The sequence below is a fragment of the Pyrus communis genome, chromosome 12 (assembly GCF_041283825.1).
Source record: "Pyrus communis isolate YQ-2024b chromosome 12, ASM4128382v1, whole genome shotgun sequence".
Classification (NCBI taxonomy): Eukaryota; Viridiplantae; Streptophyta; class Magnoliopsida; order Rosales; family Rosaceae; genus Pyrus; species Pyrus communis.
Window position 1 is genome coordinate 20329248 of NC_142576.1, and position 71295 is coordinate 20400542.

The 71295-nt window shown below is 36.4% G+C and overlaps 6 protein-coding genes and 1 pseudogene across 15 annotated transcripts in view; 5 read left to right on the top strand and 2 right to left on the bottom strand.

The window, feature by feature from the left end:
* Nucleotides 1-25543: 25543 nt before the first annotated feature.
* Nucleotides 25544-28837, top strand: LOC137745685 (uncharacterized). Of its 5 annotated transcripts, none has more exons than XM_068485685.2 (6): nt 25544-26392; nt 27076-27160; nt 27270-27439; nt 27699-27988; nt 28339-28560; nt 28749-28837. In XM_068485685.2, exons 1-5 carry the CDS (start codon nt 26017-26019, stop codon nt 28513-28515), a joined length of 1098 nt encoding a protein of 365 aa, XP_068341786.2. In that variant the 5' UTR covers nt 25544-26016; the 3' UTR covers nt 28516-28560; nt 28749-28837. The 5 variants fall into 5 exon arrangements, with proteins under 5 accessions (XP_068341786.2, XP_088537650.1, XP_088537651.1 ...); XM_088681524.1 differs by having other exon boundaries at nt 28806-28837; XM_088681525.1 differs by having other exon boundaries at nt 27699-27973.
* Nucleotides 28838-33254: 4417 nt separating this feature from the next.
* Nucleotides 33255-36936, top strand: LOC137745978 (FT-interacting protein 1). Its single transcript, XM_068486014.2, has 3 exons — nt 33255-33367; nt 33953-34245; nt 34344-36936. The coding sequence occupies exon 3, from the start codon at nt 34373-34375 to the stop codon at nt 36755-36757; it is 2385 nt and encodes a 794-aa protein (XP_068342115.2). The 5' UTR covers nt 33255-33367; nt 33953-34245; nt 34344-34372; the 3' UTR covers nt 36758-36936.
* A 1574-nt stretch (nt 36937-38510) lies between these two features.
* On the top strand, nt 38511-42020 carry LOC148692459 (uncharacterized). 4 transcript variants are annotated; one of them, XM_088681882.1, is made up of 6 exons: nt 38511-39583; nt 40302-40385; nt 40457-40664; nt 40864-40974; nt 41390-41611; nt 41651-42020. In XM_088681882.1, the coding sequence occupies exons 1-2, from the start codon at nt 38871-38873 to the stop codon at nt 40366-40368; spliced, it is 780 nt and encodes a 259-aa protein (XP_088538008.1). In that variant the 5' UTR covers nt 38511-38870; the 3' UTR covers nt 40369-40385; nt 40457-40664; nt 40864-40974; nt 41390-41611; nt 41651-42020. The 4 variants fall into 4 exon arrangements, with proteins under 4 accessions (XP_088538008.1, XP_088538007.1, XP_088538009.1 ...); XM_088681881.1 differs by having other exon boundaries at nt 40501-40664; XM_088681883.1 differs by having other exon boundaries at nt 40285-40385; nt 40501-40664; nt 40864-41611.
* Nucleotides 42021-42105: 85 nt separating this feature from the next.
* LOC137744874 (large ribosomal subunit protein eL6) lies at nt 42106-44156 on the bottom strand. The gene is made up of 4 exons (XM_068484683.2): nt 43785-44156; nt 43563-43669; nt 42634-42815; nt 42106-42354 (listed from the first exon to the last, which is right to left on the bottom strand). The coding sequence occupies exons 1-4, from the start codon at nt 44039-44041 to the stop codon at nt 42199-42201; spliced, it is 702 nt and encodes a 233-aa protein (XP_068340784.1). The 5' UTR covers nt 44042-44156; the 3' UTR covers nt 42106-42198.
* A 4649-nt stretch (nt 44157-48805) lies between these two features.
* LOC137727089 (uncharacterized) lies at nt 48806-54427 on the top strand (annotated as a pseudogene). Its single transcript, XR_015954050.1, has 6 exons — nt 48806-49141; nt 49867-49995; nt 50682-52960; nt 53060-53371; nt 53457-53559; nt 53649-54427. The product of XR_015954050.1 is annotated as an uncharacterized LOC137727089 (transcript).
* A 2504-nt stretch (nt 54428-56931) lies between these two features.
* On the top strand, nt 56932-59130 carry LOC148692460 (uncharacterized). Its single transcript, XM_088682069.1, has 5 exons — nt 56932-57051; nt 57130-57357; nt 57479-57571; nt 58333-58440; nt 58534-59130. Exons 1-5 carry the CDS (start codon nt 56956-56958, stop codon nt 59128-59130), a joined length of 1122 nt encoding a protein of 373 aa, XP_088538195.1. The 5' UTR covers nt 56932-56955.
* Nucleotides 59131-66738: 7608 nt separating this feature from the next.
* LOC137746016 (bZIP transcription factor TGA10) overlaps nt 66739-71295 on the bottom strand; it is an 8589-nt gene continuing 4032 nt past the window's right edge. The window contains exons 10-11 of one of the 2 annotated variants that reach the window (XM_068486063.2): nt 70483-70722; nt 66739-67102 (exon numbers count right to left, since the gene is read on the bottom strand). In XM_068486063.2, the coding sequence (XP_068342164.2) occupies nt 66947-67102; nt 70483-70722 (396 nt within the window). In that variant the 3' untranslated portion in view covers nt 66739-66946. Of the gene's footprint in view, nt 67115-70482; nt 70723-71295 lie in introns of both variants that reach the window. The other variant, XM_088682042.1, reaches the window with a different exon arrangement.

Genomic DNA, 71295 nt, shown 5'->3' on the forward strand with positions numbered 1-71295 from the left:
TGGCTCCTTGAGCCCAAGGCAAACTAGCTTCAACTTGGTGACCGTAACACCAAATACTTCCACATTAAGGCCACCATGAGGAAAAAAAGGAATAAAATTCTCAAAATCAAAGATGATCATGGCATTTGGTGGGAAAAGAGTAAAGGGCTAGAAGAGGTTTTCATTCAAGAATTTAAACAGAGATTTTCTAATAATAACCAAATTAATGAAAGCACTGTGGAGGAGTTTCTTAATGTTATCCAACCATTTGTTACCGATGATCAAATATTTCCCTAATGATGCTTGTGTCTGAGCTGGAAATTTACTCGTGGGTTAATAACATTGGCGGCCTTCAAGCCCCTGGCCCGGATGGGCTTCATGCTATCTTTTTCCAGAAGTGTTAGAATACTGTGAAAAACTCTGTTATTAACTTGGTCAAGGATTTCTTTGATAATGGCTCTAGCTTAAGGCTTATAAACCACACTAATATTGCCCTTATCCACAAGATTGATCATCTTGATTTAGTTGATAATTTTAGGCCAATTAGCCTTTGAAATGTGGTCTACAAAGTAATCACAAAAATTATAGTTAATAGGCTGAAACCTATTCTTGAACAACTCATTTCTCATAATGAAGGTGCTTTTGCTCCTAGTAGGTCTATTCATGATAATATACTCATTGCTCATGAACTCTTTTGTAGCTTTAAGAATAGAAAAGGCAAAATGGGACAAATGGTTGTTAAGCTTGAACTTGAAAAGGCTTATGATTTTCTAGATTGGAGCTCATCAAAATGACCTTTAGGAAATTTGGTTTTAATCATGATTGGATTAATAGAGTTATGGAGTGTATCTTTTCTTGCACTTTTTCTATTTTGATTAATGGGATGCCACAAGGCTACTTTTACCCAAGTAGAGGTATTAGGCAAAGTGACCCTCTCTTCCCGTATATCTTCATCATTTGTATGGAACCTCTAATAAGACATTTTAATAAGTTAGCAAATACCTTGAGCAATCATATTGGCATTCTCTCATCTCCTTTTGGTTACCGAATTGCTAACTTAATGTTTGCTGATAACTGTCTCATCTTTAGCAGAGCCTCCTTGAAAGCTGCTAGAAGGATTGCGACCCTGCTGCTTCAGGTCAGAAAATCAACTTCCATAAATCCTCTCTTTATTTCTGTAATAATACCCCTGCTAGTCTAAGAAATGATATAGTTAATGTCCTTCAAATTCAGCATAAAAATACAATTGGTAAATATCTTGGTATTCACAATATTATTTGCTGGAAAGACTCGGTTAACGCAAAAGAACTCGTTCTTAGAATTCAGAACAAACTTGCCGACTGGAAAGCTAACTCTTTGTTTAGAGCTAGTAGGATTACCCTTATCAAGTCTAGCCTTGCCGGTATGCCTAATCATATCATGGCTTGTTTTAAATGCCCTTCTAAGGTTTTGCAAGCCATTAACCGGCAGAATAAGAGATTTCTTTGGAATAAAAAGTCTAACTTTTCCCCTGTGGCCTGGGACGATGTTTGTACCCCATTGTCTGAAGGTGACCTTGGTATTAGAAAAGCTGAAAAGTTTAATCTTGCATTCTTGGCCAAGCTGGTCTGGAAGATTAATAATGATAATGACAACTGGTGGGTGAAAATTGTTAAAGCTAAATATTTGAGACACAAATCTATCTGGAATATGAAATGTAAGCATAATCACTCTACCGCCTGGAAGGGTATATTAGCAGCATGACATATTGTGGAGATAGGTGTGAGATGGATTGTGAGAAATGGTCAAAACATTGCGTTTTGGTCCCATAATTGGATTTTTCCTTTTCGCTTATCCAATATCATTGCCAATTAGTCTCAGCATCTTATTGACTGGAACCTTAAACCAAGCAATGTGATGGTGGATAAAAATTGGAATGTTGACCTTCTTCACCAACTCTTGCCAGTTGATGTTGTTGACAAAATTTTAGCTATTCCTATCCTAATCAGTGATGTTGAAGATATGTTTATTTGGGATCTAACCTCCAATGGTGTTTTCTTAGTTAAATCAGCTCATAGAATTCAACTTGATGATAGTCAGTGTCACCCGTTTAAGAGGCTTCTTAGTAGGATTTGGAAACTAAATATTCATCACAAAGTTAAGCTCTTTGGTTGGCTGTTAGTTAGAAATAAATTAACGACTAAAGTTAAGTTAAATAGCTTTAACAATAACAATTCTACCTTATGTCCATTATGTAATAGTGCTGAGGAGGATCTTGGTCATAGATTTAAAACTTGTCCTTTTGCTCCGGAGGTGTGGAAGATGGATAATAAGTTGCCAGCTATATCCCTTGTGCCAAGTATCAATGACTGGCTTTTGATAGCCTTGATTATATAGATAAAGACGACCTCTCTAATCTTAGTAAGGTCCTTATTATTTGGTGGCAAACGTGGAATGAAAGGAACGATTTTGTCTTCAATAAGATCAAGGCGACCCTTTTCCGTAGCTTCATAGCTGCAATCTATTTAGCTAAAAACTTCTTGCTTGCTAATTCTGAAGTGAGGGCGGCATGCCATCACAAGAGTAGTAGCAAAAGTAGATGGCTTCACCCGGAGTTTGACTACCATAAAATAAATTTTGATGGTTATGTGTTGGGTACTTCTGCTGCAGCAGGCTTTGTCATTAGAAACCATTTGGGTCAGCCTTTTTTGGCAGGTTCGGGAAGACTGGGACAGAACACGATCACAGTTATAGAGGCTTTGGCTGCTAGGGATGCTCTGTTGGTGGCTAAATCGCGGGGTATCAAGAAGGTTTTGATTGAAGGAGACTCGAAGATTGTCATTGATGCGATCACGGGAAAGTGTTGCGTTCCGTGGCGTTGTCGTACAATTATTGAAGATATCAAATGGATGGCCGCTTCATTTGATTTTATAAGTTGGAAGCATATTTTTAGGGAAGCAAATTTTGTAGTGGATGCCGTCACCTTGTGTGGGCATGTGTTAAATAACTTTCATGTTTGGATTGGCTGCATTCCTTTTGCAGCTACTAGTGCCTTGTTGTTTGACTCTAGGGGCATTGGGTGTTCCCGAAGATTTTCCCTCTCTTAATTTTATTTTACTTCTCAAAAAAAAAAAAAAAAAAATCACTGGATTGGACTCCCAATAACTTCATTAGGGCATGAATCACGATGGTTTCTCCTATATATATTATTCATTCTCATAAAGCCATGAAATCGCATATTTGGGTATTGTCAAATTGGATACAGGTGTCACTTTCTTTATTCAAGTTCGAATTTCATCACCATAGTTTAAATTAAATTAATTAGAATAAACTGGAATGATAAAAACAATATCTACGCATTTTTTTATATTTATTTGAATAGAATAACGGCGGATGATCAACAAAATTAAGATCGTACAAAGCAAAAATAGCTAGTCACAGTATGTAAAGAAATTTTTCAATTTGCTGGGGAACGCGCCTGGTACACCAAGTGTCACAACACAATTGGTTAAAAAAAATTCTTTTTTAAATTTTCAATCAATTGTATTATCACATTTAGTATACCGTGCCTTATTTTCAGCACACCAAAACATATCTCGAACATGTGATGTAGTGCATTCCTAAAAAATCTAACTCCATGATCTATTTAACAAAACAATTTCTTGGGGCAGGTGAATTATTATCTCAGTGTGCTTCTTAAAACCACACAAGGAATTATTGAATTCTTAGAGTGACAAGTGTTGAATAAAAATAAAAAATAAAAGAAAAAGTGTTGAATAAATTCAATTCCATGATAAAGACTTGGAACCAAGCCCAAATTAAAAAACATGTCACATGTTTTGTCCCTTAACCCAAAATCTGATGGACCAAAGCGTAGAATAAAACTTCGTACCACATGCTAATATGATATAGTCATTTAACATTACAGTCTAATTGTCTTACTCTATACTTTATAAATGAAATGTATTAATTTTGAATTTCATAAATAGTAGGTTCAAAACTAATTTATTCTGCCACCTTTTTGTATAAATATATCGTTGTAACAAAAAAGAAAAACATCAAAAGAAAGTACTTATTTGGTAACTGGTGAATTACTTAAATGAATTTTGTAATGTATTCACTCTTTTTTTTTTGGTCACTTCATCATTGTACACAGTCTCACATTACCAATCCGTTCAATTTAATAATAAAACGGCTAACTTTTTGACATGCCAGATATATTTAAATATTTTGATAATTTAGCCATTAAAAAATTAAACTAAATTTGAAAATGAATAATTGGTTTCAAACGAGAAACAAAAAGAAAATGGTAAATTACATTTAACCTTCTCAGGTTTAACTGCAATTGCAACTTCATACAACATTTTAAAAACATTTCAACCTCATACCTTTAATTTTATTTCATTTCGATTTCATACAACCTTTAAAAAGTCTGTTAAGTTAGCTGTTAAGTGATGATGTGGTAACTGTGAGTTTCACACTTGTGCTGACGTGGACGCCAAATGTGTGACAGCCCGTCCCGGACTTTTCGTACCGTAGGGGTGAAATGACAGTTTTGCCCCTAGTATGGTTGTTTCGTTGTGTGGTTGTTTTTGGGTTTTGCTTCGCTGATTTTGGACCACACACATACCACACTCATTTCCTCTCTCTCTGCCCTGTCTCGAGCCTCTCTCTCCCTCCCATTCCTATTTTCTTGTACGGACGACACCCAAAACCCTTGAAACCTTCACAGATCGAGGAAACAATTTACATATTTGTGCTCGTGAGGTCTTTAGGAGTTCAACCATACCCATTTCAGGTGAGGATACCTTCGTTTTCACGTCGAACTCGGGATCCCCCGATTTGGTCACTGTTCATGCACACGTTAATTCTTTTGTTTTTGGGAATTTCAAGCTTGTAGGAAGCTTGGTGAGGTCCTTAGGAGCCTCGGGGTGGTTCGTTTGAAGGTTTTGGACGTCGGGATCGTGAGTTGCAGGATTGGCCGGAGTTGGTGGTGTTTTCCCGGTGAGATTCTGTTGGTTTTGGTGCTTGAAAGTGGTATGAATTTGTTCCTCTTGTTGTAAGCTTCATTTTGGTACCAATTTTGTGAAATTTGGTTGAAAAACGAGTGAGATATGAAGCTTTGAAATTTTCCCGGTTTTCCAGTGCCGGCGACGGCGCCGGAGTTTGGCCGGAGAAGACGACGGAATATTCTGTCAGTTTGGACGGAATATTCCTAACGGCGTTAACGGCATCGGTTAGATTTAACGGAATATTCCTGACGCCGTCAGTGTGCCAAGCACGTGCCTACGCGTGTGGCCGTGCCTTGGCCAGCGCGTGGGGGCGCGTGCATCGTCGAAAAATTATTTTAAAAATATGGGGATGTTCGTGAGGTTGAGTAGATCACGTTGGTGTATTCATACACCCCATTTGAGCATTGTATGAGAAGTTATTTCGTATGGTTGGTTATGTGCTTTAAAATTAACGTATTTATAGTTGTTTCGCATATAGGTGAGACCTATCCCGAGGACGAGTGCGGTCACTCGAGGCAAGGGGGTTACGACCCTTCTACATACCAGTGAGTGGGCTTTTGGTTTTCCGTATATGCCTATATGCTTATGTTTTTCCCATAAAGTGAAATGAAACGTTTATACGTTTATATGTCATGCATTATGTTTGCCCATTTAATTATGCATTATTAGTTGCATACATATAAATGTTTGGTGCTGTGGACGCACAGGTAAGTGCCAGGTGAGTTATGATTTATGTTTATGTTCAGTAGTGATTTGAGATGCATAGAGAGCTCATAACCTGCAGCCCCGGTGTTAGTGCTCCCGCCCAGAGTTGGGCACAGTCCTTCACGTGATGTTCACCTCCCGCACCACACGCTCATCTTGGATCCAAGTTAGGTGGACAGTCCTGTCGTACGGACCACTTTAGGTGGTTCCGACTCGTAGGTGACCCGCGATTATTCGCCCAGTCTTCACGTGATCGTAGCACTTGAGCGTACTTATTATACACCCAGTCCTGTCGTACAGACCACTTTAGGTGGTTTCGACTCGTGTGCAGGTGTAGTTAGTGAGTTAGAGATTTAGACTCTAGATTCAGCCGTACAAGTCACGTTAGGTGACTCCGGCTGACAGATTACATGACATTGTTTGGCATTACCTGAGTATTTGCATTTTATTTCGAGGCATTTGGCATGGCATATTTCTGAGCATGATTTATATATATATATATGTATATTATATTTTCTGGGAAGTATACAGGTTTTACGGCGAGGGGTTAGAACTTTGTTTATGGAAATGGTTTTTGAAAAGCTTTGTTTTTGCCCACTCATGCTTTCTGTTTTGCGCCCCTCCAGGTTCTAATTTGGCTAGCGCTTTTGGTGGCTCCCCAGAGGATTTTCCCGGCTTATCTGACAGATTATCACCAGTGTAGGACCACCTTTGAGTGTGTTTATTTAGTATTGTTTCTCTTGGACTGCACTAGGTCTTCCATGCTCTGAACTTTGTTTCTCACACTTACGCTTGCACATGTATGTTATTACCTTGTGTATAGCTGGGTTTTTTTATTTATTTGTACTTTTATTATTATTTATTAGCTTCCGTACTGTGCACATGGTTACGTCACTTCCATGTGACGGCCAGCATGCCCTGATCTCGGTCGGGGTGTGTCAAAATATGTCCCACTTGTACAAAAAGTAAATTAACAAATATTAATTAAAAATTGTTGTTTCAATTAAATAAATTTATTAAATTTAACTTAAAACTTTCAGAAATGAAATAACAAAAGAGCTCTGCACTCTAGACTAAGAGCATCTCCAATATGGACTCTCACCACCACCCTTGAGTACTCATTTAAGGACTTAAAAAGAATCTTTTTGTCCCTAAAAGAATATTGCCTTCAATAGGAAAGTCCTTATAGTAGAATTCCTAAATTTGAGGTTTTCACATTTTTATGTGATAATTTGATTAGGTGCACAGTTTTTGAATTAATTTAACATTACATTCTCGTAAATATTTTTGTGAACATTTTAACCAAAAAAATACAAATTCTGACACCAATATTTTTCTTCACAAAGCGTAACTAGAATGAGTGAATTGAGTACAAGTGAACTGAGTATAGGAGATGAAGTTGTGGTAAGTTTTGGTTAGATAATTTAGTATTTATAGGAATAATGATAGAACAACATGAGAGAATAACCCAAATTGAAACTATTAATCTTTCAATAGAGGCAATATGAAAAGAAAAAAAAAAATTGAAACCAACATGAGAGAGTAACCTAAATTGAAATAGTTATTTAATTGAAACCGTTGATCTTTCAATGGTAAAAAATAAATTTGAAAAACAAGAATCAATCTGGACTCTTCATTTTAAACCGTTGAAAAGAAAAAAAAGGACAAGGCCATGTGACTAGGTCCCACGCTTGCTTTTCCACTTAAATTGTCATACTGGGTCAATTATTTTCAGTCCCTATATGTGGGTATATACACCTAGTATTCAGCGAGTCCCTGTACTTTAGAGACTCACTTTCCAAACCATTGGAGATTCATTTTGTCCCTATATTTGTTTTATACTAAATTTTATACGAATGGTTGTCCCTACATTGGAGTTAAAATAACCGTTAAATCGTAATTTTTAGTTTATAACCGTGAAAAAGTTTTGTCTCGTTACTTGATCGCTGAATGTTTGTTTTTTACGATTTTTGGCGTATGCGATCTTGAAGCATATAAAAACAAGTTTGATGGTTGAATCGTTGAAACTAATTTCGTACAATGTGTTTCCCATCAAGTTCAATGGTATATATATTTACTAAGTAGATTTTAATTTATTTATTTTGTACTCATAAGCAAAAGGGCAAAAAAATAAAAATAAAATAATAAATAAAATAAAATAAAAACCTTGCGCGACATAGGTGCAACTGCGTCGCGCAAAGCTGTTTTGTGATCTCGAAGCATATAAAAATAAGTTTGACGGTTGGATCGTTGAAACTAATTTCGTACAATGTGTTTCCCATCAAGTACAATGGTATTTACTAAGTAGATTTTAATTTATTTATTTTGTACTCATAAGCAAAAGGGCAAAAAAGAATTTAAAAAAAAAAAAACTTTGTGCGACGTAGGCACTGCGTCGTGCAAAGCTGTATGATCAGAACAAATACATTTATTGACATCTAATATTGGGTCTACAAACATTTATCTAATGTACGTCCATGATGATGTATCTTTTTCCTTGAGTCTAATGGAAGCCAATTTACTTAGCTCATGTATGATCAGAACAAATACATTTATTGACATCTAATATTGGGTCTACAAACATTGTTGCCTTAATCACAAAAGTAGAGTTTATCACATTAGACATTCTTTCTTGCAGGCGAGGGAGTGCAGGGAGTTTGATGATGGAATCTTCTCTCTTTTGCTCACTTTGATCCTTGAAAAGAGATTTATAAAGGTTACTACCAAATCCATCTCCATAGCTATTAACCATCCTTTTGAAGAACCATACAATCGCTTCTTCAAAAAATTTAGTTGCAAACCAAGGACTTTGTCTTCCATGGGGTTGTATATATTCCAATCACGCTGTTTGGCAATTTGAATCAAGAGTAACGGAGGATTATGACAACTTGAGTACATCTCGTTAAATTTTCTTTTATTATCTTTTGCTACACAATACCATAACTTACTGTTTGGACCAAATATTACGCATCGGCCCAAGCAATTGGGGTCATTGAATGAACAAAATTCTATGCCATTGGATCGAGTATTATGCTGAAGATTATGGAAAATTTGAATGTTATCTTGGTTGAATTACCGTGTGTTTGGACCAAAGTGTTGGGTGTGGGCCAAGCGTAGCTATGGGCTTGATAAAGTAAAGGTCTTCGGCCTATGTTTAAATCTTTCTGAAATTTGAACGAAGTCCAGCCCGAAGAAAGATGGTTGAATCCTAATAGGTGAAGGGCTCTCAGGGGATCAAGATAGAATGATTCAGCTAACTGCAATATGGGTAAAATTGTTTAAGGATCAGGATGAACGTTTATAAGATTCGTAATATCTTAGCAATCAAGGTTCTTGACTGATCAAGATCAAAAGTGAATTGAATACAGGAAAGTGACTAGGCTCAAAGTCGTAAGTCTAATAGGAGTGGCCGAGCTATACACAAAAGTCAGGATTGGATCAATGAGTGTCAATGAGGCATAGTCCAAGTAAGACTCTATTTCGGTATGGGGTGATCAACACGAAAAATCACTTCTATAAATAGAAGAGGTTTGGCAACATTCAAAGGACCTTCAACACAACACACAAATCTGTTCTATGCAAAAATCACCTCATCTTTGAGAAAAACACTAACCTTCCTAACTTTCACAAGTACATCTTCCAATTTGGATAAACAGCATTGTGGTTGACAACTAGCGACACCTTTTAGTTTGGGTAAATAACATTGGAGACATAGAGTTAGGCGATCGATAAGCACCTTCCAGTTTGGATAAACAACACTACTTCAAGTTCGGTTGACTATCAATCTGAGTCTCTGTCAACAAGGAGTCTTCGAGTCCTTGTTGGAAGAAGTCATCCGATAAGACAGAGAATTCGATTCTTAATTTAAATGTGAACATTTAGATTAGAAGGCGACCCGTGATGAGTGAAAGTGGCCCAACTCTCTAGCAACTCGATTTTTCAATGACTGATTCTGTGTACATTCAAGTTTCTTCTAAATCATCTTTGAACATTCTTGTTCATTTGGACACCTCATTTGCTCACACAAACTTTTTGGCACTCAAAATAATTTACTAAACTTTAAAGAATATTTTTCTTTTACTTTTTTATGAATTTATTTGAAATTTCATTTTTTTGGACACAAGTGATATTTAACAGTAATGAATTTTAGATAAGCATTGCAAAGTGAAATTCAACAGTCGCTTGATTACAACATTATTTGTTTCAAAACCTCTATGGGTGTTTTAAACATGAATTGTTTTTCTTTAAGAAATTACTAAGACAATTGTGGTGATTTTATACAATGGGTATAAATATAAATAAAGAAGTACATATGACTCCAAAATACTTGGTTAGAACAGATGTTTTGCAAACCCACTGCAACTGCCATAGAGTCGAATTTGGACTTGACCTTGAGCTGAACCCCGTGCGATCTATTTGGCTTCTTTCTTTTAAAAAAGTATAAAAAGTTTTCCTAAAATAACTCGAACCCATAACCATCAAGGCGAGCTGATACTATTACTGAATAATTAGAAGCAAAAATATTATTTAATATTGTTCGAGAACAGCAACGCGAGGAACCAAGTTGAAATTTGGTGATCTTAAGTATCAAGATTTGAGCTTTTTGTTGCTTGATCGTGTTATATATGTAAATGTTGCTATCATATTTTGTTTTCTTGATTAAGGATCTGGTGTTATTGTACTTCAGATTGCCTAATTGTGAATGATGATTTGATAATTTGAATGTATAATAATAAAGAAATTAAGTAAAAGAAATACGACTTATTTATGTATATGAAAATGTTAAGCAACAATTGGAAATTCATAGAAATAAATAATAAAAAAAACAAAGCCCACTTTCGTTGATCAAGCTCAAATTTACGACTAAGGTTAGAGAAAATTAGAATTAGATGCCTCATTTTAGACTTTTGTAGACTAAACATTTATGCTTTTTGAAACATTTGATTAAGATACTCAGACATGAACTACTTCAAATTAATTTAAATTAATTTACATTTAAATATCTGTTATATATTTTAAATAATTTCAACTATGTTTAAATCTAAAAATTAAAACTTTTCGAATCTAAATGTACACCCATGCTAAATGGAAATGTACCAACATTAAATGAAAACGTACCAACGTCAAACGAAAACGTACCCAATTATAAACTATATTAAAATTAATATTCATCTTTTTGGAATTTTTAAAATATGTTTGATTCATACACAATACTCTAGATGGTCTTGTTTTTTGGTAAATAAGTCTCTAGAATAACTTTTAGTTGATCAGAGAGAAATCTTTATTATTGTAGATAATGCTAAATAATAACAATAAATCATATAATTTTGAATTAACAAAAAGGCTATTGTCTGTTAATTAATGACTCTTTCTACACAACAAAAAAATAATTAATTAAAGTAATTTAAACTTTTACATTGTTAACTACTCTTTCTATAAAAAAATAATTAATCAAAGTAATTCCTCATTATTAGGACAAAAAGTAATAAAACTTATGTTTTGAAAACAAATACCAAAAATTCAAATGTACCAAGAAACAAAATGGACCAAAAATTCAAATGTACCAAATAACTAAATGTACCATTATAATCAAACATATCTAACAACGAGTTTTGTTACATTCTATTTAATTTACTAAAATAAATATTTTAATAAAAAATAAAAAATATCTTAAATCATCATAATAAGAGATGCATAAAAATAGGAGGAAAAAAAAGAATACTAATGTGAATAGACTTCTAATGAAATAAAATTAAAGTACCAAAATTGTAGGGAAAATGTTTAATCAAATTTGCAGAAGGAATATATGTTTAGTCTATGATATTAAAAATGAGGCGTCTATATCAAAACGTCCCTTAAGACCATCTCCAATGGTTGGGCTAAAAGTCAAATTTTTTAGTCCGAAAAATTTAGCTTTTAGCCCAAAAACAGATTTTCTACTCCAACAGTTCTACCCTAAAATTTTAGCCCGGGATTATTAAAGAATGAACTTAGGCTATTTTTTTTTGTTAAATTAAATTTAAAAAAAAAATAAATATGTAGATTATCGTAAATTAATTTTATGAACATTTTAATCTAAAAAAATTTAAATTGCGATAAATATTGGGTAGAGTCCACCCCGATTTCTGGGCTAAATTTCGGGGGGAATTTGGCATTGGTTTAGCATTTAGCATTTAGCTCAAAATTTCCCCTTGGGTTGGAGTGGGTTTGGGGGAAAATTTTGGGAGGTAATTTGGCTTTTAGCCCACCATTGGAGTTGGTCTAAGGTTATCTCGCCACTTAGTTATTGTGGTATTGGGAGCAATTGTGTTGCTACTTGTCTTTTTTATTATAGTATAAGTTCCAGCCAGCAACTCATACAAAAGAACTGGCCGACGAGCTCCTTCTTATGCTTATCTTCCGCGTGTTTTACAAGTCCATTCTTGTGCTCAAAATTCCTTTCACATAAATAACACCACTAGGTTTCCACATGCTGCAATTCGTTTTTTTCCAAGCTCTTCCTTAATAGTTGCTTCATAGTCGCACTTTTCACAGTTGAATTACATTTGTAAAACTGCAAAAGAAATACATTAGATGAAATGCAAATGTGTTACCTAAAAGACAACCATAGAAAAAAAAAATGAAAAAGAAGGAAACAGTGAAAAAGTAAAAGAAAAACATAAACATAAACCTTTGTATAGATAGATACGAAATGCACAAATCGAAGAATAATTAGATATAACTAATTCCACAACCCTATCAGGTCATATAAAAGCAGCATTTTCGTCTTGAAGAATACAAAAGAAATGACTATTCTTGCAATACGCATGACTTAATTTGGAGGGTGAAAAATAACGTTTTCGTTGCATTATATTAACAGGGATACAACTTCATCATTCAGTTTTCATGTGTTTAAAGAAGTCATTGAAATAGATTGATCATCATGTTTTGTGTCTGTCTGTGCTTAACAAGCAAATGAAAATAAACTAGCCGTATTTTGTGAACAACAACAATAGTGTAATACAATACACTAGCCCAAGATCAACCCACAAAGGTGTGAAGAAGAACAAGCTAGAAAGATGAATAAAAAAAAAAATCCAACATCTATTTTCTGCACACAAAAAAGGATCTGGTACGAGGGAGGAGGAAAAGCACAACTAGTGTCTTTTTGTTTCTTTCTAAAGACTCTTCTTTTCTCGTTTCCTTCCAAAAAAAAAAAAAAAGACTCTTCTTTTCTCTCTCTAAGAGACAATAAAGCTGGACCTAATAATTAATACCCAAAAAGATAATTCTAGACACTGCCATCACATACAAACAAAAAGCAAAAAATACATGGCTATTTAGTTTTTCCAAAATAGCAACTTTAATGTTTAACAATTTTATTGCTGCCCACTACGAGTCTTACTTTATTGTTTTCCAACTTACATCTTATCACCATACACAACAGAGACAGTGTGGAAGTTTTGTCACAAACAAACAAAAGAACATGTTATGACCTTCAAAAGTACATATTTATTGAATAACGACCAATGGTTTTGTGAATAATTAGTACTCTCTTTTTTCCCTTTATAATTGAAGTTGAACACAATTTAAATTAAGAGAATATTGACGAACCTGTAAGTCAATATATTTCATTTCGAAATTCATTGTTAGAAATAACTGTATAGTTTCCCAAACTGAGTATGGTGTACTCACCACCTAATTCAACTCTATATGGAAATTGTTAGGTAAAATATGCCATTCTGTGGATGTGGACATTGCTAGTATTGTATGCCAACAGAAAGGGCACTCAACATCATGTTATAAATACGGACCCAATTTTTGTCATCCTTCATAGAAACCATGGCCGCCTTCTTAGTATTTCTCTTTCTCTATGATTCTCTTGTTATTCTCCTTTCTCCAGCAGTAGTGTCATCTTGCAAATTAACCCAGTTTGTAATTTCCAAGTCACTTTTTTTTCCATGGATTTTATACTATGGGGGAATACATTGAGTTAGAAAATAATGGAGGAAAAAACCTCCATTCTTCAGTTTCCTATTAGTAAGAGTGTCCAAGAACAACTATTATTTCCAAATCTGTTGATATATTATCAAATCCTTGATTTACCTGAAAAATTACTGCGTACGTACTTCTTCTCTACAGTGTTTATTTTCTTTCTTTCCTTATCCCTTATTTTGTTTTTCCTTTAAGTAATAACTAGAGTATTGGTATTATTGTGAATATTTTCTGCATTTTCATTAGTTTCTTTATGTCTATATGTCTGTGTAAGATGCAGCAATGGCTTAAAGAAAATTGAGTGAGTACGTACTCGAGGAAGGATTCGGCTCATGAAGATAGTGTGTGTGTACAGTGCTCCTATTGCATCTCACCACCTAGGGTTTTGCCATCTACTGGGGCTTTCAATGTGCAGTACTCAACCAATTGCTTCAAATGGAGGCTCATTCCTTCCAAGAAGAAGTATGAGGAGATTCGTGAGCACATTGGAAGAACCAATTTTACTGCGAGATGGCACAAAATGGCAAAGTATGTTTTTGTGATTATGTTTAGCTTAGCTTGAATATATTCACAATCATATATAGGGGAAATTTGGAAGAAAAAAAAAAACAACAATTTGGAATTATAATCTAAAGTTGATATTGAAGTACTAATATACCCTTAAAAGTACTAACACACAAAGTCGCCACTTGCAGTTATTAGCTGTGATTGCAATGAGGAAGAAGTATGAGTTCAAAATTGATAGATCGACTAAGGATCGTTTGGGACTTGGATGTGTGGATGATAATTGCAAGTGGTTATTTTGTATTAACTTCGATCTATTCATTTTTGAACTTATAATTTTATGAGTATAATAGTATTTTCATATCAACTTTTGGTTATAATAATTATATATTTAAAACATGGCTATAATTCTAATGGGGTCCATATTTTGGTTGTTCTTCCCATATTTCTCCAACCATAGCTAGGTTTTTGGCTAATAGTTAATTAGTTATGATGATTTTGATTTTTCTAGTATTTGCTAGCTTCAACATCCTGAGTGTCTGGATGAAGGGTTTTAGTCATGATAGAATGTAAGAGAAGACATGGCGTGAAGGGAGGGCTTGATTACTAGATATAGGGTGGATTGATAAATTTTGATTTTAGTTTTAATTGCATCTTATTCTTGACAGTAATTATACAATAGCATAAAAAGATAATTCACATTTAATTAAGATTTAATCTGGTCATGTAGAGATACAGAAATGATTTAAATAAAATTTCCCTTTCCGTTTTCTTTTCTTTTCTAGCTATCTAGTTGGATTTCGGTATTATTGTCACCATTATCTTTCTACATTAAATACCATTAGCTTTCTGATATTTCTATATTTTACATAAGTTGGCCAATGAATTCTTTGATAAGGAGAGGTTGTTATGCTCCCAATGCGTCCATTTTCTTCAAATCAAAATTATGTTTCGTTAGAATATTGGTACGGCTTTGATAATGTGACTAACGCGAACAAGATTGTTTGTGTTTTTTAAATACACGATTGTTCATTTTATGGATTTCCTGAGAACGAGAGTATTCGTTTCTGATATTCATCTGTTGGGAACAAGCTCGTGGTAGGAGATAAAATAAGTTCCTCCTCGCAAAAATAATCGATAAGAAGATATCTGCATATGGACATATGTATTGGTTAACAATTCGTTCAAGAAGAGTTCGAAAATAATCTTATTTTTCATGTATGGATTTTGATTTTTGACTTCAAGAAAGGGAAATTTTGTTGGAACATTCCTGAAGTGCTGGGATTAGGAATATTCCATCAAAACTTATCTTTCTTGAAGTCGAAAGTCAATATGCTTATGTGGAAAATAATATTTTCTCGAACTTTCTTGAGCGAATAGTTAACCAATGCATGTCTCCGTATGCAGATACTGTTAGAAGTTGGTATAGAATCCGAGAAGGGTTCCTAACTGGTGTGGGAGTTCTAATTGTAATAGGTATGGGAAACTTGGACGCAAGTTTCAGATAGGTTTAGGATTCCAACTCAGTTTAGGATTAGGTTTTGATTTAGTATAAAAAGGGTCCTTAACGTTAGGGTATAGTTAATGTGGATATAGTGTGTGAGAGACTTATGTGACAAGAAAACTGTTTGTATGTGTGAGTTTTCTTGTATTCCTTTATTCAATCAATAAAGTGTGCTTCCGTTGTTCATGGTTTTCTGTTATTGGTTTGGTTTGATCGAAGAGTAAGTTTCAACAAGTGGTATCAAGAGCCATAGGTTGCGTGGTCAAATCAAAACGATGACAAAAACTGAATGTGGAGATGATAGGGGTACTGAGGTAACCAAGACTTCGGTGCAAAGTGCTCGGTTTGAGATCAAGAAATTCATTGGGACAAATAACTTCGCTATGTGGCAGTGCGAAGTAAAGGATGTACTGATTCAACAAGGTTTACTGGTGGTGCTTGAAGACATGCCTATAACAATGAAGAAGGAGGAATGGCAGCGGCTGAATGCACATGCATGTTCCACGATTAGACTATGTCTTGGAAAAGCACAAAAATATGGTGTAATGAATATCTCATCAGCTAGAGAACTATGGGATACGTTGGAATCGAAGTACTTGAAGAAGAGTGCAGAAAACAGACTTTATCTTAAGAGTAAATTGTATCGTTTTCAGTACAAGGAAGGAACTAAGATGATTGACCATCTTGAAGAATTTAACAAGATGATTGCTGAACTTCTGAACCTAGAAGAGACGATCAAAGATGAAGATAAAGCGTTGATTCTGATGAATTCCCTACCTGAATCTTACGAGTCGTTTGTTACGACATGGATTTATGGTAGAGAAACTCTTAAGTTTGATGAAATCTCAAGCGCAGTGATGAATCATGAAGTCCGCAATTTAGACAGACAAGAGAGAAACAATTACGAAGCACTAATGGTAAGAGGAAGATCAAAGGAAAGAAAACCAGCAACTAAGAAGAAAGGCAAGTCTCGTTCGAGAGGTGCCTCAAGCAACAGAAAGTTTCTCGATAAAGATGAGTGCGCCTTCTATCATGAGAAAGGTCACTGGAAAAAAGATTGTCCCAAAATCAAAGCCAAGAACAAAGAGAAGAAATATGAAGACTCAGAGGCAAACATTGTCGAGGCTAACAATGAAGATTTCGTCTGTGCCCTAACTGCATCAGACGGAATAAATTATATGAATCACTGGGTGCTTGATACTGGATGCACGCATCATATGACCTATCAACGTCATTGGTTTTCTTCGTTCAAGACCCTCACTGGAATGGTATATATGGGGGATGATAATCCATGTGCAACGAAAGGAATTGGTAGTGTTAAAATCAGACATCATGATGGTGTAGTCCGAGAGCTACAAGGGGTGAGATATGTCCCAAATCTTAAGAAGAATTTAATCTCGCTTGGAACTCTTGAAGATCAAGGTTGTAAATTCTACTCAGAAAAACAAACATTGAAGGTTGCAAGAGGAGCATTAGTGATAATGAAAGCGCCAAGAAGGGGTTTGCTTTATTTGTTAGAAGGCACCACTATTGAATCTCCGATGGCTATGGTAGCAGCAAGTGATCAATCAAATACATCTTGTCTATGGCATATGAGGCTAGGGCACGTGGGAAACAAGGCATTGCAAGGATTGATTAAACAAGGGGTCCTAGAGGGAGCCAAAAGTGGGAAGATCGATTTTTGTGAACATTGCATCCTTGGCAAACAAACCAAAGTAAGTTTTGGCATGGCAATACATCAAACGGAGGGAATCCTGGATTATGTACACTCAGATGTCTGGGGGCCTGCGAAGAATGAATCCCTAGGAGGAAAGAGATGGTTCGTATCCTTCATTGATGATTATTCACAAAGAGCATGGATTTATATGATGAAGCACAAACATGAGGTGCTGGATATTTTCTTAGAATGGAAAAACACAGTCGAAAGGAAGACTGAGAAAAAATTGAAAGTCTTAAGAAGTGATAATGGGGGAGAGTATACGTCTAATCCCTTCTTTGAAACCTGCAAAAATGAAGGTATAACACGACATTTCAGTGTTAGAGAAACTCCTCAGCAGAACGGAATTGCAGAACGGTTGAATCGAACACTGTTAGAAAAGGTCAGATGTATGCTGTCACAAGCAAAACTGCATAAACGTTTTTGGGCAGAAGCATTGAGTTATGCATGTCACATTCTAAATCGTCTTCCTTCTTCAGCCTTAAACGGAAAGACTCCAATGGAAGTATGGTCAGGACAAATTGCTCAAGATTATGACAGACTAAGGGTATTCGGGTGTGATGCGTATTACCATGTGAAAGAAAATAAATTAGACCCGAGAGCAAGGAAGGCTATCTTTCTAGGGTTTAACAGTGGCGTCAAGGGATTCAGATTGTGGAGTACAGAACTCAAGAAGGTTGTAATAAGCAGAAATGTGACGTTTAATGAAACCCATATGCAACTAAGAGAAGATCGAAAGATTGTTCAAGAGGTGGAGCTAGCAAAAGAACAAACTGAACATTCAAGAGATGAAGACAAACATGACAATGAGGGTCAAATCAGTGTCGATCAAGAAGAAAAGCAAGAAGAGGACAATATGATTAATGATGTACCAGATCAAGAAGATTGTATCGCCAAGAGAAAAAGAAAAAGAGAGGTTGGGCTTCCTGCTAAATTCAAAGATTGCGTCTCCTGTATAGCCTACGCATTGCCAGTAATCGAAGTAGACATCCCTACAGATTTCACAGAAGCATCAAGGAGTAAAGAAGCTAAAAATTGGCATGAAGCTATGGATGATGAGATGTTGTCACTAAAGAAGAACAAAACTTGGGATCTGGTGGAGCTACCTAAAGGAAGAAAGGCCATTGGATGCAAATGGGTGTATGCAAAGAAAGATGGAATAAATAATGCAAGTTCAGTAAGGTTTAAAGCCAGATTAGTAGCAAAAGGCTACGCTCAGAAAGAGGGAATAGATTACAATGAAATCTTCTCTCCCGTGGTGAAACATTCATCCATTCGAATCCTCCTAGCATTGGTGGCACAGTTCGATCTCGAATTAGTATAATTGGACGTAAAAACTGCGTTTCTGCATGGAAATTTGTCTGAAGAAATTTACATATGTCAACCAGAAGGATACGAAGAGAAAGGAAAGGAGAATCTAGTATGCAAGCTCAACAAATCTCTATATGGTTTGAAGCAATCACCGAGGCAATGGTACTTGAGGTTCGACAAGGTTATGAAGGATTTTGGCTACACTAGGAGCCAATACGATCACTGTGTATATCACAAGAAAACAAGGGAAGGTACATATGTATATTTACTGATTTATGTAGATGATATGCTCCTTGCCTCTAGTGATCAAACAGAAATCTCAAAACTCAAAACTCAGATGCAAAATGAGTTTGAGATGAAAGATCTTGGCGAAGCAAAGAAAATTTTGGGGATGGAAATCACACGGGATAGAAAGAAAGGGCTGGTGTGTTTATCACAGAAACAGTATGTGGAAAGATTGCTACACAAGTTTGGCATCCGTGATGAAACCAAACCTGTAAGTACACCTCTGGCCTCTCACTTCAAGATGAGCACGCAGTTATGCCCTAAGTCTGATGAAGAAAGGACTAAGATGAAGGACATTCCTTATTCTAGTTTGGTTGGAGGGTTGATGTATGCCATGGTGTGTACTCGACCTGATATTGCTCATGCAGTTGGATTAGTAAGTAGATTTATGCATAATCCTGGAAAAATGCATTGGGAAGCTGCTCGATGGATACTGCGATATTTGCATGGAACAAGGAGCACGGGAATTTGTTTTGAGCGAAATGATAAAGGAATCGAGAAGTTCTCTATTGGATATGTAGATTCTGATTTTGCTAGTGACTTAGACAAAAGAAGATCTACCACAGGATATGTGTTTACCATGGCGAATGGTCCTATATGTTGGAGATCAATTCTACAACCAACTGTTGCTTTATCAACTACAGAAGCTGAATATATGGCAATGGCAGAAGCAATTAAGGAAGCTATTTGGACACTGGGATTAATAGCAGATTTGGGAGTTAAACAGCGCAAGATAGATGTGCATTGTGATAGTCGAAGTGCTATTTACTTGGCGAAGTATCAAGTGCATCATGCAAGAACCAAACATATAGATGTAAGATATCATTTTGTTCAGGAGATTATAGCTGAAGGCGAGATTCTTGTAAAGAAAATTGCTTCAGCTGATAATCCTGCAGATATGTTAACAAAGGTGGTTGGTGCATCAAAATTCAGTCATTGTCTGGGTTTGGTGCATGTAAGACAGGTTTGATACTTGAAAATGGTGGAGCGATGGAAGCAGAAGAAGTCTCGAGGCGGAGTTCTTACCAAGGTGGAGTTTGTTAGAAGTTGGTATAGAATCCGAGAAGGGTTCCTAACTGGTGTGGGAGTTCTAATTGTAATAGGTATGGGAAACTTGGACGCAAGTTTCAGATAGGTTTAGGATTCCAACTCAGTTTAGGATTAGGTTTTGATTTAGTATAAAAAGGGTCCTTAACGTTAGGGTATAGTTAATGTGGATATAGTGTGTGAGAGACTTATGTGACAAGAAAACTGTTTGTATGTGTGAGTTTTCTTGTATTCCTTTATTCAATCAATAAAGTGTGCTTCCATTGTTCATGGTTTTCTGTTATTGGTTTGGTTTGATCGAAGAGTAAGTTTCAACAGATACCTTGTTATCAGTTATTTTGTGAGGAGAAACTAATATTATCTCCTTCCATGAACTTGTTCCCTGGAGAGGCTATGTGGAATTTCACCCTGCCCGTGACCAGGGTCGAGCAGACTCACCAGCTCAGAGCATCGAACTCGGGACCTCCCATGTTTTTATGTTTATTGGAGAGCCGTAGTTCGCACCCTTACCACTATGCCACTTGTTGTGGTTATAATTAACATGATGTTGAGTGCCCTTTGTGTCGACATACAACATACCTAGCTACATTATCCACATCCACTGAATCACATATTTTACTTAACGATTCCATATACGGTTGAATTAGGTGGTGAATATACCATACTCAAATTGGAAAGTATATAAGTTATTTTTAACAATGAATTTCGTAAGGAAATATATTAACTTGCGGATTCATCAATATTCTCTTTGTTTAAATTGTGTTCACATTCACTTATAAAGGGAAAATAAGTACTACTTATTTCAAAACCGTTAATCGTTATTCGATAAATATGTAAGTTTGAAGCCTAGCACACTCGCTTGCGCGTGCTTTCCTTTTTTCCTTTCACAAAACAACTAATGAGTGTTGGGCACAATTATTAATTATACAAAAGTTGATTTACCTCAATTCTTATACAGTATTTGATTTTCCTTATTGGATTAAAATAAGGGGCATTTTGACTGGGTGTATATCAAAAAAAAAAAAAAAAAAATTAGTGTAGAATGTAGCTGTATTATTTATGAAGTCCTCGTGTTGCATCTCTTCACTTTTTTTACAAGTGGTGAATTGTTCTTGTGGGTTAGGGTTTTGCTCTTCAACTTATTGTGTCGTGAGTTCAAACTATCATCCGTCCTCATTTGTTTATATATAGAATATCGATTTTACTAAAAAAAGAAAGAAAGAAATTATTGTTATTATTTTCCTAGTTTGAAATTTAAATCTTGAAGTATGGTGCATGTGCAGCATAAAATTAGAAAAGAAGTGAGAAATGAAAAATTAACCAAAAATTTCAAGTACTACAATTACGAATAACTAATATAAAGTACTTTACAAATGTTAATGTCATCCAAAAATATTACGTAAAATTGAATATTAACATAAATTTAAATAGTGACGATAAAAAATATAAATTTAAATATTGACGTCATAGAATCACGGTACGTAAACTGGTCTCAGTAGTTTGTTAATTGAGTGAACTTCAACGTGAATTTCAATTACCATATTCTTGTACCCTTTCTCAAAACAAGCAGATGGTCCATCCCTCACAGCCATCGTCTCCATCATCAAACTTGACACACTCTTCTGTACTTCTTTGTTCTATAAAGTGGTACTTGAAGATAACAGTGTCAAATTGTTGAATTTATCCTACTGCTATCACAAATCGCGTCTACTTGTTATTTTCCATCAATCCAATTAACATAAATTGGAAATCATTCGTAATTAAACCCTAGACAAATTCTACAAACACTATGTACTAAATTTCTATGTCGTCTTATGTCACAGGTAAAATGGCCAATAGTAATAAAGTAACCGTTGCTGTTGTTAGGGTCGCTATTGGTAAAAACATGTTTTTGTGTCACCTTCACTTATAACACATGATTGGATTAGCAATTCATCTACTTCACGATCAAGGTATGGCAGCTCTACTGGCGACTAGGACGACTCTTACATTGAACCGTCATTAGATTGGATGAGACAGAGTTTATGTGTTTTTGGAGAGTTGCGTTAGAGAAGATTTGTTCAGACACCTTACATTGAAGTTTTCTCTCCCAGATAGGCAGTTGTGGTCTTTCTACTTTCTAGTAATAGACCAACCAACACACATATAGCATGGTAAAATGCAAGACAGTATGTATAAGAGAAAATACAAAACTACATGAATGCCTACAAGGTTAATTGTTCTGTATTTTTACGTGTATATCACACGTACATATACACTGCTGGCCAGTCTTTCTCTCACTGTAGGATTCTAGCCAGCTCAAAGCACCAAGGTGCAGTTGGTCAATGACAACATCTCTTGATTTTTTAAATATATACATTATTGCTGAATATCAGAGTAAAATAATAAAACTATTATTGACACTCAAAATCAAAACAATGTACCTGAAGTACAAAACTTTATAATTAACCGATAATACGTGCGAAAATATACAATACACATATCCCAATCCTATATCTACCCCACCACTCACCGCCTCACTACCCCCACCTCTTCAACCTGTAACTGTTGCCCCTCTCCAACACGTCAACTCTTCTTTACAGCCTGCCATCCAGCTCATTCCTTCCCACCCCACTAGGCCTGCACACTCTCAGTCACTGCTTCACCCTTCAGTCAATATACCTCAGTCCATTCCCTTGTCTCAACCACCGACATCTTCCTCTTCTAATATGAGTAATTCAATGCATCCAATGGTTACTCGAGCCAAACTTGGTATTCATAAACCGAATCCTAAGTATGCTCATGTGTCCTCTACTAATATTATTGCAGAACCTACATGTTTTTCACAGGCTCAAAAGTATCCAGAATGGCGTACAGCTATGGCTGACGAGTTTAATACATTACAACGTGCGGGACCATGGGTTTTAGTTCCTCCTCAGTCTTACATGAATATTCTTCCTAACAAGTGGGTTTTTCGCATCAAGCGACGTTCTGATGGCTCAATTGAGCGCTATAAGGCTTGTTTAGTGGCCAATGGTTTTCATCAACAAGAAGGTATTGATTATGGTGAGACTTTCAGTCCAGTTGTTACTCATTCTACCATCCGTATGATCTTGTCCATTGCTGTGCATTTTTCTTGGCCTATACGACAATTGGATGTCCAAAATGCCTTTTTACATGGCACCATTTCTGATGAAGTTTATATGCGGCAACCCACTGGTTTTGTTGATCCACAATATCCCACTCATGTTTGTCAACTTCGACGCTCATTATATGGATTGAAACAAGCTCCACGAGCTTGGTTTCAATGTTTTTCCAATCATTTGGAGAACTTAGGATTTGTTGCATCCCTGGCAGATTCTTCTCTATTTATTTATTCTCATGGCTCCGTCACCATCTATTTACTCATTTACGTGGATGACATACTTATAATTGGAAATCATACATCTACCATTTCTTTCTTGATTCAAGAAATGGCTCGGCTATTCTCCATGAAAGACCTGAGTCCTTTAAGTTATTTTTTGGGTATGGAAGTTCATCGTTCTGCGAATGGTATGCATATGTCTCAAGCTAAATATGTCATGGACTTACTTACACGCACCAACATGTTGGATTGCAAACCTGTCTCCACTCCTGCCATTAGTGGTCGTCGTCTCAGCTTGTATGATGGTGAACCACTTTCCAATGTAACTGAATTTCGTAGTGTGGTTGGTGCTCTTCAGTAGCTCACCTTCACTCGACCAGATATCGCCTTTGCTGTCAATCAGGTATGTCAGTACATGCATCGTCCTACTACTACTCATTGGATCGCGGTTAAACGTATCTTACGATATCTGAAGACTACTCCTGACCATGGTTTAGTGTACAAGCCAAATTCTTTGAATCTTGTGGCTTATGCTGATGCTGACTATGCTGGTGATCCTGATGACCGTAAGTCTACTGGGGGTTACTGCATTTTTTTGGGCAACAATCTTATCTCCTGGAGTTCAAAGAAGCAACGCGGGGTTTCTCGTTCGAGCACTGAATCTGAGTATCGGCAACTTGCGTATACTGCTGCCACCATTTCCTGGTTTCGCAAGTTGTTTAATGATCTTCGTATTCCATTATCACCTCCTAAAATTTGGTGTGACAATATTTCAGCGATCTCTTTGGCATCTAATCCTGTTTTCCATACTCGCACTCGTCATGTGGAGGTGGACTATCACTACATCCGTGAAAAGGTAACTCATCGCGAACTTACTGTGGAGTTTGTTGCCACCCAAGACCAACTTGCCGATTTCCTTACCAAAGGTTTGTCCACAGCACGTTTCAATTTTCTTCTGTCCAAGCTTCCCGTTCGTTGTCGACCGCTCAACTTGCGGGGGCGTGATAAACCATCCAGCCCGCCAAGAGGAAATTCAAATATTTCCTCTGGCCAACAGAAGCCGCAACAAACGCAACAGCAGCCGCAACAAATGCAAGAATATTTAAAAGATGCTGATGAGTCCTAGCTGTGAACTTATCTGATTTTTGTATTTTGGATTAATCCATTTATCACTTGTAATTATCACTTGTATTATCTGTTTATTATACAAGAGTTTGTTCTACATCAAACTCTCTTTTGTAATCTCTATATAAGGATGAATATACAGAAGGGATCGTACCCGAGCAAAATTATACTCAACCTTTACTTTCTATCTGTAACTATGTCCCCATTTTAGCATGACCGCTCCTTTCGTTGTCTTCAGACTTGTTACTATGATGGCAGCGTTTTTTGCAGTGGCTGTGCCGATTGAGTGGGAGATTTGGTGTTTGGCTGATGTATCTTTTTTTTTTTTTTTTTTTTTTTGGTGTGGCTATTTGTATCTGGACCGTTTTAAGTTGTTAAATGAAATGCATTTTTATTACCAAAAAAAATAAAAAAGCTTCTAAAAAAAATACTCATGAATAAATTTTTTCTTTTTTTAATCTTCAGTATAAAAACATGACCCTTTCACTAAAGGGACACTCAACATACACATAATAAAGAGGCATTAAAAAAAAGTAGTCATGCACATCCTATAACTGTACTTTTAGACACTCTTTCAATGCTATGTCATTCACGTATTTCATGTCAATATTTCAAATTTAACAACCAATATATAAAATATTTCTATAACAGCCAATTCTCTTTTTCTTTTTTTTTCTTTCTTTTTTTGTATTACACTTGTTTTGAAACAATTTTTAAAAGGGTCATTAGAAAAATAGATCATTATCTTTATCTTTAAATTAGAAAAATAATAATAATAGAGAATAACTTACATGAATGATTTGGAAAAAAAACTTACATAAAATAATTTAACTGCTTCCCTTGCATCTCGTTCAATGATACATTTATGTAAAGAAAAACTTGCATGCATTAATTCGCAATTAAACATAACATGTAAAGAAAATTTTACACATATAATCCATTACGAAATTAAAATACTAGGAAACTGTGAATTCGTTCAATGTAAAACTTTCTTGTCACAAAAAGCAAGCACAGAATAAATTAGGAATAAAATAAGAAGAATGGATAAAGACGCATGAGGTGGCACTGGCCCCAATCCACCTTGTCAATCCCATGTTTAGTCTCAGCCCACAGTTTTTGTTTATGTTTTGGTTTGACCCTTTCGCTTTCGCATTTTGGATCTCCTCCACTCTCTCTCACCATCCCTTTACCTCTCATCTCCTTCTGTCTCATGGATTTCTTCTTCTCAGTCTTCCATTGATTTCTTCACCGCCCATGCCTCTCGATTCTCAATCGCCACAATTCCTGGGTGTTTATTTCAAATTTTGAAGTTTTCTCTAATCTGTTCATCCCCAAATCTTGACTTTCAGATGATTAAATTCATAATTTCTTATTTTTTCCAACACACTGGATTCTGGGTTCTGGGTTCTTCTCTGTTTTTGAAAATTTGCATATAATCCGATCTCGGTTTTGTTTAAATTGATCTAAAAAAAAAAAAAAAAACCATTTTTGGTAAAAATTTTGGTGTTAAAATTTCTGGGTTTCTCTGAAAATGGTGACTGTGAATCTGGGAATGCTCCATTATGTTCTGGACCATGTGTATGGTGCATTCATGCACAGAACGAAGATAAGCCCTCAATTTTTTTCGAGAGGGTGGGGCGGCTCAAAGCTTGAGTTGCTCGAGAGGATGATAAAGCAGCTTTTCCCGGAAGCAGCTGGCCAGAATTGGCCTCCCGCTGTGATCCAACCCACTTGGAAAACTGTTTGGGAGAGCAAGACGGCTTCTCTCAGAGAAGGGATTTTCAGGACGCCTTGTGATGAGCAGCTTCTCGGTGCATTGCCACCTGAGAGTCACCGTGCAAGAGTTGCATTTCTTGTTCCGAAGTCGGTTCCTCCTCAGAGAATGGCCTGTGTTGTTCATCTTGCAGGTATCGTCGCAGTTATATCTTTTTATACACTGATAAATTAGGATTGACATTTTGGGATTAATGTATTACTGGTGGGTCATTTTATTGTTTCTGTTCTGGTTATTACACAAGAATGTAGTATATCAAATCGTTGGTAAATTTTTGGTAGGTTGGATTTACACTACCGGTTTGGTTTATCGCTACAAATATGAACTTTGAGCCTAGCTTACTGATGAAATGCTGTTTTCGGCCTCAAGGCAAGTAGCGGTGAACTTGGCACTGTTCATTGTGTTGAGCATTGAAATTTCAGAATTAGAAATCAAATGCTAGAAACATGATTTGTTTATTTATTTTAAAGGTGTACAATTCAAATGGGACTGTCTTCGACTTGTATACTTGTCTCAAAGAGTCTAATATTGAGTTTAAAGTGTTAACTAGTTTTGGGAACTATATTTGGAACTGTTCTTTTTTCCTTGAAAGATTGATGAATATGGCCGTCGAATGTACTTGGTTTGTTTCTCTCAAGTATGTCATTGCTTTGAAACTATATTGTTGATTGGGAAATGTGAGCTATTTCAAACTGCTCAGTGTCAAATATTGGATGATCACATAGACCAACTTCTGATAGAATTCCTTTGTAGTAGCACTTAATGGAATTTCTTATTTACCCCTTTGCATTACAATTTGCGATTTCTATTTTGCAGGAACTGGGGACCATACATTTGAACGAAGGTTACGTCTTGGTGGACCGTTGCTGAAGGAAAACATTGCTACTATGGTGCTTGAGAGGTATGAATTTATTCTGCATAGTGAGACACCTTCTGTAACTGATATCAAATTTTTACTTGATTATTATTTGTAGTTTCCAGCGTTTGATTAAGGTTGATATGTATTGCAGCCCTTTCTATGGACAAAGACGTCCTGTAATGCAGCGTGGGGCAAGACTCTTGTGTGTTAGTGACTTGCTTTTATTAGGAAAGGCAACCATTGAAGAAGCTCGCAGTCTCTTGCATTGGTTAGACTGTGAGGCGGGATTTGGCAAGATGGGTGTTTGTGGACTTAGTATGGGTAAAGACTCAACTCCATCTCTTGCTATAGCTTTGAGTAGAGGTTGGAAGAAGTGGTTCCCATATTTCTTCGGTTTAAATATATGTTTCTTTAAAATTTAGACTGGTTTAATTAGTTTCTATCTGCTTGAAAACTGAAGCTGTTTTTAGTTCTGACTTTGGAATAAGTCAATGAACTTTTCCCGAGAACTAGAACACTCGCAAACTTCATTTAATTATTTTTCTTTTGGCCCAAAATATAATGCTTGTGTGGAACCTAGGAGGAGTACATGCTGCGATGGTTGGATCACTGCACCCTACACCTGTTGCAACCCTTCCTTTTCTTTCTCCACACTCAGCTGTTGTGGCATTCTGTGAGGGAATATTACAGCATGCAACTGCATGGGAGGCACTGAGAGATGATCTTGCAGTGCAGAAGGCTGCAATGACTCTCGAGGAGGTGAGAGAACGGATGCGCAATGTCCTGTCTCTCACAGATGTCACACGCTTTCCGATTCCAAAAAATCCCAATGCTGTGATATTTGTTTCTGCCACTGTAAGTACTTATGAGGTTACCTTTCTACCCATTTGTTATTAACCCATGTTTAAGATTCTGTTAGCGTTTTCCCATTTCTTAATAGGAACCGTTTTCCATTTCTTGATAAAACTCGACCACTGTATACAACTCCTAGTAAGTCATTATGGAATTTAAAAGTTCTGCATCAGTAACATAATCAGTTTCCAGGGTTCAAAGTGTTTTCCGTCTAAATTGTGATGTAGATAAACTGACCTCCATCATTTAACGATGATGAATACATATCGATCTGGTTTGCAATAAAGCGACGTATCTTTTTTTGTCTTTTGGTTTTTGTGCCTTGCTTAGCTTTACCAGTCTTTCCTTTAACTGCACTCATGTTTCAGGATGATGGGTACATCCCGAAACACTCTGTGCTAGAGCTTCAAAAAGCTTGGCCGGGTTCAGAAGTAAGATGGGTCACTGGCGGGCATGTCTCATCTTTCCTTCTCCACAATGGTGAGTTCCGGAGGGCCATTGTTGACGGACTTGACAGATTGCCATGGAAGGAGTCTCCATTGTGACATTAGCATCACTTCCGAGGACGACCCTGCACTTATTCTGATGTGGTAATCTTCACCTCTAATTTACACCAAACTTGTAAAAAGACTGGATATAATTGACATGTGAAACACCCCCATAAAGAATTGGAAAACGGGTTCTTCGTTCATGAAATATCCATTTCCTGATGTATTTTCAAATCATCTATTTCCTGTTGTATCTGATTTCCGACGTGTTGAACAATGTGCTGGTTCAGGAACATTGTATAGACAAGATTTACCAGCGGAGTTTATTATGTTTCCGTTTTCAACAGGTAAATCATCCGCCAAAGTTTGTTTGCTCAAATTTTTTCTTTTGAGGGATTATTCGCGATAAATGTTTGTGTTCTATGTGCAGTGGCAAAATGCATAAACGAATCAGTAGGTAAATTAATTTATATGTAGGTAATTACATGATTCAACCAATATTAATTGATTCAAAATAATTGATTGTAATTTGACAAAAAAAAAAAAAAAAAAAAGTGATTGTAAAAGGAATGAATATGCCTGATATTTTTGGGGAAAGTGCCAAAAATGACCTTTGTTTTTTTTAATCTTTAGACTAAAATAAGACAAACCGGTCATGCACACCGTGCACAAAAGTGAAATGATGAAAATACTTGCATATAAATTGTAAAAACTTACAGGTGATGATGTCATTTTTCTGATTTCGAAGAGAATTGTGAGGTCTGGGTGTTTGGGTTGAGCTAAGATTTGTGAGCATATTATGTCCATGTCCTGTATATAATGTGTATTTCTAACTCGTTCATGCAAAACAAGATTTCTCCTTCTCCGTCACTACCAATTAAACCCATATGGACATTTATAGTGCGTATTAAATTTTAGAAAAATTCTGTTTCTGTTATATTGTTTTGCATGTTGTGTGCATATTCTATACATATCCCGGAAATTATATATTAATAAAAAAAATTCAAAAAATAGGTCATTTTTAGCAAATTTCCTATCGTTTTTTTTTTTTTTTTTTTTTTTTTGAATATGGGTAAATTAATTTATGTATGTTACTAATATTTATGATACAAGAAAAGTACAATTTCCATATGGGCTTAATTGCTTATCATAATTAGGGTGAGTAATAACATTTATTGATATAATTAGGATTTTGTGGCATAAGTTATGAATATGTTGTAATAATTGGTTATATATATTGTTTACATGGCAATCTATTTGAAATTTAGGTTTTTTATTTTTTATTTTTATATGTAGATATATATTTTAACAAACGATATTTTCTATGCTAAAGGGGAGAGGGATGAGCCTCATGGTGCGTTAGCAATAATGTGGTTCAAATTTTTCTTTTGCAAGAATCTAACTTAATATCTCTCACTTACAAGTGAAGAGGAATACATCTAGACCGTAGTACTAAGTGGCTAAATTTAAGTTTTATTTGAATGTTTATAATTAGGTGGGTTTTTGTTTGATTCATTTAGTACTATGGTCTAGGGGTGGGCAAATGGGTACAGGACCCGCAAGTCGGGACGGGTCCATTTTTTTTAGAATAAACAGGGCGAGGAAGGTCGATGATATATACAGGGCTGGGTGGATCCAAATCTTCAGACTCATGGGGCCCTGGACCGGGCCGTTTCTATAATGTAATGGTTACTGCTGGAAAAAAAAAAAGCCCACTTATTTGAATGAATGGATGGGCCCATTCTTATAATAATAATACAATGAAATTGGGCCCGTTTCTATAACAATGATACAAAATGAAATTGAATGAAGGAAATTGCCAATTCAATTTCCTCTCGGCCTTCTTTCTCTCTGATTTCGAAGCCTTCCCAGGCTTCCAAAGCCTTCTTCAACTCCAAACTGAAACCCACCAAGTTCATATGTCTCTCATTTCTCTCTCACTCTCTGCAAGTCCATAAACCATTCTGACCGTAACCTACTCTCAATCCTCCCTTGATTTTATCGAAATCTCACTTAGATGGACGAAGATGGTGCATGGCTCCAAATCAGAGAAGACAGTAGACTTTAGATCGACGAAAATGGCGACAATGATGGCGTAAGGGACGTGCTTTTCATCATCAGACTTGGAAAAGATGGTGTTGAAGGCGGCGTTGTCCGTGGCCGATGGTTTTGTCCTTGGGCATCTGGGTTTCGCGACGTTGAAGGAAGACAAGTTAAATGATGTCATTCCCTTGGACCCCTGGACTCAACCCGAACTGGCCCGTTTCAAATGGACTGGGTTATGTCTAGTTCCAACTTCAAAAATTTCAAAAACCGGCCCACCCCGCCCCGTTCCATTTTAAAGCGGGTCTGGTCCGGTCTCTTTAAATTTGGACCTGGCTCAGCCTGTGCCCACCCCTACTACAGTCTAGTGGTATTCCTCTTCATTTGTAAGTGAGAGCTTTTATGTTCGATTCTTGCCAAAGGTGAATTTGAACCGCATTATTGCTAGCCCATTGTGAGGCTAAGCATACCCCCTCCCCTTTAGTGATATCGTTTGTTTCAAAACAATAAAAAGTAAAAAAAAAATGTGGATTTTTGTTTGAAGAATAGGAATTTCAAGGGTCTATCTCTAAATAACCCTTACATAAACTAATCAGCGCAAGTGGCTCTAAAACAAATCCATAACCCTTATTTTTGGATTTGGATCCCATCCGTACCCAAATTGTGGGGATCTTAGGGATCCTCATATCTTGGCCATTCATCGTGCATCGTGCGGTCAGAAATCATTTGACATTTTTATTTAAAATTAAACACAAATAGTACTTGAAGAAAACTGTCGGCATGATGTACGATGAACAGTTAGGATGTGGAGATCCTTAGGATCCCCACAAAGTGAATCTATAGAGGATTCTCTTCTCTTATTTTTAAAATTGTTTGTTGGTTCTTTGCAAATTTTGAAAATTCATTTTCTGAAGTTTTTTCAATCAATGTTGTCAAACTTTCATCCAGTCCTCTGCTTATAGAAGAAAGCTTTCAGGTTTGGATCCTTTTGTTTTTTCGGGTTCGGGTCAAAATGATCTCATCTTGCTATATCCTTTTCGTGGTTCCTAAAAATTTGGTTTAAAGTTGCAACCATTATATTACATGATGAGTGCATTCATAATTCTAAATTTTTCCAAATTCTCAAATTCCTTTTGCGAGTTTTGGGTACTTAAATACAACGTTTATGTTTCCTGTCTTCCGTGACTTGAAATTGGTGATCTATGTTTACTTATTATTATTATTATTATTATTACAAACTAGAGTGAAAATGAGAAATTGAACGTAAGATCTCAAATGTAAGGATAAACGTTCATAATTATTTGAGTTACAAGTCTTTTTAATATTTTTTTTTATTATACATTGTTGGCGTATCTAAATCAACCCTACTTTTCCCTTTTTTTTTGGTGTTATAGCTCTAGTTTGTGCATGATCTTGTGGCTAATTTCTTATATTTTTGTTTTTAATCCCGACAAAGTTTTTATCGAGGCCCATTATGCACACTATATTCAGTTTGTACGAATTCTGATTTGCTTAGTGAATATCGTACCTTTGTTTCAAATCTTCACCCCTAAGATAGGCTAAATTATTTTAAATTTGTTTTTCGTATATTCTCGTAATTGTATAGTACTCTTAACGTAATCGTACATTTTTATCCTTCATAGTCAGCCCGAAGCCACAGAGCTGCTGTCCTAACTTTTCTTGAAGGTCAACTGACCCACACAAAAGGGTCGTCTTCTCCATTTTTTTCTTTTGGGAAAAGATGCATAAATTATTAAAAATGGAATATATATATATATAAAATTAGAAAAATGGGACAATTTGTGAACACTTAAAAACTAATTAATTGAAGTGTTTAGGAAGTGGGGAAACTTTTCTTTATTTGTGCATTTTATTGCACTAAAGCAAAGAATAAAAGATCCCTTGATTATGAAATAATATTAAGTTTATATAAAGCTGTTTACAATTGATGAGAGCAGTATTTACCTAATTAATTTCTTGCAAACAGAGTTTCATGATGGCCAAATCATCTTTGGCAGTTAAAAACTGGCTCTGTATATCTTCTAGCAGTCTAGCTTTGAGGGAATAATAACTCTGAAAGCTTTATTATGTTCCGGTATATGACATGCACCAAACAAATGAAATATTGGAACCCAGACTAGGATTGTTCAATGGCCACGTATTATTCATACAACGGTGCATGCTAAAGAATCTCTTGAAAATATCTCCATCAAACATTCATTATCTTTCCGAAGGGAAAGGCAGCAGAAAATGAAGATTATTGCTATAGTGCTCTTCTTAGCAAAGCATATGAGGTTCTGAATAATATGATGAATATATAACAAAGTGCTTCACATAGATTGTGTCATTAATTCCCAAACCTAACTGACGATAAATTCTTGCACACGTTTATAAAATTGTGTAAATAACATCTCTCGCAGTAACCTATCTTCCGACTAGCACGTCAGAAAGTTCCCATGAGAGCAAAATTGTGTACATGCACTCGTCGAATGCAATAATGCATCCTAACCAGTAACCAACTAAAAAACCCTCAATTTTTTTCTAAAGAGGAGAAGAGCAACATTCTCAATCCTAAATTATATCTAAATTAAAGAGAGAATAAAGTAAGAGAATAATGAACAAAAGCATCTTCGTGTGCAAGGTGACCTTCCCTTGAGCTTTCTTTCTGCAAACTGCTTTTGCTTTTCTTTTAAGCTCACCACACTCCTTTAAACTCTCTCTTTAATCATCTTTATCTGTTTTGCTTTGCATACGTTAGCTTTGCAGCAGAAAGAAGAGAACTGCCCGAATAGTTCAACTGATGCACTTCAAGCAAAATTACAAGATTGCACTGGTCATGCATGCTGGATTCTTCAAAACAACCAAGGTAGGGTGAAGGGTAATTTGGGCTGTTCATCATGAAGTTTGACAATTTAAATAAAAAAAGGGGAGAATATAGGAAAGTGAAAGTTGCACTAAAATCACAATGTTTTGAAACTTTGGAGTCCAAAAGACCATCTTTGTCCTCACAAGTGGGGCATCTTTTTATCTCTTTCCAGAAATATAGAACAACTAATTAATCGACTCTATTTGTTTTCTTTACAGTTTTTTAGCAGTGGCATTATTTGGTCCAATACAAAATTTAAGCATACAAATAGTAAAGAGGATCGCTATTCAGACTCTTTCAAAAGCAAGTATAAACGAGAGTTATTAACCCATATAGTATTTGCCTAAATATTTAAGTTGCAGCTTGGGCTCATTATAGCACAATATGATAATAAAGAAGAAACATTACGATCGGATGTTAGTATGTCTTGCTTGAACTTGCTTTTAAGAGGTTCGGAATGGTGGTTTAGATAGTAAATACCTTCACTATCACACTTCCTCCATGCCATTGTCATTTTCAATCAATACTTTGATTAATCTTTATACAATCAAAGCTAACAGAATTCCTTTTTGGTTTACATGACAGCAACGAAAAAGGAAATTCCAAACTGGTAGTGGAGGTGGCAGATGCCCTAAAAGTTTGTAGACAAGAAAATGCAGGATTCTGACTTGCTTGTAGAAGGTGACTCTTAATACCACAGAAGCAGTATTCAAGAGTACTGTACCTTAAGCATCTGTAAAGCCGGGAACAGCTCAAATTCACAGTCGTGAATTTACTCTAAGACGAGAATCATTGGCTAGAACATACAAATCTAACAGAGAAGGTGAGGATTATCAAAAGAGAAACGCTTGGGATTCAAGGTTTTCTTGTGTGCTAAGGTGAGAGGAACCTGAAATCTATATCTGAAATAGAGCTAATTTTCTGCAGATATTTTTTACAATTATTACTGATGTGTAACTGTATATGTGTTTTTCAGGTACTAGAGAAGCATACAAAGTTGCACCAATGAAGTCACAAGCAGCACCTAACCAAGAGGACTACAAGTTGAAGGACACGAAGCCCCAGCTCGGGGAACGATGGCCACATGGAGGACTTCGCGGTGGAGGAGGGTGGATAAGCAGCGATAGAGCTACGAGCACTTACGATCTTGTTGAGCAGATGTTTTATCTATATGTAAGAGTTGAGAAAGCCAAAGATCTTCCAACAAACCCCGTGACGGGAAGCTGTGATCCATATGTACAAGTGAAGCTGGGAAATTACAAGGGCAAAACAAAGCACTTTGAGAAGAAGACAAACCCTGAATGGAAGGAAGTTTTTGCATTTGCAAAAGAGAAGATTCAGTCTTCGGTACTCGAAGTTTATGTCAAGGATAAAGGGATGGTGGCAAGAGATGACTACATTGGGAAGGTGGTGTTTGACATGCATGAGGTGCCGACTAGAGTTCCACCAGATAGCCCTTTGGCACCTCAATGGTACAGATTAGAAGACCGGCGAAGAGATACTAAGGTTAGAGGAGAGGTGATGCTTGCAGTTTGGATGGGTACACAGGCTGATGAAGCTTTCCCAGAAGCCTGGCACTCAGACGCTGCTTCAGTTCACGGAGAGGGAGTTTTCAGCATTCGCTCCAAGGTTTATGTCTCGCCGAAGCTGTGGTACCTCAGAGTTAATGTAATCGAAGCTCAGGATGTGGAGCCACACGATAGAAGCCAACCACCACAAGCTTTCGTCAAGGCTCATGTCGGAAATCAAACACTTAAAACAAAGGTATCTCCAACCAGGACAGCGAATCCCATGTGGAACGAAGACTTGGTCTTCGTAGCAGCTGAGCCTTTTGAAGAACAGCTTGTGCTTACAGTTGAAAATAAAGTGAGTGCTGGAAAAGATGAACATGTGGGAAAAATAAACCTGCCGCTGACAATCTTTGAGAGGCGGTTGGATCACAGGCCAGTCCATTCACGTTGGTTCAACCTTCAAAAATTTGGTTTTGGTGCTTTGGAGGGAGACAAAAGGCACGAGCACAAGTTTTCGACCAGGGTCCATCTCAGAGTCTGTCTTGAGGGTGCTTATCATGTACTAGATGAATCAACCTTGTACATAAGCGACGTGAGGCCTACTGCCAGGCAGCTATGGAAGCATCCAATTGGGATTCTTGAAGTAGGGATCTTAAGTGCGCAAGGACTTCTTCCAATGAAGAACAAGGATGACAAAGCAACAGATGCCTACTGCGTAGCCAAGTACGGGCAGAAATGGGTGAGGACCAGAACAATAATCGAAAGCTACAGTCCCAAGTGGAATGAACAATATACATGGGAGGTCTACGACCCTTGCACGGTGATCACACTGGGAGTTTTCGACAACTGCCACCTCGGTGGAAATGAGAAACCAATTTCTGGCAGTGGAGCTAAAAATGACTCGAGAATTGGCAAGGTGAGAATTCGGCTATCAACCCTGGAAATGGATCGGATTTATACAAACTCTTATCCGCTTCTAGTCCTACAACCATCCGGATTGAAAAAAATGGGGGAGCTCCAATTAGCAGTAAGATTTACATGCCTTTCACTAGCTAATATAATTTACCTCTACGGCCACCCCTTGCTGCCAAAAATGCATTATCTGCATCCATTCACTGTAAATCAGTTGGATAGTTTGAGATATCAGGCAATGAACATTGTAGCCGTGAGACTTGGCAGAGCTGAACCACCACTAAGGAAAGAGGTTGTCGAGTACATGCTAGATGTAGACTCCCACATGTGGAGCATGAGAAGAAGTAAGGCTAACTTTTTTAGAATTGTCTCTCTATTCTCCGGCCTCATCTCCATGAGCAGGTGGCTTGGTGAAGTTCGTCATTGGAAAAACCCGATCACTACTGTTTTAGTCCATTTCCTGTTTTTCCTACTGATCTGCTACCCTGAATTGATTCTGTCAACTATCTTTCTCTACATGTTTCTCATCGGATTATGGAACTTTCGCTTCCGTCCAAGGCATCCGCCTCACATGGACGCTAAACTTTCATGGGCAGAGGCAGTTCACCCGGATGAAATGGATGAAGAGTTTGACACCTTCCCTACGTCTAAGGCTCAAGATGTTGTGAGGATGAGGTATGACAGACTACGAAGTGTGGCGGGAAGAATTCAGACAGTGGTTGGAGACATTGCAACTCAGGGGGAGAGATTTCAGGCGGTCCTTAGCTGGAGAGACCCAAGAGCAAGCAGCCTGTTTGTATTTTTGTGTCTAATTGCCGCTGTGGTGCTCTACGTGACACCATTCAAGATGATTGCTCTGGCTGCCGGCATTGTTTGGCTAAGGCATCCTAAATTCCGAAGCAAGCTACCTTCGATTCCAAGCAATTTCTTCAGAAGATTGCCATCTCGCGCGGATAGCATGCTCTGAAAATCACGAGGAGGTAGACGAGGAAATACTATCTAACTAACATGGATCTTCTAGTATTTGCAAATTGATGGTTGTTCTGTTGAAAATGAAGTTTCTTGGAAGCAAGGCAATAAATTTTTATCCTGCACTGTTGTATTGCGGGTTTATGAATAATATGAACACGCAAATAGCGTAGTAAATTTGGTTGTGTTTGAGAACTTATGTACATTTATTCGGTTGAATCCCATCTCAATCTATCCTCGAGTCAGAGAATTGATGAGAAACAGGTGAGGAATTGATCCTTAAATTGTTAGCTGTTAGAGAGGAGGGAAATTGGTAAGAATCGAACGCTGCATCATGGTGCATAGACATGATTGTTTTCCGCTACTGCAGTAAAGTACTATCTGCCTAGTGCACCTCTTAAAATACACATGTTAGTGTTCATATTTTTTTAGCCATTAGATCAATGTGAAAGGTGGTTATTAAAATTTAAAGCTAAGCTCAACCGGGTCAAAAAGACCCAGTCGGATAAATTGTGGCCCATCTAACTCTCTCTGTTCTAAGTAATACCGTTCAAGATGACTGCTGTGATTGCAGGCATTATTTGGCTGGGGCATCCTAGATTCCGAATCAAGCAACACATGGTACCAACCAATTTCTTCAGAAGACTATCATCTCGTGCGGATAGCATGCTCTGAAAATCATACACTTCTTCAGACTTCCAGGTGGTCCCAGGACCACCCGGGTCCATAATCGGATCCGCCTCTGGTTATTTCTCATATTGCTAATTAGTTTTACAATGGAACCTCAACTTTCAACATTTTCTAATATTTGTCTTTTAATGTTTGTTCTGTTAAAGAGAAGTTTATTGGAAACAAGGCAACAAAATTTCATGTTGAACTGCTGTGTTGAGGATTTATGCATATTATGAACACGCAAACGTTCGGTTGTGTTTGAGAATTTGCGTACATAATGTGACAGGTATATAATGCTAAGGGGTGAGGGAATTAATTGTCATCTACGATATTTGAACTTAAGATCTATTTCAAAAGGAATAGAGCTACACCGTAGTACAGTATCGTCATTTTTAAGTCTGATAACATCAAACAGGATTCAATGCCTTAAAATGACATTTCAACATTTTTTCATGGCACAAAATGGGCAAAAATTTGTCAAAAGACTCAAAACTAGTAAGGGTGGAAGGACTAAAATTGGTAAGATGCCTATGTACAAGGTTGTTAGTAACGGTTTTTTCACCACAAGTGACACATTGACATCTTAACCCCGCCGTAAGACATAATTTGACATTGAAACTTTAAAACGATATCACCCATAACTTAACTAATCATTTCATTTTTTCCTGCAAAAACGTTTGAGGTGATTCTCACGTCACCCTTTCTAAAGATATTATATTGACGTAAGTTCATTTGCAATTACGTTGTCCTTTTGGGTAGCTTCAATGCCACTCAAATTTTGGAAGCACGCCTAAATTTTTAATATGAAGTATCGGTCTTCTTTAACACGAAATGGCTATCGAGGCCAACAAAGTATGCGATAGCAACATCAAACTGATAATTATGTAACGTTTTAGTAGTCAACAACCAAAATATTAGACTTTCAGCTTTATATTAGAAACCATGAATTTTATTTATCCAAATTTTATAATTTTTTGGAGAAACTTCGTTTATGCTTGAGAGTGTAAATAATTTTTTGATTCGTCTGCGGTAATTTAATAGTAACAAACTGAAATGTCAAGTGTTGTAAAAAGTTTGTTCTTATAAGAATCTAAATTTTTAGATGCTCACGAGCGTAATAATATTTTACACTAACTTCAGTTAAAAACAGAAATAAAAGGCAACAGCAAACGGCCATTAAAAATTTTGGGCCAACAAATTCAAAAATCACCACCTGCATATAACTAAACCGGCTTTGCTTTTGAATTGAAGTTAACGGCTATAAACTAATACGCGGAGTCTCAAGTCTAAACCCGCCCTTTACTTCCTTCATTAAGTCGTCATCTACCTCTCATTCACTCTCCGACGTCAAATCTCCTCTCTCTCCCTCTCTCTCTCTCTCTCTCTCTCTCTCTCTCTCTCTCTCTCACATCAAATTTCAAGTTTCAAGCGATCGATCAATGGTGTTTCAGCGTTCCTCGTTCTCATTCCGAACATCGGACTTCTGGGTCTCTGTGAAGCTGCAGGGATTCCACGCCCCGCCGGACCCTAAGGCCCAATTCGTCGGCGAGCTTTCTCTCCGTCAGGACCAGATTCATCAAAAGCGCTTCCATACCCATGTTCTCGATGAATTCCCACTCGGTCCCGACCGGTACGCCACGCTTCGTTTTGCTGCCCGCCAACTCGTACACTCAGAATTGCACGCCCACTTACGCTCTCTCTCCTCTTCCCTGAGCCTCGATCCTTCCATCTACGAGGCGTTAGCACCCTATATCAAATCTATGGCCTTGAAACTTGCAAATCGTAATGGCTCGCTGGGATTCATCATGGTGACTCAACTTGAAATCCTGTCTATTGATTATGTCGACGACCTGTTCGATGATTTGTCTGACTCAATGGGTTTACTTGCAATTGGTAGTAGCAATGGAGGTTCGACCTCGTCATCGTTCTCATTGGATTTTGTGGTTGAGAAATTGGGGGCGGAGAGAATTTTGGAAAGGGGTGATGGCGACTTGGGTACTTGCAGTATATGTTTGGAGGAACTGTCGGACGGGAAAGGGAGTGAGCTCATTCGGATGCCGTGCTCTCACGTCTATCACCCATCTTGCATCCTTCGCTGGTTCAACATGGAGAAGAAGACGTGCCCCAACTGCCGATGTCAATTCCATGCCCAGTGAGTGACCCAGTTTTGTTGCCGCTTTGTCAAATCCAAGTTTGTGGTTATTAGTAGTGTAGTTACTCATCAATTCTTTAGTACTCATTGATTCCTTTTTTATAAGTTTCTTTATGTGTTCTCAACTTTGTAAATCCTTTGTACAACAAAAAATCGTAGAAATTTAAATAGATTTTCCGTCTGTGCTTACAATTTACATAGAGACCGGTTTTCATTTACTATTTATTTGTTACGATAGGTGTCTGTTTGTTTTAGCTTTATCTCTGCTCGTGTTTTCCTTGTGGAATTCTAGTCCGTCCTATTATACAATTTCTTTTTCTTGAGTAAAGATTTCATTTTTCCTTTGTTTTCAGAAAGAAGGGGAAACAGGTTTTTTGTTTTTCGTATAAAAACTGAAGAAGTAGAAACTGTGCGCTTGTAAAAAGGAGGATGAATGCAATATACATGATTTAATCTTGATCGTTTGTCATGAAATATTATTATATTGATATGTTTATGTATGAATACTCTTTTCGATTAAATATGTTAAACATTTTTGCCGACTTCTGATGGACTCCCAATGTGTTTTTAGGAGTACCATTTTAGTTGATTAATCTTATTCTCTAGTCGTATATGAATGTATTATTGCAATAGATCTTCACCCACTTTGAACACTGAGCTGGAACTAGCATTGCTAAATCAATTTCAATTGGTCTGACCAGCTAAAATTTGTACTCAGAGATCTTCTAGTAGAAAGAAAGCATGATACTATGGCTGGTTCTGGTTTTGAAAAAGCGGAGGACTGAAAGAAGACTTAATAAAGGTAAGGAAATTGTTACCTGATTTGCGGTCAAAGCAGCTTCTTGTAATTATTATTTTTTGTTTCCTTTGTAGTTTTCTCCTGGAAATTTGATCTCATAAAGAATAATTTTGTAAAGGTTCATTTCTTCCTGAAGCATAGAGAAGAATATCCTTCAGATGTTGGGTTTCGACTTACCTCATGGATCTTAGGTCTTTGTGTTCTAGCTGTGTTGTCATTATCATGACAGCAAAGACGGTCTTCCTTGTACAAGAACCCTCATTGATACTCGAACTTCTTCCGGTAAGGAAATTTCTAGTCTGCAGCTTTGGTTAGATGTCACTTCTTAAATGCCTTCAACCACACACGAATGTTGAACATATTTTGTATTCGGAAGATATCAACGCCATATGGTTCCCCATCCAATATGGTGTTTTCCATGTTTTTTCGTATGTTTGTGGTGCTTTGATGCTATTACCAATTCACAAGTTCTCTTTGACAGATTCTCAAAGAATTTCCTTTGCTGCTAAGCTATCGCCTATCAGTATTAGCTCTCCCCCAAGAGAAACCAACTTCTGCCAGCAGAACTAAAAATGACTCGAGAATTGGCAAGGTAAGAATCCGCTTATCAACCCTGGAATGGATCGCTTTTGTTTATTAAATGCAGATATGTGTAAAATACATTCAATAAAAAATCTGACCATCATACAGTAATAGTACTAAGTAGTAATACTAAAACCAGCCCCCGAAAAGTGAACTACTAACCAAATTTCCTAAGTTAAGTAGGGGCCATCACATTTGTCTAACTTTTTAAAGGTTTCCGAGTGTTTGGGGGCATGATGCAGAGTAAGGCGAGTGTTTTTAAGCTATATTAAAATAAGATCTCTTATTTACAAGTGAAGAGAAATATCATTAGACTGTAATACAAAGTGGTAGGTGGTTATTATTAATTATATTGTTATCATCATGAGGATTGAACCCCTTTTATCCTTCATTTTGTGAAAATAAAAGTTAATTTATGTTGTTAGGGCCTTCCTCTTAAACCCCGCCTCTCAAGTCCGAAACCTGCAAAAGAGATGACACCATATCAATTGACTAACATCGATGTGTACAACATTGTGAGATCCAGACCTGAAATGGTATAATCATACTCAATTAGTGTGTTTGCCAAAGTGCCTGTGATGCCCACGTCAGAAAGTGCGAGAGAAAAACTAAAAAGTCGGGAAGAGAGTTTCTAAATAATAGAATTCGTGATTATCAATTTCCTTATTTGACTTGGCTATTTATAGTGAAATTTTTTCCATAAGTCGTCTGCTAGCAGGAGAAGGCAGGCCGACGAGCGTAGCAGTCTTCCTACTGGTTGAGAAATATTCCTTTTCAACAGATGCCTGGCAGAGAGCATCAAGATGTCGCTCACTTGGTCTTGGACTCGGTAATGCAAGAGCTAATCGCTTATAAATATGGAGTCGGGAAGGAAAGTACTTGACCTTGTTTGATACTCAGTAAAGCATTCCTAAGTTGTATACGTTCTTGTCCGATTTCAGACTTTCATAGTTATCGTCCGTCGATTCTTTACTTGTTATGATCAATTCCGGTATCTGAAACTCTGTATATAGTTACTTTGCGATCATAATTTATTCACGATTGAAGCGGATTAAATTTGTTTTTGCGAAATAATACCTGTTTGTGTGCAAAGAAATCGAAGAAATTTGCCGATTTCTAATGATCCAGTGAAAAATCAAAATGACCCAAACAATATCTTTGATATGCCAGTAAAATGAAAATACAGAGTACGCTGATAATCTGAAAGAAACAAGTCGAAGAGCACAAAATGATCCTAAAAGACAAGCTCATGAGGCTTCATGCCTGCCTTCAGAGAGAACCTCGCCGCTAAGTATGTCTTCAAGTCTGGGACAGCCTCAATGGACTTTATCAATGATGCATCCACACTCTTCTGTTCATCTTTCCTTCCTTGTGGGAGCACACTCTTTTCCTACAATTTGTTGTTTGGAAAATATTAAGAGACAACATAAAATATTGCAACGGAATCAGGCACGGTGAACATTATTCTCCAACAGTTTACAAGTGGACAATCTGTATAATCTTATCCTTTCATCTCAGGGTATTCCGTTGCATGATAAAAATAATACGCAATATTAGAAGACCGCGACTGCACTGCCACATTGAACTACTTTAAAGTCCATGAAGACAATAGCAATAATGGAAGAGACGCATGAATTTGTTATGTAAATGAAGAAACAACAAATCTTACCTCCTTCTCGGCCTCAAAAAACTCTCCCTCGCCCTTCTTCTTCTTCTTTTCAACTTCCTTTGCAAAATATTTGTCATCAAACTTTTCTACATTCACCCCAGAAATGTCAACCTTGGTGGAAGTGCCAATCACATAAGACTGATTAACGCGTCTCAAAGGAACACCATTAATTTTAAAGGGTCCTGCGATGGAATAAAATCAACACTCATGTTAGAAAGAAACTTAACAAGTTTCGTGAAGAAGCATGCAAAAACTGGAAATACACATTCAATCGTGAGGAATCATGATTGAATGATGCAAGGTGCAGAGATCACATTCTCGAGAAATACACATCTACATGAATTAGAGAAAGTAACCATGTAAATTAGGTATCAGATGACACTACGCAAATTGACACTCTTTCCCCCCAATTCTCTCTTTCATGCATCAATCATCGTCCCAAAACAACTTTGCTGTGTGATACAGCTTCAGAAGAACAAATCTAACACCACATCACTCACAGTACAAACTACCCTATTTGAACATACCCCACTACAAAATATCCTGTTCAATGGGAGAGGAGCATTCTCCCAAGTGCATAAGCAGGGGGCGGTTTTGCAATATTTTACAACGAAGGCAACCTTCTTTTCTGCACCAAATTTGACTGGTGCCGCTACAAATCAAGGTTGTTGGCATTTGGCCGAAATAGTATGGACGTTATTACGCATTTAGAAACCTCTATTGACTGGCATTCAAGGATTCAAATGTATCAAATGGTCCGAGTGAGTTTATCAAACTTGTTATTCAGAAAATGAAAAAAAATAAGATATTACTTCTAACATAAAACAAAAAATAACAGTAAGAATACAACCATTCAGCTAAAACCGAAAAGAACTCGAAACATAAACACAACAGGAAGTGTTTGCATGTAAAACGGAAGTAAATCTCACCAGTAACAAGAAGCAACCCAGATGGAAGCTGCTTAAGAAAAACAACTCTCTTGCCCTTAAACCTCCCAGCCAATATAATCAACACCGTCCCTGGTGTAATACTTGCCCTGCATTCAATCAACCATGTCACAAAAATAAAAATAAAAATTAACCCATAAATTAAACCCATTTTCTTTTCTTTTTTTAATTTAAAAAATAAATAAAAATTTGAGAAAATGGAACCTGAGCTTGGTAGGTTTGGGCTTGCGTTTGTTGACGAGTGGCTTCTTGACGTCGTCAGCGGGGTAAAACTTCGGGGGCTTCTCGGGTGCGGTCTCGGCCGCCGGCTTCGGGTCATGGCATGGGAAAACGCCGCCGTTTTTGGCCTTGATAGCCCAGAGACCACGCTTGTGGTACATTTTGGACCTCGAGAACTTACCCACCCCACGAACCAGATCTGGGTTTCGGGTCTTTCGAGGGTTTCTTGCTTTTGCAGCCATCGCGACTCTCGCAGTGTTTCTGTCTGAAACCTATGGCTTGCGATTTGGGAGAGAGAGAGAGTGCGGTTGAAGTAAAACCCTAACGGCGGTTTAAACATTTAATTAAATGATTTTTTTCATTGGGCTCATCGGGAAAATGCGGGCTCTTTATCAATCTGGCAAGGCCCAAGCGTTGCCAACCTTTTGCCATCTGATTGGGTCCGATCAACTTAGAAAATCTCCAAATAAGATGTCAAATTTTAAACATAAAATTTGAATTTGACAGCTTATGTAGCATTTTGAAATCTTTTAAAAATTTTCTCTTCATCCGATATATCAAATTAAATATTATTTTATTACACTAAAACACAATCCACGTATCCACAATCATCAACCTAAAACAACGCTAAACCAATTTGGGCCAAAATCCGGTCCAAACCGGATCTCAATTGCTCTATTAAAGTAGCAAACGATGACGACGAAGAAAAAATCTGGTAAAGTAGCAGACAATGATAACGAAGACAATCAAAACAACAACAAAAAAGGCGAAGTTGGCTCAGCAAGTCGAGCGAGTTGTGGGAATTGGGTGGCAAGTCGAAGCGGGAGGGAAAAAGAGTACGTGGTGGCACAGCAACGTCGAGGCAGCAGAATAGCGACATGCAGAGCTCGACGAGCTTGTCGAAGAGGAAACAACGTCGTGGTAGATGACAGCTTGGGGAAAGAGTGAGAGGGGTAGGAGATAAAAAGAATAAAAAAAAATTTGAAGCTATTGTCAACTTTGACAGCAATCCCCTTGCTGCCAAGTCATCGCCACATAAGATTGACATATTGGTTGGAGAATATTACTGTAGTTTTTTTTTTACTGTTATAGCTTATGTGGATATTTTGTCATCTCCTGGACATGTTCTTAGCATTTTCAATGAAAATGTAAATTGTAAAATTTAAATTATAATTGATGGATGATGCAGTAATTTCAAGTTTTAGAGCTTTAGGAGTATTTTTGCTCACCATCATTTAGTGTAATGTATGCTTATCACCTTATTTATTACCGTTAGATGAGTTTAAATTTCAAGATTCGTGTAGTGGATATGCACAAATCTCAAAATTTAAACTCACCTAATGATGATAATTAAATAGAATGGTGAGCATACACAATACCAAAGGATGGTGAGAAAAAATCCACTCATTTAAAAGAGAGGTCAAAACTGTCACATAGACATTCAATAGTATAAAATGGTAAGAAACTCTCTCCAACTAAGCATTTAGTTCCTTATGCAAAGTTGAGTCATTTGAAGGAAAAGCCTTCTGGCATCAAAATTGACAACTAATGTCAATTGATTTAATATATTTTTTTTATCGGGGTGACACAATTCATAATAAATGTTGTATGTTTCAAATATTTGATTGTTTGGACCACAAAGAGATTAAAAAAAAATTATAGGACAGTTTTATTTAACTTATCGAGTGTAGCAAAAAATTGTATATAAACGTGAAATTGCGACAAAAGCCATCAAATATCATTTTGATGTTTTACATTTGACATCTTCTTGGACATGCTTTATGTCAAATTTAGTGTTTTTCCAATTAAATTGTCAAATATACATTTTTTATTAGTATAGAGCCTTAAAAGAGTGTATTTATTTAAAAAATTGTTAAAATAAAATTTTTATTGGCTGAAATGCTAGTGGAATAAGGGAATTACTATTAAACGAATCAAAAAATAAAATTGATGTTGCCCTTTTATTGATGTCAAATTTGACTCTTAATCACAAAGGTTTCAGATTCAATCAACAAGTAACATTTCAGTTAGAAACTTTGAAGGATTTTTTATGTCCAATATGCACTTAGAATTTGACATCCCCTTTAAAGATACTTTTAAATTCAAACATTAGGACGACCATATGTAATTTTTTCTCTCTCAAATATTTTTCTTTAGTCATTTAATAGAAGTATTACGTCTTGAAAAGTGCGAGTAAACTGATGGTGGTTCATGCCCACGTTTTGGCATCTGAGAAGACTAGCAGACAGACTTGACCATCGCGGATTAAAATGTATACAATTCGAGGGTCTGCCAAATAGAAAACTTCGAAGGAGCAAGGCTAGGACGTTGAACATAACTCTTGTACCTATCAATAAGTTACTTACCATTTCTAACACAATATGTTTAAAAATGTGATATATGTGGAAGACGCACACTACAAGAAAAATGAGCTTTGGGTACAAAATAAAGGGCACAATTGAGAATTTTGTGTCAGTTTGACCATCAAAAAGCTTAAACAATTCCCATTCCATAGAGGGCACCATCTATTGTGCCCAATGTTAAAAAAAGCAGACACAAAACACTAATGGGCACGGAAATCGTGTCGAGTGGGATCACTTGACAACTTTTTTACTGAAAATGGGCACAAAAAATATTTTGTGTCTATAAAAATTATTTGTCAAATGCACTATATGTTCTCTCTCGTTTGTCTTTACCTCCACTAGCACACCAATAATTAAAATTTATAAAATTGTGGTAAATAATGGTATGAAGCTGTTTATTACCGTGCAATATTTTAGCCTCAAAATAAGTTAGCAATAATGTTGTTCAAATTTGTTTTTCCCCAAAGCTGAACCTCAGTTCTCTCACTTACAAGTAAAGAAGAATACCACTACACCATAGTACTAAGTGACATGTTTTAGATTTACAAAGGATCATTTCCAGGTGCAATGAATGTTTGTTAGATTCGTATCTTTTTGAATTGCTTTTTGGATTGTTATCTTCTTGCAGGTTTGTTTTTTATACTTGGTGATATGGTTTTTGGTTTTAAAGTCCTACCTGCAGTGACACATAACCAACAATTGTGCCCTTAGGGTTGGTCTCTGTGCAAAAGTTAGTTGGTCTTCAGATAGACAAATGAGTTAATAATTGTAGATTCCTTTTTATGACACTAATGATAGAAATTGTGTCCACTAAATATTAATAAATAATAAATCACTCTACTTCTCATTGGGTCTTCAAATAGAGAATATATTTTAATAATTATAAATTCCTCTTTTCTGACACAAATGTTAGAAATTGTGTCCAGTAAATATTAATAAATAATAAATACTCTATAGCAAAAGAATATGTTGGCACAATTATGGATTTGTGCCTTTATTCTACTATAAAACGTCCACACACTCCCTTACTAATTTGTATATGGAAATTAAGAAGGTTGCTTCATACACTTATGTTTCTTTTGAATTTGAGCAAGTTCTACATCATTGAGAATGGCGGACAGGCGACGTCGTGGAGTTAGAATTGGAACTGAATCTCCAGCATCACATTTGTATATTGCTTCCAACATTACAACAGAAAATTCCAGAACGAATCCTCCAGTTCAGCGTCCACGACAACCTGTTAATGTCGGGCGCATACCTCGTTCTTTTAATAATCAGTACATTCTTACTACTTTTGCTGATGGTCGCCTTGGCTACGGATTACCCTTCAATAACGGATGCGTACGCACACCTCAAGGACGTGTATTGCCAGCATGGGCAAACCCAGGTAGGACAGAACAATATCCTGTCAATTTGGTTTCTGCTGAAACAACAAATGAACAGTCTACCAGTTCTGTCGTTATTATTGAAGAACCACGCACTTATCAAGCACAGATTCGTCCTAGAGGTATGTCTCTCCCACAGTTGAGCTCACGAAATATGCAGAATGTTACCGTTGAGATTTTAAGCAGCGATGACGAGGACAATTAATATATTTTGTATTATGTTATATTTCACTGGTGTACTATGAAAATATAACTATCTTATGCTATGCTAGAGTCCTCTTGGGTCCTTTTATCAACTTATGTAGTATTACAATATAATAATATTTTCTTTCTAATTGGCCCATGATATAGATACTCCCAACATTATATATTTTTTGGTTTATAATTATGTTTCCCGGTTCATACAAAAAAGAAAAAACAAAAGAAAAACGAAAAGAAAAAAAGAAAAAATTAATAAAAGAACAACGCAAGCCTTTTATCATGCTAAACACAATTAACCTTCAATAGAGCTTCAAAATTAAAACAAAATTGGACTATAACTAATAATGGCTTTGTGAAATCCCATCCTCGAAATTTCACTATTAATTACATATCTCGTTATTTAAATTCGTATTTCACGTTTACATTATTTTCATTAGTTAATTTTAATTCCATTGATTTTTGGAATTAAATCGAATAACTATCGGATTTGAATTTTCGTAATCAATCTTTAAAATTTGTTGACCTTTCAAGTTCACAATTGATGTTTTCAAATAGATCTCGAGACCACGAACGCACAGATGAAAACCATTTGCGAATCCGGATTATAACGGCATAATTACAAACATTTGAAGTCGTTTCACTAAACTATGGATTTAAATGAATATAAACTCCCACCTTGTGGGAAAGAGGCCATTCAGGCCAAAGGGAAGGAACCAATAAGTTATGCTATGCTGGACTCCACTTCGGTCCTTTTATCAACTTATGTCGTATTCCAATATAATAATGTTTTCTTTCTAATTAGCCCTTGTAGATTTACTCCTAGTATATATTTTTTTAGGTTATAATTATGTTTCTCGTCCGCTTCATACCGCAGAATTCAGTGAATTCACAGTGTGGCAAAGCAAAGGTTATGAGACATTACCAGTAAACTAAAAGATAGAAGAAATGAAAAAAGAAAATAAAAAAGGAAAAAAAAATGCTTGCTTTCATACTTCCCCAACGCCCATTACCAGTAAACTAAAAGAAAAAAGAAACGATAAACCAAAATAAAAAAGGGAAAAAAAAAAAAAAAAACTTGCTTTCATACTTCCCCAACATAAGGCTTCATACTTCTGCTTCACCAAATCGCACACCTGGGCAAAGGAATCATAACTATAAACACAAAAATATCTTTATCCAAATCCTCGTTTTCCTCCAAATCGCACATCTGGTGTGCCTTTCTTCAGGTAATTTCTGAACGGCCGGTGCCGGAATCGCACTGAACTCCTTGTTTTCCTCCAAATCGCACATCTGGTGTGGGTGTTCTTCAGGTTATTTCTGAACGGCCGGTGCCTAAATCGTACTCAAGTCCTCGTTTTCCTCCAATTTGCCCAGCTGGTGAGGCTTTCTTCAGGTATATGATTTTTATATATGTTTTTTTTTGTGTTCTTATTTGGTGGCTCGGTTGGATAATCGAAAACCATGCGAGACAGATTGAATCGTTTTCTGGTACTCAATTGTTTTTTGTGTTCTTAATTGTTTTAATGATTTGTTGGTACTTAATTGTTTGGTGGAATTTTCTGTGGGGTCTGATATATAATAGGAATAAAACAAGAAGTAATCGAAAAATATGGGAGAGAGATTGAACCGTTTTGTTTCTACGATTTGGCTGTTACTCAATTTGTTTGGTGAAATTTTATTTATGGTCTTGAGGTAACATCAGGGACAAGGTTTAGGCCTGCGACCCTTCCCTTAGGCTGCTTATTGATTGGAAGTTCACAATAGAAACTGTTTTGAAGCTAACAGACTTGCATGTTAAGAGGGGTGTAATGCATAAGTGTAAGTCATGAATGTCAGCTTATCATCCTTCCAATGTTGTATCAACTGTAATGGAGCCAGCATGAAAAAAGTAAATTAGTCACCAATATGTGCTCTTTTTTTTTACAGAACTGTGTAATTAGGAAATATGAGATTGTAACAGAGAAACATGGAGTTTTTAGTTGCCTTTCCTACTAGATTTCTTTCGTAATTTATGTATACTCTGAATCAATTTGTTTGGTGCAATGAATACTTTGTAGTCTGATATATATATTATGAATAAAAGAACAAGTATAAGTCTTTGGCATCATATGTTTGTAGGATTTCAATAGCATGATCAATTAATTCCAAGCACTCCAGCTGTTCCTCTTTCTCTTCCTTTGCTGTAACCGACGAAAGCTTAGCACCAACTTATTCTCGGTCTTGGGCCTCTTCAGTTTACTCACTACGGTATGTCAATGGCTTCTTTCCTGGTCTTTGGGAGACAAAGGCATGACTAATATTTGTATTAGCTGCACTGGAAAGAATAGGGTTGTCCTTCTCATTTTCTTATAAATAGTCACATGACTAATGGGAGGATAAGGGCAAAGCTGTTATAAATGCAATTCCTCTCTCTTTTATCATCTTGCATAAAATTCAAATGATAGAAATGCACTACATAATCCAGTTGCACATGTAACAACTCTCAATATGCCACCAAACAAATGATTTAATAATTAGAGCAAGAGATCAATGACAATCAAAACATTCTCCAAATTCACTTGACTAGCAATTATAGAATTTTAATACGATTTTTTCCATCTCATTAATCTAGCCACAAAACACAAAGACCATGCAATTCCTTTCATTTAAATCAAACATATCACAAGAAAACGTCGTTGTCGGGGTAAAATAGGTAGAATAATTTTACGCTTATCATAGCAAACTTCAAATGGAGTTCATTCAAATGAAACAAAATTCTATTCAAAGTAGCCATTAATGAATAAGGCACTTTAATGTAGACCACATCTGCTTTTAGTTGGTTTGTGATATTTGGGATATTAAGTTGGATCTTTATGAAAGTTTTTGTTTCATTGTCTCAATTCACTAATCTTATTGTGTAATCAAATGTCTTATAATTTCATACATGCTTGTAGGTAAAGATGAACAAAGAATGGGTGCATCTGAATAGGACGACCAATGAATACTTGATTGGCAGGCGTGCATTCATCAGTAATGCTTTAGATGTTGCTGCCTTTCAAGGAAAAATTAAATGCCCATGTTGGCGCTGTTGCAATATGTTTTATCATGATCCATTTGAAGTCAATCAACACCTCTACGTTGAGGGTATGGATCCCCATTACATAGATATACCTTGGGTTGAACATGGCGAACAGGTGTATACGTCTGATAATATATCAAGTCCAACTACTGAAGCTCATAATGAAAGAAGCCCTGAAAATTTCTTGGCAGCGATGCTTCACGATGTTTTCGGTAACCACGTGCATATGGATGAGTCAGATCATGTTGGTGAATCTTCTTTTGCTTGTGACGAAACAATTGATGTGCACCAATTTGACAACATTCTACGAGAAGCAGACGGATAATTATATCCAGGTAGTAGGAAGAAAAAGTTGGATTTTGTGGTGAAATTATATCAGTCAAAATTGTTATATGGAATGAGTGATGCTGCATTTGGTTCAGTGCTGGCACTAATAAGAGAGCATTTTCCTATGTGCGAGACTCTTCCTCCAAATTTGTACTATACAAAGAAGATTATCCGGGCTTTGGGGTTGGATTACCAGAACATAGATGCGTGTCGAAATAATTGCATGCTATTCTGGAAAGAGCATGTAAATGACATCGTTTGTGCAAAGTGTGGCGCTAGTAGATATAAGCAAAGGAAGGCAAATTCAGGAACGATCGAATGTACTAAGGTACCAAAAAAGGTTTTACGCTACTTTCCCATAGGTCCTAGACTACAAAGGTTGTACATGTCTCGTTACACAGCTGAGTCAATGATATGGCATTCAGAGATTAGAACTGACGATGGTGTTTTGAGGCACCCTGCTGATTCTCCGGCTTGGAAGCATTTGGATAATACATATCAAAATTTTGCAAGGGAGTGTCGCAATGTCCGTCTTGGGCTTGCAAGCGACGGATTCAATCCGTTTGGAATGCATGGCAAACCTCACAGCACATGGCCTGTTTTAGTTGTAGTTTATAATCTTCCACCTTGGATGTGCATGAAACAACCTTATATCATGATGTCTCTTCTAATTCCAGGGAAAAAAAGTCCCGGTGATGCAATTGATGTTTTCCTGCAGCCGCTCATTGATGACTTGCGGCATTTGTGGACGACAGGTTTGCAAACATATGATACTCACCGTCAAGAAACCTTCACCATGCGTGCTGCCTTGTTGTGGACTATCAATGACTTTCCTGCTTATGCCATGCTCTCAGGGTGGAGCACTAGTGGTGAGAAAGCTTGTCCGACTTGCGGTGATGACACTAATTCTTTATGGCTTAAGCATGGGAAAAAGTTTGCATTCATGGGACATAGACGATGGCTCCCGATGTCACACAGGTACCGAAGACATAAAAAAACTTTTAATGGATCTCAAGAATTTCGAAACCCCCCTAAACCAAGAACTGCCATGGATTGTTTATTGGAAGTGACGGGATTGACCTTCAGATTTGGCAAGGGTGCAAAGGCAAGTGGTCGTAAGCGGGGGTGGAATGATGATGGACACGTTGTCGGTCAGTGGACAAAAAAGACAATATTCTTTGATTTGCCTTACTGGAAGGATCTTCTACTGCGGCATAACTTGGATGTCATGCATATAGAGAGAAATGTAGCTGAAAATGTTATTGGCACTCTTTTGGAAATTGAAGGGAAGAATAAAGATGGTATTAGGGCAAGGGCTGATCTCGTAGAGTTGGGCATTAGGCATGATCTCCATCCACGGGCAGATGGTGCCCGTACAAAGCTGCCAGCGACAGAATACAATATGAAACCTGAGGAGAAAAGAATGTTGTGCCAGGTTTTGGAATCAATTCGGGTGCCAGACAACTACTCTTCTAATATTAGCAATTATGTTAATATTCAAGAAAAGAAGTTAATTGGCTTGAAAAGCCACGATTATCATATGCTCCTGCAGGTATTCCTCCCTATTGCAATACGAAAAGTGTTACCGAAATCGGTTGTTACAGTGTTGTTAGAGTTGAGCAGATTTTTTCGCCACCTGTGTTCAAAAACTGGAACTCAAGAATTATTCAATGGCTTGTCAAAAAGCATTGCCTTAACTCTATGCCATTTGGAGAAGTTATTTCCGCCATCATTCTTTACCGTTATGGTACACTTGATAATTCACCTTGCGGATGAAGCTGCTGTTGCTGGTCCAGTCCCATACCGATGGATGTACCCCATTGAAAGGTGTCAGTTTCGTAAAACACCTACTCAGTTTAGTTTCTAAATTTAGTATTTGTTTTTCATCATTACCTTTTGCTTAAAGATTTTTTTTTTAACAATCAGGTATTTACATCTTCTAAAATCGTATGTGCGCAACAAGAATCAGCCAGAAGGATGTATTGCAGTGGCTGTTAATTTAGATGAGTGTGTATCATTCTGCTCCATGTACATAGATGACTCTATTGTTACCCGTCGCAATAGGCATGGACGTAACTATGATGTTCAGCAATGTGATGCACGACAAGGATTTCCTCTATTTAGTAGCCAAGGCAAACCAGCAAGCGCTGTTGACACTGTTTTGCTAGAACGTCCGAGGTTTGAAATGGCTCATCGGTATGTCCTAGTAAATTGTCCTCAAATGGCAGAATACTTAAGGTACAATTATAACAATGACATTACCTTAGTATATGTTTGATGGACTAGCTTGGATCCTGAATTGATTTATGTGTTGGTCTTGTAGGAGACATATGTCACATGTAATTTCTACTCGTGGCAGAAGAACTACTATATATGATGCAGAAAGAGAAGCTTTAGATAGTTTCCCTCAATGGTGTCGGGATAATGTACCTTATATATATTCCTATTAAGTTTCAGTATTAAATGTAGCCCTCATAATGGTGTAATTTTGTAACTGCGTTTTAATTCAATGTAGGTACATATCATAGGGGCAAATGATGAGGGAGTTATTAAAGACGATATATGTGCATTGGCTGCTGGACCGATGCAGTGGGTAAATCGTTATACCGCATACATCATGAATGGAAATCGATTTAAGGTTGCTTCTGCTGATCGACATGCACAAACCCAAAACAGCGGTGTTTTTTTAGCATCTGAAGTTAGTAGTTTTGCTACTACGGTCGACAAGAATCCAAGGTATGGAGATGTGGATTATTATGGTGTTGTGACAGATATAATTGAGTTAGATTATCACAATGGTCGGAAGGTTATACTGTTTGATTGTGATTGGTTTGATGTCAAGAGCAAAAGGTTTCGTACTAAGAAGGATGAGTTTGGGTTCACTTTGGTTAATTGTGAACATCATTTACCATCGGATGACTCATTCATACTGGGGTCACAAGCAACGCAAGTGTTTTATGTTCAAGATCCTATTGACACTGAGTGGTTTGTTGCTACAAAGACAAAGCCACGAGACATTTACAACATGCTCGATACAGATGTAGAAGACCCCAACACAGCTCAAGATATAGAAAACACATTAGGGGATGATGATATAGTGCAAACAAGGTTAGATGTTGCAGAAATTGTTATTGCAGAACGATTATCAGACTTGTAATGATCAAGAACTTATATCTACTATGTAGCTTGTTCATGTATGAAAGATTAAATAGTGCAGGGAAATAACATGAAGACGACGCACAAGTTTTTGGTAGAATTTTTTGGATGATCTTCATTCATCTCGGTATATTGTATTTATATAGTTTTACAGAGGGTTTACAAGCTTTGACAATTTGCATAAGGACAAATTCTACAAATCAATATTTACATAAAATCAGGGAGATTAAGAAGGCAAATGAATATGATCACGAAATCATCTATTGCACAGATGATGCATGATGAGCATGATTGTCTCCATCTTGTCTATCAATGTATCCAATCATCTATTGGACATGAATATGTAAATACTATCTAATTAAACTATATATATGGTAGAGAATGCAACTAATATGTGATGCAAGTAGGCAATGCAATAAATTTGTGATGCCTGTGGTTAATTTACAAACAAGAAAACAAATGATACATATGCAATTAATCTCTAATATAGGTAGTGTTATAATATATATATATATATATATATATATATATATATATATATAAACAAAAACAAAAAAAACCCTATGGTATAGGTAGATAAACACAATTAATATTCGATACAACTTCAAAAATAAAAAAAATAACAATGGAAAGGACAAAGAAACCCAAAAAATAAAAAATAAAAAAGAGGAAGAACCCAAAATACAAGATTGAGTAATGCAAAATAACACTTCAAGATAAAGATATTGACAGGGAGAAACAAGATAACAGAACTGAAACAAGAAAAGAGAAATGAACGGTTTGGGTAACGAGAAGAAAAACGGAGATTTAAATCTCTAATCCTATAATTCAGGATAAGATTAACATTAATCACAAATGAAAAAATAAACAGCAATTACTTAATTAATCGATTTAAGGGTAAATTTGGCAATCTAATACAAATAAGCTTATGCGGATAATTAATCACTGGACCTCACCCGAAAAATAAAACAAATTAAGTTGGACTATAACTAATAATGACTTATAAAATTGAACTTATATTAAGTTTCTCCTTCTCCAAATTGGATTCTCCCTCAATTTTTTAAAATTGGACTTCTCCCTCTATTATATTATGTTCCCACCACCAAATTCAAAAACTTGGTTTGCCACAATCTGATTTAAACCCACCTCATCCCAAAATTGTGCCCACTCACTCTTAAAATATTAATTAAAAAATTAGTAGCTATATTAAAGGGTTAGAAACTGGAAAGCTTCCAGTCCACCATTTCTCATTCCGTCTCACCTTTACTCTCCCAAAATTATAAGACGCTCATTCCAGCTCCTCCGTCCACTTCGAACCCACTCCTCCGTGGAGTCTATCCACCTCAAGGCTACTCCTCTGTCCAGTTCAAAGGCGCTTCTCTGTCCTCTGGTGACACACACCGACACACAAGAGGCCCAAAATACAGGTAAGGTTTCTGAATTTCAATTTTTCAATGGGTTTCTATTCTTTAGGATTTAAGGTCAAGTAGGCTGTTTATTTTGTCGAATATGGTTTATGGTTTGAGGACAGTGGGTTTCAGAGGACAGTGGGTTTGGGATTAAGAATCTAGGATGGGTGCAGATTTTTGGGATTGCAGGTCTCATTGAAATTATGAGGGATTTCCCTACCAGTACCATCCTAGTTGTCTTTCAGATAAGTATCCCTCATAGGGAACATATAGAATAGAGTGTGCAAGTACATCCATCATCCCTGGATCGATCATACTCCTATTACTACGTGACCCTGTTTTTTTTTTTTTTTTTTTTTGTTTTTTTTTTATTTTTACCATCCATAACGTCGGCATGTTAAATAACTATTTACTAAGGGATAGAGAAATCGATGGGGTCAAAGCTTCACCATGGTGCATAAACATGATTGCTTTACACCACTACAATAAAACTGGATCTGCTCTACGTGACTATTAAGTGTTCAGATTCCACGGTACTCATATTCATGCCTCTTTTCGTATTTGATGTTGTGGTTCATTGAAAGAATGCACAATATAAACTATAACTCTTCTAACACACTACACATTGTGATCCAGCCGTCAATCTTTAGTCTTTCTTTGATGATCACCTCGACAAAGATCACTCAACTCAAAAGTCTCATGATGGTTACAGTACATGGTGGCATCATATAGTGTGTTCATCTTTTTTCTTCTATCAATAATTGTATGTCGTAATGAAAAGATTTTGTCACTTTTATTTAAGGATAATTTATGCATGATGATAAAATCTAGATAATTTGAATCGTTATAGAACTTGTTGATGTTACCTGTATGTTCATTGCTGTAAAAAAATAGTTCTTGTTGGTGTAAATGAATAGTTCTTGTTGATTACACTTCTTTTGCAATTTGCAATGTAGATGGCTAATATGATGCTTGATGATGATGCATTTTTGGCATCTATGGGAACTCAACCACACTTCCAATTTGGTGTAGTCACCGAAAATGAATCATTTGCAACCAACCAACCCCATGAGACATGTAGTCGACATACGCAATCAAGTGGCTCTACTTCTTTGTCACCCACAACTCGAAAGAGGAATAGGGGAGTTAACAAAATACGGTGGGGGCAGAGGGAGGTGCTAAAAACTGAATTTTAACAGATTTGGTCAAGCTATTTCTCCTCGTGACAATGTGGCCAGATTTGGGTGCTACATAGCCATGTTGGCTCGTGATGGTGGAATGATCCCAATTGATTCACCTGATTGGCGCCAAATAGAATCTTCGAAACTTGATCGAGTGTGGTCATTGGTCCAGGTATTGATGCTAATTTGTAAAATTTGACTTGTTGGATGCTTACAATCTTGTGTCACAACTTCATTATTGTTTATGTAGGCCACTATAGACTGGACAAATCCAAGAGCTGCTGGCAAAGAGGAGAAAGTCAGGGATATTGTGGAAACGAAATTGCATGATCGTTTCAGGACATGGAGAGCAAAACTCCGTAAGTTGTATTATGTTCCCTTTGAGAACTCCGAGCAGAGGAAGCATTGCAATGATTCTAGGGTAATCCAGACACAATGGCAAGCCTTGGTAGCTTATTGGGATAAAATTGAAAATAAGGTTTGTAAAACTTTTCAACACTATAGTTACTATACTTCATTAAACCGTAGTTGAAACGAAATATAAGGTTCGATAACATGAGTATTTTCCTTTGTGGTGTTCTTTATTTGTTGTGATCCAGCGGAGATGTGCAACAAATGTCAAGAATCGAAAGATGTTAAAGACGAGTCACACAACTGGGACAACAACTTTTGCTCAAATACGGAATGATTATGTGAGTGGATTCTTGTACCATATATTATAATTTGATGTTGACATGAATACTTGTTTTACATAGTACTGAAGATAGTCACTATATCTTCTGATTGATAAAGATGAACATAAAGTTACAGGAATAATGCTACAGATAGTGAACATATCTCATGATTAACTCATAATCTTAGTCTTGTTTTCATTCCTGTTATAAGTACATGGTTAAAACTTGACTTAGTTTTTGTGATTTGTTCCTCATTTTGTATCATAGGTTAGTTTAGGGATCGTAATGGGATATTTCTTAATTGTGCTTGCACCTGCCTCAAATTGATAATGCATTAACCAAAAAGTAATAATGTCCGAGTAATGGAGTAGTTTTGTCAAAAAGAAGACGTTCAGCAAAAAGAAGACGTTGTCAAAAAGAAAACTGCAGTTATTCAGGTTAATGCTTGAACAAAATGAAATAGAAAACGAAAGCATTAAGTAGTCATCATGTCCCAATCCTATCAATGATAACTAGATTGATATGCATGCATATTTAATGTATGAGATCAATACAAACATCCAAATGTCTCAAAAACTATATCTCACATTTAATTTTAGTTCAAATGAGTATACATTTGACATAAACTAAAGTATTTTCTTTCTTCCAATTTTTCAGGAACAACGGTTTATTACCCTTATTCATGTTTGTGTTTATATATAGTGCACTATAGTTTTAGTCATTGTAACTGTGATTGTTTAATGATTGTGGTTGTTTTTGGGATTTTTTTTTTGTCTTAGGCTGAAGAACATGATGGAAATGAACCTGATCGTGTGACTTTTTTCAAAATGACACACACAAGAGGACCTAAGCAACTCCCAGTTGATGATGAATCTGCTAGATTGATGGTAATTTGTACATTTTCACTTGACCAAATTTATTTCCAGCAACCTTTAATGAAATTTTATGCATTTACGAATGATTAAGGCTTTTTCAAACAGTTGGCGTTTGAAAATCTGGAAGTGGAGGTTCGTGAGCGTGGTGATGAGGTAACAACAGAGGTTCGTAATAAGATTTATGCAGAAGTGCTGGGCCCGGAGAAGCGAAATCAAGTGCGAGGCTTTGGCCTTGGAGTTGGTTGGGCAGATGTACCAGGAATTGTTACTGAACAGCGAGGTATTTCTAGGGAAGTGAAGTATCTTCGGGAAGCTTATGAAGCTCAGAAACAAGCCACTGCTGCTGCGGAAGAAAAAATGACTCGTATGATGCATGAGGCAAATGAGAAAGCGGAAAAGATGAAAAGAGAGCAAGAAGAAAGCATACAAAGGCTTAGGGCCGAACAAGAGGAGAATTTGAGGTTAGCAAAGGTGCAAATGGCTGAGCAATTGAAAGCCATGTTGGCACATGTAGGCATCAACATTGGTTCATTTGGAGTGGGTGCTCCACAAAGTACTTCAACTCAGCAGCAAGGGTGTGGAAGCTCACACGCTCAGATTTCAACGCGTTTCGAAGGTGGAAATGACAAGAATGTGCAGTGTGGACCTCCAATTTCTAGTGCTATGATGCATGAGGACTGCCAAAGTAAGAATACTGGTTAGTTGTCATCAAGCAGCCCTTCTAGATGTGTATTTTGTTTATATATTGCTAGTTTAACCATTAGTACCTTTGACTTGGGGATACAAGCTTGGATATATTATATTTTGTTGTATATAGAGAATCCCGGGTATGTCCAGCATAGGATAACATGTATTTTTTGGTTTAACATTTGGATGGGTTGTATTGTTAGGTTGCATGAATCGGTCTTAGCCGAGAACATGGGTTATGTAATATATTAACTTCACTATTTTAGTGCTAATGTTGATTTATGTTTACTTTGTAATGGATGATTTGTAAGTTTCTAAATTTAGGTGGAAATTAGGTTCTATGAGCAACCTGATGATTTCCATGTTTAAATAAAAATATCCAATTATGCCACAAATTTTTAATTGTGCTGGAGTTTTATTGTATTTATTAAAATATAATAGTGGCACAATTTTAAAGTTGTGCCCTTGCTTTAACATTTATACAGCAATCTAAGCCTTTAAAATAGCAATTGTGCCCATCTTACACCATACATATAGTAGCCTTTATTAGAGGTAAGACACAATAAGGGTTGTATTTGTGCTTAGCTTTGGGCACAAAACATCATATTGTGTGCTATAAGTAATGGTGACGCCCATAGAGGGCACAGATACAAACTTAGTTGCTGCACTGTTGCTATTGGTCTATGAGCACAAATGTTGGTGCTTTTTGGCCTCAAAAGGCACATATAATTTTTTGTGTGCAGTGCTCATTTTTTTTGTAGTGGCATTTGAAGTTATTCTTAGCATTTATGTCATTTTCTAGGGTCATAAGTAGAAGAATTAGGACCATGAGCCCGTCAAATAATTTTGCAAAAATTATAACCAACCTAAAAGAGACGCATGAATATTTGAATAGATAATGCTCTCCAACTGGATTTTATCAATAAATAGATCAAGTCGATAACAAATTCATACAAGAATACAAGGCAATATATTAGAATGTACTATTACCTCTAGCAGAATTTGCATCCATAAATTGTTGCTTTTATTGAAAATTCTAAAAAATATTCAACGCATGCTTTAAAATCTAAATGAAGAACGCTCATTTCATCCAAAATCTTCCTTCCACCTATTGTTTTTATTTTCTTTTTTTTGAGTTTTCTTTGAACAACAAAAGTGGATACGCCAAAAAGGAGGAAGACCAACAACGATCAATCCTCAAAGATCGAACGCAACAGCAGCCATGGCACATTGTTGTGATATAGCAATACTAGGACTAGCGTGACCTAGCTAGAGCTCGACCCACTAGGCCACAACGCACCACAAACCCACCAGGCCGCGAAGCACCAAGTATAGGGTTGCGCCAACCCTAGGACCAACGACCTAAGCTTTGGCACATCACGAATCGCGACTTGCTTACTACATCCACACGCCCAGTGAACGAGTTTGTTTGGGCCCTCTTAGTTCCGCCCCCTTCTAATGGATTGTGTCATGTTATGTTATGCCTTATTTAAATGGGTTGTGTCCATGCTGGTGCTTATGTTAGACAATTCTTTTGACACTTACGGATGGAAAGAATCAGTTAGTACCAAACACGTCACTCACGAGATTTAACTTTAAAAACTTCTCACTTATAAGTAAAAAGTAATATTAATAGACCATAGGGCATTCAATGTGTGGTGTTAAGGCCTCCTAGTTGGCATACTTTTGCATTTCGAACTATGCTTCACAACATTCCAACATTTGTGCTTTGTGAATGATTTGTTGTTGTTATGAAGATTGAACCACATTTGTGCTTGTAGTTGTCGAAAAAATAATTGTGAGACAAAATAATTGTAATTGTTGAAAAAAAAAAAAAAAAAAACCTAAAGGTCCAAATAATAACATGTTAATTACATTTGAAATTTACGAAGATTTTTGTATTTCAACTCCTGCCTTGAATCTTCTCGACAAATTTTGTATGAATCTTCTTCCACATTTGTTGCACCATCTTCTCATTTTCTGTGATAGGGTCATGGGTATCATGCACCCAACCCTTAAGCAAAGCAATGTCTTCTGCATTGACCAAATTGGCTTCTCACTCTGTTTTTTGGGAAAAAAAAATTGGAAAGTGGAAAATAAATATACAAGATTGGAGTAAATATACAAAATTGGAAAGTGCAACGTGTCTCAACAGTAACATTTTCAATTTTTTTTTTCCATTGGAAATTCAATGTCTAATAACAAGCCACATCAACGAGCCGTTGGGGCTTTGTTGTTAGTCAATTGCAGCGGGGCCCACCCCTACAGCTGTTGTCGGTCTTTCGTCGTTTTGGCATGTGTTACACATGATAGGGATTTTTACCACCTACAAAAGTAGGGATACAAACACTTAAAAATAATTGCAAGAGAACAAGGTAGTTGTAGTATAAACGGCTCAAGCAAGGTTGTTTCCGCAGGGATTGAGTGAATAATATGTATTTATACTAATTCTTAGCTAATTATTTGAAAACAAAGATTGGAAAAATACAAACGAATTTAATAAAAGTAATTTAGGAAAAACAACTAGTAACCAATTAAGAATAAATCAAATAAAAAAGAAAGGGTAAATTACACTTTCATACCTCAGGTTTGGGGTCTATTTCAATTCCTTACAACATCTTCAAAACATTTCAATTTCATACCTTAAGTACTATTTTATTTCAAAATAATACATCTGTTACATTTTCCATCCATTGATCCGTTAAGTGCTGACGTCGCTGTCACATTTGTGCCAGGTGGCTACCAAATATGTGCCACATGGCAAAAAGAATAATTTTTTTTTTTTTTAAAACCTAGGAAAAAAAAACAAAAAAAAAAAAACTTGAAAACGCAAAAACCCACCCCACCCCTCTTCTCCCTCCCAAGCTTCCCAACCACGTCCCTCTCCTCCACTCTCTTCACCTCCCCTCCCATCCCACCCCACCCTTAGCAAACCTAACTCCATTCAAACCACCACTAACCAAGCACCAAAAAAATTTAAAATTTGAATACATACCTCGTTGCCTGAGTCGACCGACGAACCAACAAGCCCACTCGACGATGCGTCGGGAGCACTGAGTTTGGGTTTTTTGGGGGGGAGAGGGGGAAGGGTTCAGATCTAGGTATGTTTGCGGGGGGGGGGGGGGTTGGATGTTTCTTGGTTTGCTTCTGGCGGGGGGTGGGGAAGGGAAGGTTTCTGGGTTTGTTGGGGGGTATGTGGGTTTGTATGCAGGGGTGGGGATCATTGCTTCTCTTTCTTTTCTTTTTTTTTTTTTTTTTTTTTTTTTTTTTTTTTTTTTTTTTTTTTGAAATCAAGTTTTTTTTTCTCCAGGTTTTTTTTTAAAAAATTAAAAAATTATTCTTTTTGCCACGTGGCACACATTTGGCAACCACGTGGTACAAATGTGGTAGTCACGTCAGCACTTAACGGATCAATGGATGGAAAATGTAATGGATGTATTATTTTGAAATAAAATAGTACTTAAGGTATGAAATTGAAATGTTTTGCAGATGTTGTAAGGAATTGAAATAGACCCCAAACCTGAGATGGTAAAGTGTAATTTACCCAAAAGAAAAGGTTTTGAGAAATAAATTTGGAAAAGCACTAGGGTTCTACCGTCCCTTTAACAATATTATGTAGTTTTACTAATTACTTATGAATTACACATGCAACTTTGAAGGTTAGGTTTTCCTAATGCATATTCTACTCGTGGTATTCAAGCTAGAACGTATATCAAACATGCAATATGTCCGTGATATTCAGATCAAATATAAACATGCATGACTCATTATGCTTTGTGAAAACCTTTTGAAAAACTGTGCAACTCCTAAGATGTGATATTTGCCCTAGGTGAAATAAAAACTATCAACCACAAGAAGCAATACTCAATCCCTCGTTGGTATTCCGACTGAATTGCATCGGATAACTTATCTAAACATCATAATGGTAACTAAGCATTAAGATATATAGACAGTTTAAAGCACAATGATTAATAATTCAAAGCATGCATGCATAATATCATAAGCAATTAAATAAAAACTACATATTCATGCTAAGGCTCAAGGCATCACCCTAGCAAAATAAAATTAGTTACGAACAACCATAAAACAAAAGGAATCTTATTAAAATAGAAAAATGATAGAAAACACCTTGAAAATAAACTTCAAAAACTCTCTAGAGTAGTGCGTGAGTTGCCCCCTAGGGCTAGCCCAAAAAGGCTTATTTATACTACTCTTAATAAAATCATCCTGATAAAAGGTTTTAGAATAAAAGGAAAACTAATGAAAATAACTTGAAAACTTTGAGTTTTAATGATAAGGACAAAATAAAGAGTAAAGTGTATAGTACCAGGATTGACTTTTTATTGTGAAAATATGGTTTTTCATTAAAGTGAACAGTACTGGGAGTTTTTCGTTAAAGTTCCCTAGAATAAAACTAAGAAACCTAATAAATTGAAATAAAATAAGAAACATAATCCTAAATTAACTCGGTAAATTCGCCCAAAAATCTGCATAGCCACGTTTTGGACCAAAATCAGCTCCAAAATTGGTCCAAAATAGCTGGATTTAAAGCTTAGACCATTTTGAACACTTCTTCATAGGGCCACAAACTCATCAGAGGTCATCTTAGGCTCCAAAAATACAGTTTAAGCCCATAAACGTCATTTTCCAATTACTTGCACTGCTCCTTTATTAAATAGCCAGAAAATAACCGTATGGTAGAAAAATCCCAAATTTTGACACAAATAAGCCAAGAGACATACGAACATCCTCCAATTTGAATCACTCTAAAATTTGTCTGTTTGGTCACATTTTTCTCTAGATGAAATCGAATATCCTATATTGAGAATATAAAGTAAATTATCAAGATTCTACTAAAATAATTACCAAATTATACTAAGAATATGGTAAAATATATAATATAATATTGACTCATCAACACACATCTAATAGAAGAAAAAAAAATAAAAAAAGTGGCTAGCGCTAGCTTGCCCGCTGGCACAAGGCCAAGCTTATCTTGCTCAGGCTTTTGAATGGACAATGGCCACCACTTGCCCTTAACACACATCTATTAGAAGAAGAAAAAAAATAAAAAAAGTGGCTAGCGCCAGCTTGCCCGCTGGCACAAGGCCGAGCTTATCTTGCTCAGGCTTTTGAATGGGCAGTGGCCACCACTTGCCCTTATCAATTTAAATAGGTGAAGATGGATTTTTGGGTTGGAGGATAAAAAATGAATATTTATCACGCGCTTAGTGAGCACGTTGTGGATAATAATATTTTACAACGAGCAAATAGTGACCCTTTATAATAAAATAATCTAATACCCGAACTTAATCAACATATTGTAAAAATATTAAACCACCACGGGCCTTCAACGTGGTATATAGTTCGTAACCACTCTGGATTTTTTTTATCTACCACGATCATTATTACACACATTATTAAAAAAAACTAAGAAAGCGGGATTACAAATTTCCCAAAATTTGAAATCTACGAAACTTACTAATAGTCCTGCTCTTCTCAAAATTTAAGTGAAATCCTTCTCAATTCCTATTTCTTGTGGCTTCCTCTTTATTCTCTGGGCAGACTCCCACCTACCATTGGCGACTTGAAAACTCCCCACCGGTTCTTAGCCATCTACAGGTTTTGCTATTCACCCTTTCCCTCTCATTTACCCCTTGTTCTTTCTTCCCTTTCGTACTTGTTCTGGGAAGATTCCTTTTCTCTTTCTCTTTCTCTTTCTAACTTCTGATTTTCATTTTTTTCTTGAGAAAACTGCAATAATGGTGAGCTTCTCAGCCCTCTGAGTTTTTACTTAACAATCTTCGTCAATCTGCTAGTATCGCTCTAAATCTCCCTGCTAGTGCCCCAACTGTTGTCGCCATGAGCCTCTACTTCATTGGCTTCATCACGGCTCTTCATGTGTTTGGCAAGCTGTACCCCCACTGATCTATTGGCGGAACTTGAGGTCTGGGTCCTGGTTCGGATCGGGTTCGGATTCGGAGCTTAATTGATAATTCAATGATACAAATGCTTTGTTTTCGCTATGCTATGTACATTATCTCAGGGTTGATATTTTAGAGATTCATAGTTACATAATAAACTAAGTAGACGTTTGCTAATAAGAATTAGAATTGAAAAAAGGGCATCCAAAGAAAAATGGATTAAAGCTTTTAGAAAATAAATAGGATTGGCTTTGCAATACATTGGCTACTGATATATGTTCAGAAAAACTTGCCCTTGATCCATTTTGGGGTGAAATCTTGACAAATGTGAAGATAAGAATTGATGAATGATCAACAAAATGTGAAGAGCTTGATTGTAGCCAACATAACTAAGCTTCTTTCCTGCCCATGATTGGGACTTGGATTAGAAGGTATTATTTAGAGGGTTTCATAAGGTTGTTACAGAATGAATGCCTATTTCTGTTAATATCTTTATTAGAAGGAATGCATAAGTTTGAACTGGGGCTGAGTTTATCCACAGGGTTCAGCATTTGATACCTGTTAATCCACTGCCTGTCTCACTAGTTTAGCATATCCTTTGGGATAATCGGTACTTGGACATTTTTTTTCTTTCACTTAAATGGTGGATTGCTTGCCTTTTGGGAATTGACTTTATGGATGAAATATTTTTGTATATCATGTCCTTGAGTTGAGACATGAGTTTGCTTTCTAAGATATGTATTTTTTCTTGTTTTATCTCAAAGGTGGTTGGTGGTTCTAATTCATGAGGTCCATAACTCCAATGTCAGCTATTACATCAACAGGAAATTACAAATTTGAAGTGTGTACATGGGTGGGCAACTGCAAATTTGAAAGGAATTTGATTGGAGGTGTTCAAGGAAAACTAAAGTCTTCTAAGTGATAATTTCCTTGTAAATGGAGGCGTATTTCATAATTGATAGATAGTTTCATATTTCTTAGGACATCACATTGGTTTTATAGGTGATTTTGTTGTAGTTTAGTGTAATGCTTGTAATTCTTTTTAAACATGTAATAATTTAAAATTTTATTGTATTATAGTAAATTTGCAATTTTGTGGGTTTTTTTATATATTGTTTTTTTGTCAAAAAAAAAAAAAAAATATATATATTTTAATTAAATAGTTTTTTTTTAGAAATTTTTTTATAATGGGCATTAGCCATGGTTAATTAATGGTCCACAACGGTTTTAGCATGTGGTGTTAGATTAAAATTTACTACGGGCGAAGTCCGTGATTATTATTTAATTGACAATGCGTTTTAGCCGTGGCAAAAATCTAAACTTTTTACCACATCCTTAATACCAATGGGCAGTGTGTTCGTGGTGAATTTCGATCTACAACGGACATCCACCGTGGTAGATGACCTTTTTTCTTCATTCGGGCAGCAACACTAAGGCCACCTGGACGTTTTGAGTTTCAAGTTTCAACACCCTCGGCTTCTCTTCTGTGTCTACTTCACACGAACTCATCAAAACATAAGCACCAACCAGACCATCTTCCATTCCAGTCGTCGAATGTACGATTTTCTTAATTAATTCTTTTCTTTTCTTCTTGCCCCTATTTTCTTGGTCAGCATTGGCTGCTAATATAACCATATCCCCTCTGAATTAATTTCCATACCCAAGAAAAATTAACAAGATCTATGAGGGAGAGAGGGAGTAAATTCTACAACTGCTTGGAGTTTAGTATATTTTTAATTATATATCTATACATCTCTCTAGTTAGCTAGGAAAGAGGTAAAGCGATGTCATATCATATTAAGATGACATTAGTCGATTAAACTGTAACTAATTAACAGAGAAGAGAGACATGCATTGGAGCTAGCCATTACAGTTGATGTGAATTGGGTAGCTTCGAATATTCTAATTTATGACTGATCTTGTCGAGGACGAGCCATCCAAAGAGAGCTGAGAGCTCGGAGACGATGGAAGTACTCAGCAATTGCCAGCAAACACCTCGCTGCTTGACGGGTCGTCAGAATTTGTTGAAGCCGGTGAATCGTCTGCTGCCTCAGATTATCAGCCTGTAAGTTTCACTTAAATTATTAGATCAACATAAACGTCAGATATATTGTTAACTACATTGAAAATGGTACTATTAAGCTATCCAATTGCAGTTGATGAATGTTTAGAAGGAAGTGAAAGCTTGTATATCTTCTGAGTTGCAAAAAATTGCAGAAAATGAGAGAGCTTAAATTTTTTACCAAAAAAAATAACGATCTCTACACACCAACTCTTGTAAAACCTTTCATTCCAACGTTCAATTATAAACCAATTTCTACCACACAGATATTTTAGTACTCCCCTTCAATCTCAACTTGGGTAACTAAGCTTGAGATTGAAACTGTGCTTAACAAGACTATGAACACTCATGGACAGAGGACTATGAAGAGTGCTGCATTATGTCATACAAATTGCTTGTCGCAACGTATTTGAATAAATAAATACATATTATACATGGTACAAGAATATCAACCTAGACTAGATGAGATTACATCTCATATCTTTACCTAAGCAGAAAAGTTTGACTTTGTGATAGACAATATATAAGAGTGATTGTCGACTTGGTTAATTAGCTAAAGCATAAAAAAAGTCATTAGTTAGGAAGTTAATGAAGTATGGGGTGAGATCATTGGTCCGCCCGCAGCCGGGGGGAAGGTGTTAAGCTAAATAATTTTAGTCAATATCAGCATGTTAAGATGTCAATTACTAATTGGCTACATGAATCTTGACGAAGTGGTTAATATGCCCCAACCATGATAGTTACTCTCTTAATCCACCTATGATTAGATTGGTGAATATAAGAATATATATGATCTTTATTTATTTATTTATTTATTTTGTTTGGAAGATTATTGAAAACCAATAAAATGATTCAAAATCATATCACTGTTAAAAATATAGGACCTTAATTTGATTTTCAAAAAGGTGAGCCATTTCAATTGAATTGAACTTCGCTACTTGCTCAAACATTACTCTCATTTGTATGAGATTATTTTATGACATTTGGAGGGATTTTTCTCTCTACTAAAACCCTAATATATGTACGTGTGTGTTGGCTAGCTATGTATAAGAGCCTATTATGGTTATCTCTAGAACAATCGGTCAAAAGGAAGTTATGGTTAAGGGACTAAGCTGGCTTGCAAGTCAAACGGTTAGGTCGATGATATCGTACAAAGATATGGGTCTACGGATCTTAGTGGACACCAGCATATTATGGATTATTGCCACGTAACCAGATTTGATGGTTCAAAAATGCAGAGAAAATCAATGGCTACTAATTTTCTAATCTAGTTCGATCCTTGATCTTGGTCTCTCACTTGCTAGCCCTTTCATTTTATACTTCTATAGTTTGGTTGGAATAAGAGGGTTGGTCGACCTTGGTCCTTGGTCTCTCCCTTGCTTAGATTATGCTTTGCAAGTTGACAGGACGTGTTTTTTTTCTCTTTTGTTGTTGGAGTATATGTGTACCAGTACACTGCACACTAGTTGTCTATGCTCCAACAAAAAAAAAAACTATTTCTTTACCCAAAGTTACACATAAAAATGCTATATTTGTTGGGCAACTTAATGTTTTGTTCGTCAGACAATCAGCCTACAATTTTTCCAGAATTTTTACGCAAATAGTATGAAAGCAAGCTAATGCGGTTAGTCCATGAGGTGATTGAGTGGTAGGGTGATGAATATAACTAGATTAGATCCAAATTCAAAATTGTCCAAAAAATATTATATGGTTCATATTTTGAAAAGAAAAAAAATAGTACATGAAAACAAAATATTTTACCCAACGCTATTAACACACAAAATATAGCACATCATTAGTTATGCACCTTTCTAGATCCGAGACAGATCCAGGATTTAAAATTGGGGTGGGCTGAACTTTGAAGCAAAATGTGATTAGTGTGAAAGGAATATGTCAGAATTTTGGCAGTAACTTGTGAATCACAACAACCAGTAAATAAAATTCAAGACTGAAACTCAAATTGCTAATTTCAATCCTTTCAATCCCTAAATATCTAATAAATCAATCAAATCAGAAATTCATACTTCGTACTGGAGCAATTAAATAACAAGATTAAAACATTACAGAGAAACTGAGGAAATAAAGAAGAAAGAAGAGGCACAATCCAAAGGCAAAAGGCTAATGATAACGCCTGGACTAGAAGAAGAAGAAATAGTAGGAGAAGAATGATCAGTAGAAGAAAATAAGGAAGAAATAATGAGGAGGAAGAAAAAGAAGGCACGTACGACAAGGGGGACTGGAAGATGATTCGGGAAGAAGATAATTGGATAATGGGGTGGGCTGGTTGGGTTATAACTAGGTAATAGTTGTTGGACGAAGATTACTGGATAAGAGGTGTTCACTTATGTTAGAGAAGTCATTAGTGATCTAATCATTTTTGCTGATATGTGTTCTTTTGCAGATATACGTTGCATTAAATGTCGTACGTTCTAACTTTTGAACTTAATGGTATGGGCTAGTTTTATTGGAAACCTAAGGAGACGTATGTCCCTTTCAAGAAATAATACATGAGAAAGAAGCATGCAGATAAATAGATTCCATGTATCCACCAGCCACCTCATGAGAGTGAGATATGGAGTGGTTCGTGGTGTTGGGGTAGGTTTCCAACCAAAATCATTGAAGGTCCCCCATTCATAAGATCATTTGTAGGGTACCATAGTCAAGATCGAACGGATACAACTTCATGCCTCATCAACATGCAATTAAGAAAATAATCTATAATATAGTTTCAATTAGTGTTTTAAAAGTTTCCGCCTATCGCTGTCTAAGCCCCGTTGAGGCACTAGGCGTCTGACCACTGTCATGATTAATCCTTAGAACCGCCTAGGCTGCCTAAATCGTGATTCTCACTTAGATAGAAAATAGATAACTATTTTGCATTTTATTTGTTCATTAAACTGTAAGAGAATTGTTGAATACTTGGATAAACACTCATTAAATGCGTGTTCCTCATGTTGAAAATATGCTCTAATACTTTATAACTTATATATCATTTATTTTGCAACTTATGTATTCCAATACAATTTTATATTTTTTTAAAGTATAAGTAGACATTTATTTTTATGTTATATAATAAATTTAATTAGAATTGAAAAAAAACCATCTAGGCCCCACCTAGACCCATGCCTAGTCTAGACACTAGATCCTAATTGTCTGCCTCCCGACTAGTTCCTAAGACCTTTTAAAACTTTAATTCTAATTAGATGTAAACAATTAGGGCAGTGATTGGCTAGTAGGAGTACTGATCTCTAATTTTTTTTTTTTCCGATATTTGTCAGACTATATATCGATAATATATTAGAAACTGTAAATTAATACTTGATACCAAATTTTGAGGATAAAAGAAATTGTATATAGGTGGGTAGTCATTCATATGTGTACCTGTCTAACGAAGCCCTCGAGGGTGGAGAGCTTGTTCATGGCTATAGCCATATGTCCCATGTAGTTGGCCATGTTGGGAGGGCAGCTCAATGAATCAGAGGTTATGGTCTCTGAGAGAGACTGATTGAGAGCTTCAAGACCTTGAGAGAGAGCTTCTTCAGTCTCCTGTGTGGATTGTTGTAACCCACAAATACCCAATAGTTGCTGATCCGTTAATGGCTCGATTTGATTCAGAATAATCTAATATTCATCAAGAACAACAGCAAATTAAAATCAATAATCAAAGTCAGTTGTGTTTTGAACACTGAAAAGAAATTACACTGAAGATCCTTTATGGATCCTAATTATAATCAACGTCAATTATCTTTCACAGATAATTTGACTTATTGACATTATAGTAAATTAATATTATGCATGCAAATAGGCAAATACCAAACTTTCTTGGTTGTGATTTTTTTTTTTTTTTTTGCTTAATTATTTGCTAGAAACCAAAGAGAAAGATGAAGATAGAAACAAAAGTTTTGTATATATATCCATCAAAGAGAGAAAGAATAAAAGAGAGGAAGAAGACACCCGTATAACTCTCTTTCCCGGATCAATTTTTCAGAGACCAAAAATTACAGTAACAGACATGACTTTTGGGGAATGACACCTAACTCTACCCTTTAGTAGAAACACCTTCACGTTACCTTTCGTCATTCACAATATTCACGCAATGAGAATTGAGATGGATCCATATTCTTTGCCACTGCAACCGACAAGTACTTTGATGTACATGTACCCATGCATATATCTTACTTCAAATTTTGATCA

Bases quoted from the DNA above. Each gene is read 5' to 3' on its own strand.
- LOC137745685 (XM_068485685.2), top strand. From the start codon at position 26,017: ATGGTGACTGTGAATCTGGGAATGCTCCATTATGTTCTGGACCATGTG. The intron at 27,440-27,698 runs GTAAAGACTCAA...TGTGGAACCTAG, and splicing joins TGTTTGTGGACTTAGTATGG to GAGGAGTACATGCTGCGATG. The intron at 27,989-28,338 runs GTTACCTTTCTA...CTCATGTTTCAG, and splicing joins CCACTGTAAGTACTTATGAG to GATGATGGGTACATCCCGAA.
- LOC137745978 (XM_068486014.2), top strand. From the start codon at position 34,373: ATGAAGTCACAAGCAGCACCTAACCAAGAGGACTACAAGTTGAAGGAC.
- LOC148692459 (XM_088681882.1), top strand. From the start codon at position 38,871: ATGGTGTTTCAGCGTTCCTCGTTCTCATTCCGAACATCGGACTTCTGG. The intron at 39,584-40,301 runs GTGAGTGACCCA...ATTTGTACTCAG, and splicing joins CGATGTCAATTCCATGCCCA to AGATCTTCTAGTAGAAAGAA.
- LOC137744874 (XM_068484683.2), bottom strand. From the start codon at position 44,041: ATGGCTGCAAAAGCAAGAAACCCTCGAAAGACCCGAAACCCAGATCTG. The intron at 43,670-43,784 runs GTTCCATTTTCT...GATTGAATGCAG, and splicing joins CCCAAACCTACCAAGCTCAG to GGCAAGTATTACACCAGGGA. The intron at 42,816-43,562 runs GTGAGATTTACT...ATTCCATCGCAG, and splicing joins TGGGTTGCTTCTTGTTACTG to GACCCTTTAAAATTAATGGT.
- LOC148692460 (XM_088682069.1), top strand. From the start codon at position 56,956: ATGTTGGCTCGTGATGGTGGAATGATCCCAATTGATTCACCTGATTGG. The intron at 57,358-57,478 runs GTTTGTAAAACT...GTTGTGATCCAG, and splicing joins GGGATAAAATTGAAAATAAG to CGGAGATGTGCAACAAATGT. The intron at 58,441-58,533 runs GTAATTTGTACA...TTTTTCAAACAG, and splicing joins ATGAATCTGCTAGATTGATG to TTGGCGTTTGAAAATCTGGA.